General features: G+C 38.1%; 4 protein-coding genes across 8 annotated transcripts; 3 read left to right on the top strand and 1 right to left on the bottom strand.

Moving 5' to 3' along the window:
* Nucleotides 1-856: 856 nt before the first annotated feature.
* LOC140239451 (endoplasmic reticulum-Golgi intermediate compartment protein 3-like) lies at nt 857-24887 on the bottom strand. The gene is made up of 11 exons (XM_072319287.1): nt 24772-24887; nt 22709-22779; nt 21818-21905; nt 21276-21415; nt 20617-20705; nt 19639-19804; nt 14825-14914; nt 13178-13274; nt 3395-3602; nt 2011-2066; nt 857-960 (listed from the first exon to the last, which is right to left on the bottom strand). The coding sequence occupies exons 1-11, from the start codon at nt 24866-24868 to the stop codon at nt 881-883; spliced, it is 1182 nt and encodes a 393-aa protein (XP_072175388.1). The 5' UTR covers nt 24869-24887; the 3' UTR covers nt 857-880.
* On the top strand, nt 5670-10106 carry LOC140239452 (reactive oxygen species modulator 1-like). The gene is made up of 3 exons (XM_072319288.1): nt 5670-5920; nt 6703-6869; nt 7988-10106. Exons 2-3 carry the CDS (start codon nt 6745-6747, stop codon nt 8094-8096), a joined length of 234 nt encoding a protein of 77 aa, XP_072175389.1. The 5' UTR covers nt 5670-5920; nt 6703-6744; the 3' UTR covers nt 8097-10106.
* A 5647-nt stretch (nt 24888-30534) lies between the features above and the next one.
* LOC140239527 (YTH domain-containing family protein 1-like) lies at nt 30535-57634 on the top strand. Of its 5 annotated transcripts, none has more exons than XM_072319362.1 (5): nt 30535-30755; nt 35135-35159; nt 38336-38421; nt 44466-46283; nt 52062-57634. In XM_072319362.1, exons 1-5 carry the CDS (start codon nt 30729-30731, stop codon nt 52104-52106), a joined length of 2001 nt encoding a protein of 666 aa, XP_072175463.1. In that variant the 5' UTR covers nt 30535-30728; the 3' UTR covers nt 52107-57634. The 5 variants fall into 5 exon arrangements, with proteins under 5 accessions (XP_072175463.1, XP_072175462.1, XP_072175461.1 ...); XM_072319361.1 differs by having other exon boundaries at nt 44463-46283; XM_072319360.1 differs by having other exon boundaries at nt 38336-38427; nt 44463-46283.
* A 5497-nt stretch (nt 57635-63131) lies between these two features.
* LOC140239820 (uncharacterized) lies at nt 63132-70817 on the top strand. The gene is made up of 6 exons (XM_072319641.1): nt 63132-63201; nt 63819-63956; nt 66466-66560; nt 67728-68688; nt 69255-69422; nt 70630-70817. The coding sequence occupies exons 1-6, from the start codon at nt 63132-63134 to the stop codon at nt 70815-70817; spliced, it is 1620 nt and encodes a 539-aa protein (XP_072175742.1).
* The last annotated feature ends 1272 nt before the right edge of the window (nt 70818-72089 follow it).

The following is a 72089-nucleotide window of genomic DNA, read 5'->3' as shown; positions in this document are numbered from 1 at the left end:
AAATGACAAAACGTACACCATCATTATCGTAATCATAACCAATTGACATGTAATTGTTTTTTTATGATGGGACTTTACCACTGAAAGAGTATCTCGACCCGATGCAAGGTCACTCCCTGTGGACTCGTCTACTGCTCAGAACCGCATACGTTTAGAAATGCTTTCGATCACACTCGACGAACTCAAGAAGATGAGTGAACGTGACACTTGGCAAGACATCACAAATGAGAACGCCGTTCTAGATTTTCGCACGACGGCAAAGTTCCAGATGGACGCGTGCTGGAGAACGATGTGGCGCATGCGCAGATCTGCAGTAATGACATCATCTGATCGCAGTCCACAAAGCCGACGTGCAAATTGAAACGTTTTCATACTCAAAAAGTACCTTCACCCTTATGTAAAGAAAAGATACAAAACTGACCGGAAAAATGATCAACGCTGTGCAGTAACATTAATAGACATACTGAAATATCCTCTAGATTCTATTGCCTAGAAATTTAAATTTCTAATGCTATGTCAGGCACTATATTGTGAACGACCTGAAGGTTTGATTCGGTCTTTTGTTTTGTTTTTTATCCAAAAATCAAAACAAATCAGTCGTAGAGTTGAATAATGCTCGTAATGGCTTCTTATAGCCACATTTTCGTGATTCTAACGCTAAAACAGTTACAAAGTAGGTAACTACAGCTCTATGTGCGAAACTCTTTGATGTTTTTATGCGATCGCTTGCCTCCTTCAAATCCAAGGAGACCCCGTTCTATCCCTAGTAAAGAATCAGTAGTTATGCACAATCATGAAAAAAAAAAGATGATAATGTAAATCCTTATGTGCATTTACAATGAACATTTCATATTTTAAAAAAATGTGAAGACAACGTGCGTTATAAGGCCTTTCCGAGATCTATCTTCTTTTGTATTGCCCTCGCTGAATGGTAGATCATTGAATCGATGAGTCCCGCCACTGCAAAGAGAGATGAAGCAAAATATATGATATAGGTAGAAGCTCTCAAGTGCTTTTATCTGTCATGATAACAACAAAGAACTGATAATGATAATACAAAGTCAAACAGAATGATTAACAAACGCAAGACGAACAACCGACAGAATTAATGAAAACAGATTCAAAAGAAAGAATAAGTAATTCAAGATTACTGTGTTCATTTAATTTTCTATATCGTTAGTTGGCGTCACGTCATTTCATGACATATATTTTTGATCCATTTTATGAGATGATTTCAATTAATTGCACGGAGGACCAAAGTAAAGAAACAGAGCAGAATAGTTTTATCCAATCAAAATAAAGAATAATATTTATATCAAATGATAAGTTTTACGCGCTCTTGCGAAACAGTGACAACGCCCACATCTACATGATTATTACGCAAATTAAACATGGCGATGATAACGAACATCTCATAAATCTTCGACGGGTTTGCAATACAAATCATACTATTACGCATTATTCTTTTGGTCAATGACATAGCACACAAGATCCTTTCTGTAGAGGTATAACATTGCACTGTCATTCAATACTATCGAAAATATCCACGCAAAGGTGTTATTTTTTTTTTTTTTTTTTGAGTCAGAGTTCATGTCGTATTGGGAAATGAAGTGGAAATTTATGTGCCAGCGAATCGGATTCTTGCGCAACCAATCTCCTTCTCTACTTTGTATTTGTGACTGTGATCTATATCATTTTTTTTTTTAAGACATGAACACAAAACATGTTACATTTCGTAACTTTTCCCCATTTCAGGTTAACTTCAATGCATCACATTTTTGTTTGCCTGATTTTTATTCTCTGTCCGTGTCATTTCGTCTTGAAATGCTAGAAACGTCAGAAACAAGAGCGATGGACAGACTGAAATTTGAATCGGGAGTGCGAGGAAAGACTACTTATTTATTACCACCGCCAACTCATCTATCAGTGGTATTTTGAGCTGGTAGTCCCAAGAGGGTTTAGGGGTATACGTAAACACACTCAAACACAAATGCAACAAATAATTTTTACCTGTAAAAACTCCTCCGATTATTGCGCATACGCCAGTAAGGAAATGCATGAAAGATCTGTAGGGTATGACAAGATAGAATTAGAGGGCGTTCAGATCCATAGTCAATGCATGTATAACCACGTAATTATGAAGCCAACTTTAAGGTGCTGTTTCAACGTATTTATAGAATAATCGCAAGACTGAATAAAGAGATCATAAAGTATCCATTTTGTGGTATTGGAACAGTATGTTGATTCCTTACTCATCTGAATTCCAATGACAAAAATGGCATCATAGTCAAAATTGGTAAGACTTTGTTTTGTGCAGTTTCAAAAAATATTGCCCTCGCGAGAACGACATAAAAGCCAATTATTTCCGCTGTAATAGCTAAAGCAATATAATTCCACGTATTCCCCGACATGTAGGGCCTATATAATAGTTTAACGTAAATACGATGTCAATTTGAGGTAACTTGCTTTTGGCCACTGTTGTAGGCCTACATTACAAATAATCCAAATAATGATCAGCTCTTCATGCACTGTGCAACACATTCATATCCCGGCTACAAACAGCATAATAAGCAATTCGAGGTGGACAATTTCGTAATTAGGAGGTCACGACATCAACAAAAGAAATGTGCCTCTTTATACTACTCTTTGACTTCATAAAGGTCTTTAAAATTTTATATTATTCATTTTTCGTTTTCGTTGATTTTTTTTTTTTTTTTTTTTTTTTTTTGGCGAGATCTCAAAACATAATCTAAAATGTACATGAGGGACTTAGAGACAATTGAATTCACTTAAATGCATATTACAGTGGGTTCCTTTCATGGTTTTCCTACATATTTTCTTGAAGTGGGAAAGATGAATGCATTTAAATATTCCAGAGGTCATGTGATAGCTAATCAATTACAAAGGGGGGATGACCTGCGCAGTTATTCTGGACAAAATGTAACGCTATATACTAACTGTAATGTTACTAATCATGCCTTTGGGGTCTAACTAAAAACTTGTAGGTCGAACTGCTAAATACATTTGCTGGAACATTTACCATAATGCCATAATTGAAATTAATGTGACACTTTGTTTCAAGTATATCTTAAATTTTAGCAAACTCTTTGTCTGAAGACATTGATCTTTTTCTAGTGTCTTTTTTTTTTTTTTGGTAACGTTACTAACCGACCTTAACTCTAATATTTTATCAATTGTATTCAATCTTTTCTATATCATAAACCTTGGAAGGATATACATGCTGCAACATGATTGTGACTTGAAATGAATAGATTGTGATTTAGTAGTAAGACCAAAGTATATTTGCTTTAATAAAATGAAATATAAACATTACATATAACGTTGAACCGCGGAATTACCCATATTATGATTTCATGTCAGGCGCAGCACTCACCTTTGTTTTTCTGTAAATCTGACCATCAAAGGCGACAGCTCGTAGAGCACGAAAATTCCCGGCAGACCGTGTTCGCCGGCCGAGAAGGTTGTTGTTACTTGCTTCTCGTGTCTCGTCACTGAATATTGGTTGGTCCGTGTCACCGTCTTATCGAGCTTGGTATAAGTCGTCGGAACGATTTTGACAAAATATTGAAACATCGACGATCCTGAAGGAATAAAAGAAAATAAGAGAAAAACAGTAGATAAAAAGGACATATGATTATTACAATGCAAGAGAGACTGAAGGCTATTGATTTGAATTTGAAGAATGAGAGGTCTTGTTTTCATGCTTGTATAGGGCCTATTACGCTAACATCACAACCACATTTTTTTTTTAATATCATGTCTTTGTATCACTGTTTGTACAGAGCACTGAAATAATCTGTCTGTTTTAATAATGATGATTGTAAAACATGTGCAATTCAGCCTTTGGCTGCCAGACATGATTTTTTTTTATAAAACCTGTTCAATTCAATTCAATTCAATTAGAAAAAAAAAAAAGATCAGATTATTGTTTGCGAGACGTTACATCACTATTATTATTATGTCTCTCTTTTTCATGGGTCTTTTGATCGTTTTGTTGTTTGATGTGTTTGTTCACTATTTCTTGATGTATAGGAAAATGTATTGAAGGCCGGCATGCGAAGTGGTTTCTCTGCATTATGATGTGATGTCCGATGCATTTAAGTTAGACGTACTCTCTCTCTCTCTCTCTCATTAAAAAAAAAAAAAGTGAAAACAATAACTCACGAAGGGGTGAATTTCAGAAAAGAGTGCATTTTAGTCGAGTGAAATCGTAGTGAATTTGGAGTGAAATATGTTTGGTTTTTTTTTTCACTTATTTAGGAGCGACCGCGGGGATCGCTCAAAAACCTTTGATCTCTTGAGGTCACTCCAAAATTAGTGAAAATAAACATTTTTAGTCAAAATCCATTCCAAACTCACTCTACTCTGTTATCCACTCCTTCAAGTCAAGAGTGAACGTTTTCACTCGTTTTTGTATTGTTTGTTTGTTTGTTTGTTGTTGTTTGTTGTTGGTTTGTTGTTGTTTTTTGTTTTTGTTTTGTTTTTTGTTTGTTTTTTGTTTGTTTTTTGTTTTTTTTCTAGAGAGAGAGAGTAGGCCTGTAATACTAATTTTTTCTTTGACGAAGTGACTGACGTCAATAAGCTGGGATAATAATCTGATAAATACGTGAAGCTCCACTTCGGTTCAATTTGTCGAAGCATCATCGAGGTGTTTTTCTTCCGCAGTACTTGCCGGCAGGGAGGTGGGAAGAGATCTAGTCTCTTTCTGTCTCTCTGTTGTCAGTGAGCCATAGATTGTAAAGTGAAACAAACTGCATTCAATTATACGCACGGAAAAATAGAATGCAGAGTTTCTTTGCTACGGTGAATTTCTGTGCGAGAAATCGTGGTCACATGCAGCGCAGACCAGCGTACTCCTCAATATTGAATATCGCTACATTGCTTATTTTCTATAAGAGTGATTACTGACAGGTCATAATATTGACGGCGGTACTGTAGTAGAACGAATTGGTGCTGATGCCAACAGACTTAAAGGGAAGGTGTAGTATTAGTTGACTTGAAGATTCAGCCGTTACCTTTTTTTTTTTTTTTTTTGCAAAGTACTTAGAAACCACTTTATAAAATGTTCCAGACCATACAATTTTGAGAGGAATTCCAAGTTCATTTAATGAAAATCGGTTTTAAAATGACTGAGACACCTAAAAACAAGGTAAGACAAAGCGATTCTAATAAAAGGTGGGTCCCACCTTTTATTACGATTGCTTTGTTTTGGGTATCTGTCATTTCAAAACCAACTTTCATCAAATAAACTTAGAATTCCTCTTAAAATTATATCCTCCTTCATATTTCATAAGAGATTTTTCATTATCTCAAAAAATTATCATCAAAAAACGTTGGAAACCTGCAGCCCCATCTCAACCGAAACTGTACCCATCCCTAAATCCACTGACACTCCTTGAAAGTTTCTACTAATTACTGAAAGAACTCATTAACGGTAACGCCCCCCCCCCCCCCAAAAAAAAAAAAAAAAAACCACAAACACAAACAAACATACAAACAAAACAAAACAAAACAAGAACTGAAGAGGAAGAAGGGAAGGATGAAACAAAGAAGATGACGATGACCCTATGGCTGAAGAAAGGGAAGGGAAGAAGCAAGAGTTGATCGATAGACTGTCTTTAGCGTATAATCGATTTAAGTATAAATCGATCGCATGTGCTTTATCACATGCGGATTCGTCGGACGAAAGAGCCGCTATCCGTACACAGGAGTAACTCATAAAGACCTCTCAAGCGGTAAAATATCACCAGAGCTGCTGCTGAAGACATGAAGGTGTAAGTTACTGGATAACGTCTACCTAAAGCAATTCCGCAGATTCGCTTTCTCAGAGGGATCAGAGACAAACACACCAGCCATTCACTCCCACCAGCGAATACCAAGGTGTGGGACTACAATAAAGGTAAACCAGCCAGCGCACGTCACGCACGTAGCTGCTGGGCAGCAGCGATATAGCGCGTGCTCCTGCCTGTCGTCGCGTTGTCGCTGTGTAGCGATTTGGCAAGTTTGCCTTGACAGAGTGCCTGGTACTCAGTAATCTTGGGCAAGTTTTGCGGCGTAATACCACAGTATTCTGCAATAGACGTTAAAAATAACTACTCCAAGTCCAAAAACAGCTTACGTATTCTTTTTAATTCTATTTAATTTTAGATCTGTTATTATTATTATTTTTTTTTTATAATAGCAAAATCCGGATTGATGAACACGACGAACAGGCGTGAATTTGAGTCCTGACTTTTATCATCGTTCTGGAAAAGTGAAGTAACATTAGAAATGGAAGCATTCAACATGTTCGAGCAGTTGATTAAATCGACTGCCAGAGATAAGACGTCTAAAGGTCTAGAACTTTAGTGTATGTACAGTGTATACATGTAGTGTCCCAACCAGCAGACGCGGTGCAAAACGCAGTACAGCACAGCGACAGGGCTAGATCGGCTGTGTACACAGTGTACATACATTATGTATGTACAAAACAAATGGCCAGCTACAATGTAATACAATGTATGTCAAGAGCTGTATTTACAAGCTCAATAGTTGATGGATGATTAAAATTCTAAGTGCCAGAAATGCTGTTTAAAGCCATATTGTGAGGTCAGTTAATCTTTGTCAAAGACATCAATGGTAAGTGACAATTGGCGGGAAAAAAAAAAAAAAAAACAACAATTTTTATCCCCTCCCCTAAAGGTTTCTGATTTGTTGGTGTCCGACGCGTGACCATCCACAAAGATGCCTGTTTCCATGCAGCCCACCGGAGGCCCCAGCTGCTTCGACCGCGTCAAGATGGGATTCATGATCGGCTTCGCCGTGGGCATGGGATCTGGTGCCCTGTTTGGTGGCTTTTCGGCTCTCCAGTGAGCATTATCCACAAAGCAATTAAGAGAACTAGAATCTTTGACTATTACACAGTTTGTTGTTTGCACATTGGCAATATATCATACATACAAGTACTAAGTAGGTACAGTATGTCAGTCTACTTGTCTGCACCGAGCTCTGCACTTCATTAATCAATACTGTGTAAATGGGACCATTCTCATTGCAAAAGTATTGTCAAACGGAGATAAGCAATGTTTGAGCTTTCCATTTTCATTGCAATGAAAAATCACATGGCTTGATATGTAATACATTGTACAGTACAAACTACACATTACACACGTTTGTGCAGTTGGGATGGAAGTCTGCAGCAAACAATCTCAGCCACAACAAGTATGACATGGCAATAGCCAGGATGCTAGCTGCACATTTGTGTGTGGCCATGTGAAGGAATTGAGACATCTGAGTGAAAATCATTCATTAATGAGACTTGATACCCACATGTATTTTGGGAAAATAGATTTGATGTTTGTCTGGATTTGTGCAAGGTTTTACCAATCTCAAATCTTCATATCGGTGGTAGAATTTCCCTTTTCCATACATTTCAAAAATTCAGAATTATATCGATGTCAAGAGTAACAATTGGCATGTGTACATCAAAGAATGCCAAGTGCAGCAGCCTTTCTTCTTTACAAGCCTTCCAATCTTTGCAAAAATGAGTCATAGGGAAACCCCGTTATAATGAGGGCCTAAAAGCAATTACAATTTCCTGTTTACACAGGTGACTCCATTATAACAAAGTTCCTTGGGACTACTTAGTAGCTGTTTTCTTTCATTACATCAAAACTTAACTAGCCAAACAATAATGTATGACTTTTGGACCTGAATTTTTACTTTCTTCTGACGAGAGTTGATATTTAACCATGTTTGTTAGGATGGTAGTGCACTCGATCAGGTTTCTTACTATATCAGGTAGAAAAACAAATATAAAGATGTCACATTGTATGGGACCTTCAAAATCACCTTGTAAGAGCGTTTTATTATCTATAGAAATGTATCCAACCTCTTGAGAATGAGGTTTCACTGTACTTTAAATGCTGGCCAAGAAAACAGTTATTGTGCATTGCTTTCTCTCATTTTTTCATCCAAATATATCCAGATATGGACTGAGGGGAAGAGAGCTGATGAACACAGTTGGCAAGAGTATGGTGCAAGGAGGGGGAACCTTTGGTCTCTTCATGTCAATAGGAACTGGTATTCGGTGCTAAGAGGTTGTTGTCTCCACCTCATGCAACATCTGTGTAATGTCGTGCATGCCTCACCAACCCATCTTGTGGATATCAAAGATATGCCATTTCTCAGTGATCTTGCCTTGATGAAATCCTGAATGATGGTTCTGAACATGACGTGTCAACGACATTATCCATGCTTGTGTGTAAAATTTGGGGCTGTTTTCTCATATGATAAAACAAAGAAGATCTGGCTTCCACCCGGCGTAGCCAAGTGGTGTCCACATGGAATGATGTACACCCACAAAATCTACAACCAGTGACTTGGTACACTCTGTCACACTTTTCAGTGAACAATTACATGTATGTTGCAGGTTCCGAAAGAATCAATGTTTCCTGAGTTGGTTCTGTGATGAAATTTTTTTTTTTCCATCATTGAATAGTTGGACATTATTTGTTGACAGGACATAAATTTGACAGAAATACAGTGTAGAGGATGTACAATGTCCTGTAATTGGGGAACTTTCCAGAAAAAGAGATGATGAATTGTCTTTTTTTTTTTTTTGAAGGAATCAACATAAAATTCTACTGCATTTGTGTGGCATGAGTGTCCTCCCAGGATAAGAAGTCCAATTGACCAGATGTCTATTATACATTGAAGTTGTGATGTCTAACTGCAATCAGATGTGTGTTTGTTTGTTGTTTGGTTGTTGTTGTTTTTTTTTTTTTTTTTGGTCAATGATTACATTCATTTGTGTCTTCAAGAAGAACATTTTTTACATACAGATTGTATTATTCATGTAAAGAATACTTTGACATACTAATTCTTACTTCTAAAATGGTTAAACACATTGTTCTACAACAATGTACATGTAAGTCATTAAATTTGTTGTGGCTATAGAAATCATATACTGTACTGTAATTTCCAATATTGGTCTTTATAGCACTTCTGAGAGAATTTTGTATACAGCATGTATGAGCTGAATTTCTTTCCTGAAGAAAAAGTTGTTGAAAGGAGTAATGTCTGCAAATTATCATTTACAGAGCTACATGTATTTAGCCATCACTGGTTAAACATTTTGGAACAGGAGATACATGTACATTATATAACAAATAATAAGAAATAGCATGGAATGAGAAAGAAAATTCATGTAAGGCTATTTGCCTTGTAAGAAAGAAAATACATGTATTATACAATGTAATGATATAAAGAAGTGTGATGTAAGCATGTACAATGTTTATTGGAAACATTTTCTGCAAGGATGATTGTTTAAAGGACAAATTAAGAAAAGAAAACCCACCTGTTGATGTTGATTAATATGCAGCAATCAAAATATGGTCTAAAGTGACTAATTTTCACAAACATTTAATTTGAGCACAAATGCTGGAGACAAGAAAACAAAAATAGAACAGATTGCTTCCAAAACATCTATAAACCAGTTAGCTGTTTGTGTGTGCATGTGTGTGGATGTGTGTGTTCGAGCCTATCAAAACATCTGCATTAATAACTTTAACCCTTCTATCTCAACTAGCAAAGATTTAAATATTAATGAGCTTTGAAGGCCCATGTTACATGTACATGTATTAGTACAAGCCTTTGCACATTTGTATGGATGGTGAAAGTACACCATATGACATCAAGAGTTGGAAATTATTTTAGTCTCTGTACTTAAAAGTGCTTAAAGGACATTAACTAAATTTGACCTGCTTTTGTGAATTCTGGGTAGTGCTGATGACTAATCCCTGACTTTGATTATTTTTGTGTTTGCAGAAAGTTTTCAGCGCATCTGTCTCTTCAGCCTTTGAAATTTGTATCTACTCCTCCTCTTTTTAACATTTTTCCTTAATTTTTGTCATAACCAGTCTAGCAAGCATGTATATTGAGTACTCTGTATACTGAATGACTGGAGATATACAGTAAAACAGGAAGACTATTATTCATTCAGGTCCTTTCATTATCTTTGGATGAGATTTGTATTTTGTAAGGAATGCTAACTTCTCTTAGCATGAAGAATAAAGGGAACAAATTAAAGTACAAACAAATTGCCACCTTTTTCTCAGTATTTATTGCTCTTGTTTTCTCTGTATGCATGGTACTGTATGCAGTCTCACTATTCTTCATGTATAGATGATAATATGTTTGGAAACGAATCACTGGAAAAAAACTGTCCCACTTCTAGAGGTAAATACATGTACAGTACATGTATAAATAGTCTTGCATTCAACTGGCCCAGCTTTATCTTTTCAAACTTTTCAAAATTCTAATGCTCTATGCCATCAAGCATTGTGGGGTGTTCTTGTAAAGCCACCTTGTATTGTGTATAAGCTGCACTTCAGGAATAGAATCATCCTTTAACCCTTAAATCGGGTCTAGGGCAATTACCCCCTGGGCAATTACCGCGGACCCTTCCCCTGGCCCTAATCCTAATCCTGAACCTAATCCTAACCCTAAACCTAAACCTAACCCTAATCTTTACTCTAACCTTACCACAAACCAGTATTTAGCCGGGGGTAACTGCCCTCTGGGGGTAATTGCCAGATACGCTTAAATCATCTCTTATCTGGTGTTGCTTTCTTTGCAGGGTATCGCCGAACTCGTCATAGTGCCAAGTTCTAAAGTTCAAATTGTGCACTCCAGTAGGTGCCAAAATAACAAACCATAAGCTTCCTTGAATATCACAACGAAAATCAAAACAGTCAATCTCCCATACCTCGACATCAGATTGGCAGAATTATCTAAAAGTCCCCAAATTTCATAGTGTATTTCTTCTCAAAGACAATGTGAGAGTCCTCGTAATTTACTTGGAAGTTCGGTTAACTTGACATGGAATCCCTGGTCCCAATATACTGAACATACAGTGGACTCGCACTATAATGAAGTCCTCGGGACCGGCAGTTTTCTTCGTTATATCGAAATTTTGTTATAACCGAACATGTAAACAATAAAAATACAGAGTAGATAATATGGCGGTCATGATTTTTACTTTGTTGTAACCGGAATTTCGTTATAACCGTGTTTGCTATAACGGAAGTGCACTGTACTGTTTCCTTCCCAGGCATTTCCCGTTACTCAAAGCAAAATTCCAACATAGCTCAGCTATTCCCAGGCAATCAAATACAATGTTTAAGATGAGTCTCCAGGGTTCGAAATTGGCGATGGTCCGCTGGCCATTGGCCACCCAAAATCACGTCGGACTAGCTAAAAATCGAAAAATTCTGAAGTTACTAGTCCGTCTGGCTAGCCAAAATATTGCTTCAGTGTCAAAATTGATTCTAAGTAGTCCGCCTGGCTAGTTCAAAAAAAAAAGTTAAGTGCGACCCCTGGTCTCGAGTATACTCGGGCAGGTGTTTATGGGAAATGCATGTTGTAGCAAAATCAGCCCGTCCTCAACGGCTTAAGCAGGTGTGGGTGGCAAATCCTGTCACTGCATGACAAATCTTTTCACACTTGATCACAAGTACAGCAAGGTCAGAACGAACTTACACCTAACGTTACACGGTGCATGTAAGAAAAATACCCCTACCACTACACACATTTACAGTACGCCAACACACGGCACTCTTTGCCCATGAAGAACTTGGCAGCACATTGATCTGTGAAACATTAGAAGAACATGAATGTGTGAGCAAATGTATATCTGACCAAGGCGCTCCTTGATCTGACAGCCACGCACACATGCAGACACAGTTCAGCACGCATATCCTGCAACTCTTGCATTTTAATTTTTTCTTGTTTGTTAAGGAATTTAAGTCTTTCACCAGAAAATTTCCATTCCCTTTCATTTACAGTGTGTTCACATTCTGATTAATTTACAACTAACACAAACATGCAAACAATTGCCATTACACACACCATTTTCAACATCAATCAAAGAGTATAACCAGAGACTCCAACCCCAAGCACCTTCTGATCTGGAGATTCTCCCGCCCGAAACCCCTAGCAAACGGGAGACTCCAAGTTGATGTGTGCGAAACCCAGCGCAAAGTTCCTAGGGTTATAGATGTTCTCTGGTGCTATCTAAGGCTTATTTTTTCAACATACGATAGCAATAAGTAAGAAATCCTTTCCACCGGGAGACACAGAGCCAGGGCGGGAGAAATCAAATCTCCAGCGGGAGAACGGGATATTTTGCAAAAATGGGTTTTCGGCGGGAGATCTCCCGTCAAAAACGGGAGAGTTGGAGTCTCTGTATAACATCGAACACTCCCAGACCCTAAAGTTTGTCTGAGTCAAACCATTTTCTGATTTGAGGCAAGTGAGGTTGACTGCATAAAGTGAATTTGTTGAATGCTGTACTGTATTTGCTAATGGCATGGTCACTAAATGTAGGACACAGCAAAAGTAATTGTCAATGACATGGGATTACACCATACTTTTAGGGGCATCTCTGACACTCATTTTTAAGTGGTTTGTCAAGTAATTAAGAGGTCAAATTCTGAAGCAAATGGAAATGTTAGTAAACTAGCTTGGCAGGTTGCAGCAATATGCATTGGCACAGCACACACAACTTCACCATCACGTCAACTTGCGTCAGTTGGCACCATGTGGAAAATGGATTGCGCAATGATGCTACCTTCAATACTGCGATTACAGCACATTCTAGCCATGACACTGACTCACAGACTCACACTACCAAAAAACTTTGTTTTGGCAATGCCACACACACACATACACACACACACACTCACACACACACACGCACACAAAAGTACACTTCAAAAGTCAGTTGTTGGCATTTTGTGGCTCACTGTAATATTAGAGCTCTCACCTTCTGCTTTTGTGAACAAGGTCTGTGATTACAAGCATTGCATATAGGCGACACATGCTAATAATGAAGTCCAGGATGGCCTTTCTTTTATTTTTATATCAAAATGTTGGTACATGTGCAATGTATAGCTAAACAGTAAACTATATTAAGATATGTAGATGATAATTGGGGACCTGAATTTTTACTTCATTGCACAAGAAGTTTTGTTACACCTGTAGTTGTTGTAACAGGAGTGCACATACCATTAATCTTCTCGAAAGAAGAACCCATCATGTTTTTGAGGAGGAGGGGGGGTGGGAGGGTAGGGGGACGAACATGCATCCATTGGGGAGGAAAAGGACGGATACTTACCCTTGGTGTCTATAACTTTTGTGCTGTCCAGTGGGTTCTCCATCCCTGGATACTCCATGCCAAATGACAGAGTTTTGATATGATGGGTCATGTTGAACTAATGGCAAAGAGATGATAATAAATACAAATACATGTAACATTAAAGGGATAGTAAAGTATTGGTAGAGGTGAGGATTGGGCTTTCAACTTTTTGTGAGATATCAAGAAACCACTTGTAAAATAGTACAGTGCATGTACAATTCTAAGTGGAATATTCAAAGTTTATTTGGTGAAAATCGGTTTTGGAATGGCTAAGACATCAAAAAACAAAGTAAAACAAAGCGATTGTAATAAAAGGTAGGTCCCACCTTTTATTAGGATTGCTCTGTTTGGGTATCTCAGCCATTTCAAAACCAATTTTCATCAAATAAACGTTATATTCCTCTTGGAATTACATGCTCTTTCATATTTCATGAGAGGTTTCTCATTATCTCGCACAAAAATGTTAGAAACCTGAGGTTAGGTGTCAACCAAAACTATACGTTCCCTTTAAAATATATGCATAGTCAAGTTTAATTTACAGACCACCAGTGAACTAAGGAACACTTGTACAGAGCTACAATCTGCCAGACTACTTCCTGTATCACAGCACCTGACGTGGCACAGACATGTGTACTGGTTATACATTTAAAGGAATTATCCAAAACAGAGAATAGCAAATGACACTTTACCAATCCTCTGTATTGTCTTACACATGGATCTAACAGTTCAGCACATATATCATATTTTCCCTTCTCTGAATTGCAGATTCTGCATCTCATATACTGATTTATATACCTCATATATAGAATCCTCTCATCTGATTGGTTAAAAGCGGAGTCATGAAAATAGCTGTGCCCCATTTTTGATCTACTGTGCCCGGCACCGGGGCACAGTAAATAGTAAATAGGTTTGGAGACAGTCGCGACCCCGTACACATAGATCGCTCATATGTACGCACCAATGATATGACCGCCGCGCATTCGATCAGCGTGCTGTAAAAGAGACTAGCGGTCACTGTGCCCTGTAAATACGTTTGGAGACAGTCGCAACCCCGTACACTGTATGTACATATTGTCATATAGATGATCACTCATGTACGCACCAATGATACGACCGCCGCGCTGTCGATCAGCATTGATTATGAGTCCTGTAAAAGAGACTAGAATCTATATTTTCGGTATCTATATTTCGGAATCTATATTTTTGGTATATAAAACAAATAATGACTGCTTGATATTCGGGGCACAGTTAAAATTATGTAGGCCCTCGGTGATGTGAAAACCATAACCATGCCCTCAGCTTCGCTTCGGGCATAGTTACGGTTTCCACATCACCTTGGGCCCATAATTTTAACTGTGCCCCTCATAGCAGTCATTATTTGTATACTATCTGCCATTTTCACTGATGGAGATACGTGCATATGTGAAACACAAGGGAAGTCAATCTATTTTACCCATGAAGCAACAATCTGATATTTATTGCAACACACGTCCCCTACATTACCTTCAGCCTGTGGTTACCAGGAACTAGCTGCAAAATGCATTACAAGCTGTTTCATCGCTTTAATAGGGCATTACATCAGATATGTTGGAAAGAATTTTCAAAACTTGAACTTCTGAGACTTACCTTTCCACCTGCATAAGGCTGTAAATCGTGAACATGCACATGATGCTGCTGGAAACTTTTACCAGGCGCAAAGTGGAAATTGCCAGCAACCTGTATGAGGAAATACCATAAACACAAATAGAGCATTAGACATAGCACTGAGGAGACCACAGTGCATAAATCATCCCTTGCTGGAAAAATAAGAAAAATGAAAGGATAAAGGACAAGCTGCCATTATTTACCTACCAAAATGGATAACGGCTAGCAGTATACATACGTATGTATGTGTATCCCTTCAATGATGATAAAATCGAGATTAATGCACAAATGTACTGGAGGTCATTAACCTTGACCTTTGACCTTACACAATGACCAAAAAACCTTGGCAAAAGTGAATTATTTCCAAGTTTATCTCCATCTTATATTGTAATTATCATTCCCATCAGATTTCGAAGTTTAAATAAGTAATGGTTTGAAAATGAGATTTTTAACAATAGTTTACCTTTGACCTATGGCATTTTTTGTTTTGGTTTTTTCCCACACAACTTCATGGAAATAAGTGTTCATTTAATAGTACTGCTTCTTACTGCAAGAGATTGCCATGGATTATTCCCACTTTAGATAGATAATAGAACTTTTAGCCAAAAGTTCATTGACCTTTGAACTTTTGACCAATATCTCATCAACACAATTTCATCATCGCCTCACATAGTTCACCTTGGCTGCGTATTCCATTAGAATATTAGAATAACAACAAGAACAAAGTACCAATTACAAAATTCCCCATAAAATCATGTTAACAAGACCTGGAGTATATAAATGGTGGATACATAGATGGATGAAAGAACACGAGTGGACAACCCAATTATGCACGGTTGTCCTCTAGCACCCGTCATGGACGGAAGGACGAAAATATATAAATATGCATTCACAACAAAGGAGTGTATTTATTATAACAACATCATATGAAAGAAAAATACATGTATACTTTCTTGAAGCATAATAAGTTCACCATGGTTCCACCAGTCCTACATGTATTATAAATCATACAGAGAGTAAACCAATCATGCCGTGCAGAAAATGGTTACAATGGCAACAGAACAGTTACAAATTGACAGTATTATAAATTTCAATATCAAGATGTTTGCCATCAGATCTAAAAATAGATCAACAAATTTTGATGGATCAGAAATCACTCCCTCATCAGTAGGAATAAGCAAAACAGTCATAACTGTGAGGTGAGAAGTCTGTACAGTGCATATTTCTCATACATTTTTCTTGCATTTAAGTTGGCAATATTATTTGGCAATATTATCTGTAAAAACTGCTTTATTCATAACAAACAATGCTAAAATCATTACAACATCATAGTTCTTGATCAAGATCCAGCCCAATGCCATGTGCATTGAACAAAAACATGCCAGATTGCCCAGCTTCTTTCTGTGGATGAGCTCTGTGGAATTGCCATGTATGTATTGATATGCTAATTAGCTCATGAATATGCACACAGCATATGCATGAGGAGACCTGCATTGTATAGAGTCATGTAATTCCACTATTTTCTTGATTGCATTGTGTAGATTTGTGAAGATTAATGTCACTTATAATCTCAAAATAATTGTTGAGTCATTCTAACATTAGGTTAGACCCTTCCAATCAATAAAGAATACCAGAGATGATCAAAACAAAGCGATTACTGCATGTTTTTGTAACCGTGGATAGAATTTTAGTGATAAATATAGAATGTCGCATTTTTTCTATACAAGGTAATAGAGAGTATATCTTTAGATTTCTTTTGAGTTTCTCAAGCAGGGTGTGTTTCTGAAGTCAGAGACAACGCCCACAATATTATGGCAAAGACAGTATTAGACAAGAGAGCAAAGCAAGTGATTTTGACCACATGAATATTTTGCTGTTGGCACTCAATACATGTAGTGCAGACAAGACCTGTCGTGTGCATTTTACTGCTAGACTGGTGGCCTTTGACCTAAGGTGTTTCCTGTTGTTTTGTTTTATTTTTTTGTTTGTTTTTTGTTTTTTTTTTAACCCACAGAATTTCAGAGAAATAAGTGTTCATTTATTAGTAATGCTTCTTGCTGCATGAGATTGCCATAGATTATTCCCACTTTACAGTATAACAGATACATTGAACTTTAAGTCAAAAGTTCATTGACCTTTGAACTTTTGACCAACATCTCATCAACACAATCTCATTATCATCTCACATAAGTACACCTTGGCTGAGTATTAAATTAAATCTTTCTCCAGCACCTGTCATGGATGGAAGGATGAAAATAAACAAATATACATTCCCAATAAAGAAGTGTATTTATTACAACAGCACCATATGAAAGAAAAATAACGCTTTATTGAAGCATAATAGGTTCAGCCTGTTTCCACCCGTCCTAAATGTATTATAAATCACAGAAAGTATACTAATCATACTCTGCAGAAAATGGTTACCATGGCAACAGTTACACATTGACAGTAAATAAATTTCAATATCAAGATGTTTGCCATCAGATCTAAAAATAGATCGACAAATTTTGATGGACCAGAAATCACTTCCCCTTCAGTAGGAACATGGTAGGAATAAGCAATACAGTCATAACTGTGAGGCGAGAAGTCTGTACAGTGCATATTTCTCATACATTTTTCTTGCATTTAAGTTGGCAATATTATCTGTAAAAACTGCTATATTCATAACAATTAATGCTAAAATCATTACAACATCATAGTTCTTGATCAAGATCCAGCCCAACGCCATGTGCATTGAACAAAAACATGCAAGATTGCCCAGCTCCTTTCTGTGGATGAGCTCTGTGGACTTGCCATGTATATATTGATATGCTAATTAGCTCATGAATATGCACACATGCATATGCATGAGGAGACCTGCATTGTATAGAGTCATGTAATTCCACTATTTTCTTGATTGCATTGTGTAGATTTGTGAAGATTAATGTCACTTATAATCTCAAAATAATTGTTGAGTCATTCTAACATTAGTTTAGACCCTTCCAATCAATAAAGAATAGCAGAGATGATCAAAACAAAGCGATTACTGTATGTTTTTGTAACCACGGATAGAATTTTAGTGATAAATATAGGATGTTGCATTTTTTCTGAATTGGGTAATAGAGAGTATATCTTTAGATTTCTTTTGAGTTTCTCAAGAAGGGTGTGTTTCTGAAGTCAGAGACAACACCCACATTAAAGTGGCAAAGACAGAATTTGGCAAGGCAAAGCAAGAACTTCTTGCAACATGAAGTTTTCACTAACACAAAATTTTAGTGAGTTGCCATTGGGGTTCAATGCCAGTTGCACAGACAAGACCTTTAGTGTGCATTTTAGCCCATTGAGGACGGACTGATTTTGTTGCAACATGCATTTCCCATAGACACCTACCCGAGTATACTCGGGACTCGCGGGTTAATGCTACACCAGTGTTAGACCAGTGACAAGCAGTGGTGGTTCTAATCTTTATATCATGCGGTGGGTTTTACATAATTATCCGCTTGATGAAATTCTTCTGGTGAGTTCTTTTTTTTTTTTCTTTTTCTTTTTTTTTGCAACTCATTGACGAATTGCCCTTAACATGAAAAAAGCAATGAATTGATCAGCATTTTAGTTGTAGCCATGACAAACTAAAACATTGATCAATTCAGTGTGTTTTTGTTGTTGTTTTGTTGTTTTTTGTTTGTTTTGTTTTTGTTTTTGTTTTTTGGTTGATGTAGGGCAATTTGTCAACCAGTTGCAATAGAAACAATGCAACAGTAAAATTTCATCAATTTGAATAATTATGCAGTACCTGCTGCTTGCTATAAGGATTAGAACTAGCATTGACTGTGCAGCAAAAGCTCTGTGGTCTAATGGATAACACACCAGTCCAGTGACTAGGAAGTCCTAGGTTTGAATCCTGCTTGAGTATGTATGCCCATGATTTCTTTTTGTACTGACTACTACTAAGACACTGATCAATTAAGAGCTTATTAACATCAACTGAGATATAGGGCAATGTGTCAATCAGATGCAAAAAGGTTTGCTTATTGTGACATCGGAGTTGTGCAATGGAACAAAATCCATGAGTCGATCACGAGCTTAGCACAGGAGTCAATGGAAATTGGCAACGTCAGCCCTGCAATATCCATTTTGCTCTAACAAAATTTTATGGCTCACAGTGACAGCGTGCAGTGGTATATTTTACTGCATGTCACATAATAAGCAATCAACCAATCGAACACCTAAATTCTTTTTAGGTGTTGTATAAACAACTACATGAAGCCACACGTACAAATTATCTCTAGTAAGAGTTAGAGGAGAGAGAGAAAATAGACTTGATAAATAAGAATAGTGTTATACCCTGTTTAGAGTCCCCCAGAACAAGGCAGGTTGTTCTGTGTTCACGCAACACGATGGGGGGACTCTAAACAGTCATGGCACAAAGCACTTATGCATGAATCCGGAGTAAATCTGGTTAGAGTCTGGCGGGAATGTCGCACCAGACAGTCTAGCACGAGTCTAGCACAACCTTGAGAGGATGCGCCGTGTTCACGCCAAACGAGGGGACTCTACATAGTCTCAGTGTGAACAAGGCGTGGACACGACACATATTTCCAGTGACCAGCGCTGCGTGTGGTGGAGTATCTATATGTGCGCACGAGAAACTGCCACCTCTTTCAAGGAGAAATGCCTGCCTACTACTTTCCATAGAAACGCATGCCAACCTCACTTTAGATGACCAGGGGACTCCAAATGGGTATCTTTCTCAACCTCCCTGCCCCCACACTTGTGAACACATTCATCCATCCATCATAATAATATGAAAGTAATACCTTGTTGACCTCCAGGTATCCGTACACCTCACAGCCTTCCTCCTTCTGTAGCTGGATCTTCTGGGCAAAGCCCTCCCTCTTGCACTGCTCAATGCTCTCCGGGTTGCTGAAAGCCCACCCCTTCCTCCGGTATGCCTCCTGTACCTCATCACAAGTGTTGCAGCATCTGGAATGTGAGAGGTGTATTGTAGTCATGGGCTGATACCGCTAATGGTATTTGTAATATATAGCACATGAATACCTCTCTCATATGTCATATGTCTCTCATTACGGGAGTGATAAATTATATATTCAGTGGACTCCCGTTATAATGAAGTCCTGAAGACCAGCAGTTTTCTTTCATTGTATCAAAATTTCATTAAAACCAAACAAATAGCGTAGACAATAAAAAACATTGAGCAAATAATGCTGTAGCCTGAATTTTTACCTCATTGTAACCAGAATTTTGTTACAACCGTGATTGTTATAATGGGAGTATACTGTAATAGATATTTCACTAGCTCAAAGGTGAATTCACCCAAGAGGTATATTGGCCAAGAATGAAACTTGGTGGAGGGGAGGGAGGGGGACATTCCACTAATAACAGGTGTCAGAAGGATGTACTCTTAGGCAAAAGTGTGCAGTGCTATTCTGTTTTTATCTTGATGTGGGGGATTTATCAGGATTACTGACAAGTAACTCAACAACTCTCAACTGAACACCTCTTCACTTCGAGGCAAAGTATACTATTACTGATTTCTATACTTTTACTACCAGTATTTACCCCGGTATAATTCAGGACCAGTCGAGGCCGAGACATATAACAAAGTACCAACCTCTACCTTTGTCATCCTCTCTCTACCATCCTCCCCTTCCCCCTTCCCCTCCAATGCAATCCATCCCCCCCCCCCCCCCCCCCGAATCCCTCCTCTCGACATGCCACAATTGATTTTGTTCCTTCAAGCTCATTTTCAATAAGTATTAATTCGCGGCTCTCACTTCAATCCCGGGGTCTCAGCGCCGTAACAACTCTCGCATCGGTCAGGATCCAGATCTGGCATGGTCACCACTTCTTCCTTCTGTTTCTCCTAAAGACAAGATATTACAAATATATAAATGACAGTGCATTATGCAGCACAGTTCAATTCACAAATAAGGGAGACAAGAATACTTTAAAAATTTGCAATTTCTTTGGCATGCTTTCCTTTTCCACCTCCCTTTTCTACCTCCCGCCTTCTCATTTGAATCATCCCATCCGATGTTCATATTATTGTTTGTATGAAGTTAGAAATAAGAACTTTATTTCATTCGTATGTAGGTTCATGGACACTTTGAGGTGTTTGCCCATTATATGCAAAAGTTAGTTCAAGCCAAGAGCTCTGAGTATGAGTTTTATAGGTTTGCCCCAAATTTGCCCTAGATTTACACCAATAATTTCAGGTCAAACTCGATTCAGACTTATTCAAGGCAAGGATTTGCCTAAACTCTCCCTTCTCTGGTCTAGATTTATGCACCAATATGAATTGTCTTGGGTCAAACACAAAACAGAAAGGTTGAGCAGACCTGACCAATTAAATTCTAAGGTTTGTTTGTTTGTTTGTTTGTTTGTTTTTGTTGTGTTTTTTTAAAGCAGTCTTATCATCTTCATCAGCTGTTACCTCCTCTGTATTCTTCCCAATTTCTTCCTTCTCTCCTTCGCTTATCGCCTTCCCCATCTTGTCCAGTCTCTTCTTGAACATGTTGTGATCCACATCCAGCTGCTGCTCTCCTGATATGTCCATCGCGTCGATACTCAGGTCTGAAACATTTCCAGTGGATCAAAAGACAGTAGCAAATTGAAAACGGGGGGAGGGGGTAAGGTAGGGGGCAAGATCTCTTGAAGAGAAGTTCAAATGATGAATCATTGTGTCACAATAATCAACATACTCATCATTCATGAAATTGTTGAGTGTTGGGGTAAATTTGTTGTTAATAAAGTGCAAGCATATCATGGCAAACTTTAAAAGTCTGACTATGAACTATTGATCCCAAAGTTGTAGCCCTTCATATGTAAGCTTTCATTTTCTATGTAATTTTGATGAAACTTTTGTTTTGATGCTCTGTTAAACTGATCATACTCTACCTTTTGGGTTAAAGTTAGCATGGTGTTGAAATAAGGTCATTCATTATTAGTAACATTGCCATCCCAACTTTAACTTACAGGCACATGGCATTTTGGGGAAAACAATCTCCATGTTGATTCTCAACTTCTCTCCTCTTGTTGCATCCACATACAGCTCTGGAATAACCTAGAAAAAAAAAGTAGAAATCACATTAGACTGTCACTCGATTGTTTGTTTTCTTTACGTCCACATATTCTGCTATGAAAATGTAGCATGCAAAGTTCAGGGTTCGGTTGTTCAAAAAATCTCACCACTGAATAAAGTTTGACAACATATAAGGAGAACTGATAACGTCCTTCCACAAAACTTTCCACTATAATGCAAGGTTCAACTAATGACCTGCATAGCCATACAGAACACATTTTTGTTGTTGCACTGCGGTTGCTATTCTTAGTTTGTGGATGAGTGTATTGCTTTTGGTCTTTTTATTTTACACTGACAGAATCAATGCATTGTATACACACTACACCAACCATTTCCACTGCAACAACTGTCAGCATCAGTCCAGGTCCAAGGCTTGTCTAAGTGTGTACATGAGAGCCTGCTTGTGAAAAACCTCAAATCAAACACAAGACAGTCATCTTCAGTAATGAAGGACAGCTATATACACATGATCATGTGGATGGATTTCACATTATGGTGTTGCAGCATCATTTTAAGTATCTTTGAGTTTAAAATGCCTTGCCAAAGGGCACAACCACTGCTGCACGGGGATTTGAACCAGGGACCTAAAGATTGATGGTCTGTGGTCTCTGTGGTCTTAATAGCCACTAAGTCATAACACTTCCTTGAGCCATTAGTCACAGTAAGACACAAATTTATCATTTCAGATGTATACACCTCAGGCAACTTCACAACATTTCACCGATCATTTTAGCATTCGGTATGAATTTCAAAGAGTGAAAAACTTGTCAGACGTAATTCTTCACCTCTTTCGTCAAGTAGAAATTCAGTTCTGACACAAACAGTGTTACCATGAGAATGCTGCTGACAATAGTCACTGTGGAAGAGAAAATTGTGGAAATAATAAATGAGCAATTGCAAAAAGAGAAGAAAGATGATTCACACACTCACTCAGAGTTGTCACAGATCTTGAATACACTCAAGGTTAACAAGCTATAAGCCAGTTCGGAGTTAGCTCATGGGCACATTGGTACGAATGACCTTTCTTTTTTCTCAGTTGGTTAGGGGCACTTCACTCGTTTTCAGAGCGACATAATGCATAATCTTTACGTAACAATTTATGGGATTCACCAATCCTGTTCAAACAAAGAATAAACTTGCGTAGACCAGATGAGCAGAACGATCTGTCAATTCACACTTGAGAAAGCATCCATATCATTATTTTGCATTGAATGTATTGACAATCTCTTTCTATTGATATTGCCAAATACCACTTTTGCTGTTAGGTGGATGTGCTGGCAAGCAGCATTTATAAGGATTACATGAATAATCATTACATCGCAGACGCTTATCCCAGTAAATTTAAAAACAAACATGCCTGTTGGTCCGAATGACCTTGTTTCTGCTCATGCGCAAAGTGGAACTCCGAACTGGCTTATTGCACACACATGGCGTTATTATGGTACAAAATGAATGACTTGCCTTGCAAGACACAGAATGATGGATAAAGGAATTGCACCTTATCATGCTTATATGACAAGAAAAAACAATGATTGAAGCACCCCATTATAGCTATTTTTGTTGCTGTTGTTTTTTTTTTTGTTTTTTTTTTTGTTTTGTTTTTTATACCCACAAGGATGTGTAAGCTTATCATAATACTGTGTAACTTATTTCTCCTCTTTCATCTGTATGGGTGCATTCAAGCGCTCTCCTATTAAAAGCAAACTGTACCGTACGGTACCCGTGTCAGAGGAGCGCTCGAATGCTCCTATTGTGTACTGTACTGTACTGCATTAAGCGGACCACTTCCTGACGTACATGTGCTCCAAAAGGGTACCGGTACCAAAAGCATACCAAAAGTTTGCATGTGAGAATGTGCGTATGTACATACGTCATAATGCAAAGAGCTCATTCTCTTTGTTTGGGACGTCTGTAAACTAGTTTAAGTGCCCAAGGTGAATAACCCTCTTGCGCAAAAATGCGCGACCTCTGCTAAAAATAAATCCGGACTGAGATACGCTTTCTCAACACAACACAGACAGAGTGCTCAAACGATCCAAACCTGGCCTGGCACAATTCAGTACCGTACCTTTTAGTTCAGTTTGCTTTGGTTCACTTTTGTAAAGCAGTATAGAGTCTTAGAGACAGTGATCGAACACACCCTATGGCTTGATAAATTTGACACTCGCGACACCTGGCCAACTAGACAGAAAAATCTGTCTGTTTAAAATAGTTTTAGGCCCTAAATCCTTTTGTGTCCTGTGTGTGTGTGTGTGTGTTTTGTTTTTGTTTTTCGTTTGTTTTGTTTTGATTTGTTTTTTGTGGGGTTTTTTTTTTTGTGTGTGTTTTTCTATTTACATTTACACGTAGGAGGGGATTCCATTATGCCAGGCCTGCACATAATCTCTCAAAATATCCACGACGAAAAGATACAGCATTACCTTTAGCTTTCGTTCGGTCAACAGACAGGCCAACATCAGCAACGAAAAACATGAATCGTCATGATCATGACTGAATTGAACTTACGGATAGGTCTAGTGAACATTGATCACTGTAGTGTTAGAACAAAGAAAACGGGTGAAAACAATATCAAAATAGAATCCCGTTTGTCACTAGCTGTTAAGCACATACTTTGTATAGTCTCCTTTCAATATTTCACACAAGTGCTTGATTTTTTTTTACTGAATTAGGCCTACCCATGTCAAAGTTCCAAAAGAATCGAGAGGGATAAACGGCACATTACCAGCGGTCCCACATATTCACATTCCTGTCAGGGAGGGAATAGCTGCCTTATTGTAACTCATTTGATCCTCCAATAATGGCCTAATACAGTATTCAGGTTCAAGATAAAATAAATTGGAGGACATACCTGCTGCTCCTCCGAATGTCTTCACTCTGAAATCTTCTAGAGTTTTAGGATAGGCATCAAACTGCCTCAAACGGGTCCAAATATCTTGAGCAGCCATCTCCACTAGCTCTGTTGCGTTTTACCACTCAAGTAAGTTCCGCGTGAATATTTAGTAATCGATTGCATGATGATCCACACAGAACAACCACGCACAACTCCCTAGCCCTACAAAACTGACACGATATCACTACACTGTCTTGACAGAAAACGTTGAGGGAGACATCCTAAAGTGTACAGCCAGCTTGAGCCAGAGCTAGCTCCGGTAACCCGAGAGTAGACTCAGATTTTTCATGAAGAATTTTGATAGCAAAAGTAGTTAAAACTTATCATTATCTCTTTCTTTATAAGAACGGAACAGTTGGAAATTCATGGGTGTTTTATTTTATTCGGGTTTTTCTTTTTCATCAGTCAAAAAATGTGTGTGTTTGTGCGTGTGTGTGTGTGTGGGGGGGGGGGGGTTGGCTGCAGCCCCACCCCACCTGTTTCGTGGCCTTTGTATGAGGATCAGGCGGGCATTTCATGAAGAGTTTTGTCAGGTATGTAATATGTGGGGGGGGGGGGTTTTCTGACAAACTGTTACAAGCTACTGAAATCCTTGCATCTGATTTGCTTAGAGCAAATTTGTCTGACAAGAATGTCTCGGACGAAACGCTTCATGAAATTCCCTCAGATATTTTACATACAAAATGTTGCATCTGTTGCAAAAAAAAAAACAAAAACAAAACAAGAAAAACACCTATAATAAACCACGTCCTCATTGTCACTCCTGTATAAGAGTAATTCCAAATGAAACATCACATTCAGAAAAAAAAAAGAGAGAAAGATCAATGCAAAGGGGAAGAAGAGTATAAGTTAATCTGCTGTTAAAGGTGATAGTCTTTATGAGCAAGAGCAAATTAGTAGCATAATAGACCTGTTCAGTTTTAAACTATTGTAACTAACATGGCACTCGACATGTCGGACTATTTTGTAGGGGGCTTCAAAAAAAAAAAGAGAAAGCAATAAAAAAAGGTTGATTCAATAATCATCATTATTGTTGTCATAGGTTTAGCGCTAATAATCCCCCCCCCCAAAAAAAAAAATAAGTAAAAATAAAGGTTGCTATTATTTTGTTTGTTTGTTTGTTTGTTTGTCTTTTGGTTCGATTTTTTATCTCTTCTTCATCCTTCGTCAGATCCCATGTACAATGTGCGGGCTAAATTGTTTATGATTGTCATATAAAGCACCGCAGGAGCAACCTTTTCAAAAGAAGTGGGGGCACTTCCGGGTTTCATGAGCTAAAAAAAAAAAAGGCCTTCAGCGCAACTTCTGGTGCTACTTCCGGGTTTCTTAAACCAGATCGTCAGCGCAAAAACAAAGATGAAAAGGTTTTATTTTATTTATTTATTATTATTTTTTTTTTTTTTTTACTGCCACTTCCAGGGTAAAAAAAAAAAAATGGGGGGGGGGGGGGGGGCAAATATTCCTATGTACGGGTGCAAAAAAGTTGGGTGAGGGAACGACGATTCCCCCCTCCCCCCCCCCCCCCCCCCCCCCCCCCCCCGTTTCCGCCGACCCTCCTGTAAAGGTACACATTTTGTGACTCCCGGTCTCGTGTAAATATATGTCTGTTTAGGTTGATGAAAGAGATCATTCAGAATGATTATGTTACTGATGGTTTGAAACTACGTATAGCTATAGAGAATTCCTAAAATAAGACGGGGTGACATGCAGACAAGGGCAAAACATTCATCAGATTTACACTCTGACATGCCGAACTCTATTCTAAGAGACATCATGAGCCCATAAATGTTTGCCATCATGCTAATGTTGACTCGACATGACATTGTTAACCAATGGTTAAAGGATGATGAATCGCAAATAATCATTATGTGATTCTGAAAGGAATGCAGCAATATCAGTCGACGTTATAAGTGCAGCGCATATCAGCGAAATTTGAGGAGAATATGGGATTGCTGGATGAGAAGACTTCAATGCTTTGTGGCATCGTGTATATGGAAAACGACTTAAAGAAAATAAAGAAAATTCGATATATTTTTACAATTCTTAGCATTGTAAAAAAAATCTAACAAACCTCTTCCATAAAAAAGGGATACCTTTAATTAACATTATATCAGTAACAAGTCTATAAAGGGGTGTGAATCTTTCATCTTGTTAAAAATGAAATTTTGCTGACTTTAAAAATATATATATATATTCTTTACCGTTATAATTTGGTGTGACAGGCAGTATTCTCATCCAGAGATGGCTGTGCGGAAATTTTACAATGCATAACTTTTCACTGGATTTTCCGATTTTTCGCAAACTTTGCTGATGTGTTCTCATAGATGCTACGTGCACTCACTATTGACATTGGCTTTCATTTCCCTTTAAATCTTGGCTCCGTATCATGATCAAAATCACCACAAAACTAACTGTAGTCCAGTTCCCTCCCTTTTACCACAATAGACTTACACTGAAAATTTCATTAAAATTGATCATTCATATTTCCTGCATTCCTGCGATATTGCTATATAAAATAACGGGAAACCAACAAAGAAACAAACATCCGCAATAACTTAACCTCCTTGGTGAAAGGTATTTCAGACAACCTTCGGAAAAACGAGTTACTTTTATTTCATTTTCTGATTACCGAACCTTATCTAGGAATAACGGACTTTGGAATAACGCCATAAATCACGGTTCGAATTAAGGAACCCTATATACTCCATTCTCGGAATAAACAAACCATATATACTCCATTCTCGGAATAAACAAAAGTAGATAGAAATGGTCGAAATCATCAACTACATGCACAAAATATCTCAAAAGGAGAAATGCCAATTTTAAGACAGGAAGCTTGAACTTTAATTTTCAAAAGAATATTTCTATATCTGTCGGGTATAATAGATTGCAATGTAATTAAAAGACTTTTGAAACTTCTGCAACCAAACGAAATTAATGAACGATGAAGGACTTATATTAGAGAATTACCTATTATTCATTGATCTATTTTATCCTACGAATTATCAGTCAATGATAGTAAACGCTATAATAAAAAGTCAAAAGATATGATATAGAACATCAAACCACATTTTTTTTTAGTTGTTTGTGAATCATCCGCCACCAGAATGGAGCATGCATAAACGGAAACATGCAGATATTATACAACGCTATAAACTGCACTGAGAATATAATAATAGAGGAATGTAACAGAGTAGAATAGAATACTTGTAGAATAGAAAAGAATAGAATAGAATAGAATGGAATGGAATGGAATGGAATGGAATGGAATAGAATAGAATAGAAACGAATAGAATAGAATAGAATAGAATGAATGGAATGGAATAGAATAGAATAGAATAGAATAGAATAGAATAGAATAGAATAGAATAGAATAGAATAGAATAGAATAGAATATAGAATAGAATAGGGCAGAATAGAATAGAATAGTATAGAATAGAATAGAATAGAATAGAATAGAATAGAATAGAATAGAATAGAATAGAATAGAATAGAATAGAATAGAATAGAATAGAATAGAATAGAATATAGGATAGAATAGGGCAGAATAGCATAGAATAGAATACTAATAGAATAGAATAGAATAGAATAAAATAAAATAAAATAGAATAGAATAGAATAGAATAGAATAGAATAGAATAGAATAGAATAGAATAGAATAGAATAAAAGAAAATAAAATAAAATAAAATAAAATAAAATAAAATAAAATGAAATAAAATAAAATAAAATAAAATAAAATAAAATAAAATAAAATAAAATAAAATAAAATAAAATAAAATAGAATAGAATATCAAGGTTTGGTTTGGTTTGGTTTATTTCTGCATTTCCTTTCTCAAAATATGAATACAGAGTGATACAGAGTATAAAAAAAAAGAGAGTTAACATACAAATCAATACCAAAAATATCATTTGCGTAACAACATCACAGTCTGTAGTGACATATGAATCAAAATAACATATACAAGGTTGTATCGCGTATCCGTGTATCTATGAGCAAAGGAGAAATCAATACAGGGGACCGTCATCATAAGCAGAGCTTGACGTGATGAGGCCCTATATATATATATATATATATATATATATATATATATATATATATATATATATATATATATATATATATAGGGTAGAATAGAATAGAATAGAATAGAATAGAATAGAATATACAGAAGAAATTCGAAAATGATCGTAAACATAAAAGAATAACCAGGTGAACTATGTGCCTACCAGTCACCAATAGGATAAAAAGCAAATGACAGCAACTACATTTTTTGTTACATTGTGGTATTTTTCGTTCCATTTTATACTCTCTCATCATCAGTTTATTAAACAATTGGGAAGTTTGAGAAGGAACTCAGTTCACATATATGCGTTCAACATTCGCTCATTCGCATGATTTTGCACACAATGATACAATGTTGTATATACACGTGGCCTATTATAATGGTTTGATACAGTGATTCATTTCTCTGCAGTTTTGAAAACGTATCTAGGCAAATGGTGTATGATATACTCCATAGAATTTTGCACGTATTTTCATCCAGATCATATTCATTTTCGAGTGTTTAGCGTGTGTATTATTTTGTCTTTTGTCTCAATATTGTATAGGTATATAGGACTCTATAGGTTAAGGACACTTGGGTCAAGATATAACAAAACAAAGACCATGACTGCACTCGCGCCATCGCATACTAGTACGTTTAATGCTACTTCCTTGTGCAATATACTGTCGGAACCCCCTCGTAAGTTCAATTATTACATAGTAAACTATTGCAAAAGAAGGACGCGGTGAGCACGAAGTTGCACAATGAATCCGCCACAATGCAGTAGGAGACAGAACTCCGATAAGCATATGATAGGTAAACAAACTTTATATAGCCGAATGACGATGTAACATGGCTATGATTTGTGCCATTTCTCGACATTCGACATTTCAATGTAAAAAAAACAAAAAAACAAAAAAAACAAAAAACCCTGTAGTTCACTGGAATCACAATCTTTCTATGGGCAGCACGGCACTAATCATTCTAACAGGCGTATAAGAATGTAATAGATGAATAGATGGCAGTTATTCATAAAGATAGATAGATAGAGAGATAGATAGATACTAGTAGATAGACAAATAGATAGAGAGATGGTGTATACATATCATAGAGAGAGGGAGAGAGGAAAAGAGCGATCAAATCTATTATAGGGTGATAGAGGGATAGAGAGAGAGAGAAAAAAAAAAAGGATGGGGGCGGGACCCAAGGTAACAAAGAAAGAGGGAGGGATTTTTCGAACAAGTGCAGGTTCTTGACGTCATTGAAGAACATTTCTAAGAATTTCTCCAAGGTGTCTCCATCATGTATGCAAAGTTCAAGAAGTTTGGCAGTTGTCAGTGAGTTGTTTGTTCTTTCAATTTGCTTCATAAAAGTGGCGATTTTCGTTCTTTACTGTTTCATATTTCAACTTCACAGACTTTCTTTGAAGACATTTTGAGTGATATTTTGTCCTTTTGATTAAGACGGGAGACTTTTTAATGTCTAATGGCAGGCTTGGACACTGTGAATTACTTTTCTCTGTTTTTATAATAAAATACTTGCAAATAAGTCCCCCGTTCTTGTACGATACGCTATTATTCCTTTCGCTATTATAATCGCATCGCAGTTATGCCGAGCCTGCTGACGTTGCAAGTCACGTGACAGGGAAGCCGCGATAGGCTTTTTCGTAAAGGCACATGTACTTGTTGGGAAATCCTCCATTGTTATTGGGATCGGCCGATATAATTTGCCTTGTTTTTTAGGGACGATTTTGTTGCCGAAAGGAACTAAATACTGTCTTGTGACAAAAGACAATAACCAGTGAACATTTGGACTTTCATTAGAGGATATATTTTGGCAGAATCGGGAGTCAATAGTGGATTTACAAGGCAATGTCTGCAGCGGCAGGAGTTGAACAGGTTCGTTTCACCGTCTGTTTCTGTATCGCGAAATTATGCATTGATGTGTACGTTCATGACATGCACACTCGCCGGCCATGTACACCGTACCCCTATGTGCCATAGGGTTTACGTGGTGGAGCGAGCTTGTGCAGTGCTGTGTGTGTGTGTGTGTGTAGATGAATTCCCCGTAATGCAGGCTTCGTCGTGTTGACATGCCCGTATGTAACAAAATGCGTAAATGATAGCCGTGCAATGTACAATGTTCAAGAGTTATTTTAGGCTGATATGAACGTCTTGATTCCATACTTCTGGTCAGTTTCGATGCCATAAGCATATCCAACATATGCAAAGAATATTTTTGTTACATTTACCAATGTTTGTGGCACATAAGCAAGCGGATCGTGTCCATGGACCTCTCCTTGTGCATGGTTTCTCATTCACAAATGAAGTGTGTGAAGGCTTCAGTGTGTGTGGAAGGATAAAGGACGTGGCTGAACTAAATCTAGAAATCTACATGAACGGTTGGAGACTACTGTCAAATTGTCGAATATTTCCCTCCCCGTTTGTGTCTTTGGTTAATGGACTGTATAAAGGATTTATAATATATTGAAAGTATTGACAGTGTACAGTAGTTCCATTATTAGCATTGTAACAACAGTAATCACTTGATCCCAGTCTAAAAAGTACACTCTTGTAAGTTGGCTGTCACGATCACTCCATTCAATGACAGTGCCATTGCCCATGCCCCATATGTGGTTGGACCTACTACTCATCGACCGCCTAATTTTTATTTGCTTGATAAGAATATCTAACACTGAAATTCACATAAAAACTTGACCTACAAATTTGTACGTGATTGAGAAAATCCAGCAATATCAAATTATGTTGTTCCCTGTCGCCGTCGAACTTGCATGGCCTCTTTTCAGCTCCCCGCAGTGCCACTCCTTTTTTAGATCGACCGCTGTTTTTGCATTGACAATGCACACAAACCGGGTTGTATTGAACACCGTGTTGTACAAAGCTGTTTAGAAAATTATGCATTGACATTATACATTACGATTCAGTTAAAATATTCATTCGAAATTTTGTCCTTGATTAAAACCATAAATGAACAGTGAATTTTCGCACTTTCCCACACATCCCCATCAACGGTCAAAGCCAATACATTTTTATGTGCTCTGCGCGCAATGCAGTGCGTACTAAGCGTTCTGTGCGCCAAAACTATGCGGTCGGTTTCAAAAAGGGTGGTCGATGTGTACAAGTAGTAGAGCTACCATACATGTATGATGTAAGTTTTACTGTATTCTGTAATTTTTAGTGTCACTCTCTCAGACTTGCTACTGTAATAGCAAAAAAAAAAAGTCTGGCTCCACAATGGACATGGATGCACATTTTTGCGAGAATGCTACTCCAATTTTTGCCAGTAGCTTGGAAACAATACTGTCAATATTGTTACAATGCAGGCCTACTTCATAGTTCATAATCATAATATTACTTAGTTGTGATTTTGTCTAATGTAGCTCCATCATTCACAATGTCATTGATTTTGTAACAATTACAATTGTACCACATTTCAAGTGACATGTTGTACATGATGTACTGTACATGTACACAAACAAGGCACCAGACCCCGATGTTATATCATGGTAGAAACTTCTCGAAAAATCAAATGCAAGTTCCCCAAATCGCCCACAACTCTGCGTTTAATCACAAGGCGAGTTTCTAGCAACATGGCCCTGGTATAGTAGAAACTTTCTACCATTAAAGTCTCTTTTGACATACATACATACACTTGTACTAAGTTGTAGACTGTCTATCTCAAAATGTTGGGAATCAACATTTTCAATGATAGACTTTATTCCTACGGACACCAGAGGCACAAAGGCCCTACAGTGTACTACAATGTATGCCATTTAATACTACATTACTAGGATCTGATAGTAATGCATGGTATGTATCTGTCTTCCTTCATTTAAACATCAGTGGCCATATTTCTACCTAAACTAAAAAAAAAAACCAAAAAAAAAAACTACTGTATTATGCAATTAAAACATGAACAAATGAGAGAACCCCCCCCCCCCCCCAAAAAAAAAAGGAGGGGTAAAGGCAAATGAAGAAACACTACCTTACTGTATAGACTCTCTACAAGTGTGTGATGTTTATATACATGTAGGACAATGCTTAAAAACATTTGAGGCCATATTTGCAAATGTACAGTTGTAGTCTTCAAGCAAGCTATTTTTTTTTTGTTGGTTGTTGTTGGTTTTTTTTTTTTTTACATAGAGTGCAGTGTACAAACTGTATTGACTAAAATGGGCAGTTGCTGAATAGGCGTGGATTAGAAGTAGAAAATACTGTAGGCCCACCTTGCTCATTCATACGCAGTTTCCAGGTGTGTTAGTATTTGATGTCTTTTCAAACACAATGTGTGATGTGCATTTTATGTATTTATTGTGCAATCAAAATTTAGAATCCATTGATTACAATTGGAGCACTTTCTTTGCAAATCAAGGGTTGTTACTAATTGTGTTCATTTCAGATTTTTGTCTGTTCAAATGTTACATTTTCTTTATTCCACCGTAGTTTTTGTGCACATGTTATTAAAATCAAAGATTCCTTCATTCTTTTCATAGTAGGGATACTTCATTAAACTTATCCAGTTGCTGAACAGGCCTTGATGAGAAACCAACATACAAACTTTACACTGTAGAAGTACAGTAGCCATTCACCTGTACAAAGTGCATACAAACCCATGGGTGAAGGTTACAATATAGATAGTGTAATTGCCCGCCAACCCATATGAGAAGCAAAAGGGCAAAATGAGTATTCAGGACCCTCATTTTATTTTTATTTTTTAATGCTGTATACAATGTAAATGTGTCATTTTGAAATCTGTGGTCCATTACAATCCGTGCATATGAGTCCTGTCGTGAGTACTGTATTTGTATGTGTGTTTGTGTATGTGTTCATAATAAGCTACAATAAGAATATGTGACCATGTAGAGAGAGGTAAAAAACACTAATGAAGTCTTCTACATATCACAACTGTGGTGCATGGTGCACTACTTAATTCTAACTTGGTATCAGATTTCAAGCAACCAGAGAACAAAATAAATTTGTACAATGTAAGTGTAAATTGCACTAACAGTAGGCCTGTCTTCATCAGCTCAAAGTTTCAAAATAAGCTGTTGATACGATTTGCAGACAAATGTGTCAACAGAATGGTAGAAAATAGACCTGAAAGCTCATTACATGCATACACGATTGAGATCGATACAATGCACGTGAGTCGATCAAGCTCATACTTGCGATACCCACGTTACCTACACACGTACAGCTGTACGTACCGGTCTGCTGTAGTATCATACATACGGTGTCGCCTATGGGAGATTTTGTGTGGGGAAATCCACTTTCGAACCGTGCGCAAAGCAGAGTAATGATGCAGAGTATGCATGCGTCAAATTTCGTGCTTATTTCACCAAGTGGGCTATTTTGAGCTGATGAAGATGCACATTTGCAATATTGGGCTATTTTCCCAAACCGCAAAATATCCAGCTAGTTTGAACTTTGGACTGATGAATTATGCCTAATGTCCGGGTGAAATACACATACTGTAGATAGCAACATAGGAATTATAACTTTTGTGCTTTACAGCAAGAATAGCTACATGTAACTTATTGGTCACACTGGTTAAAAAAAAAACTTTGAGATCTTAAAGATAGCGATTTTAAACTTAATCTTTTGCCAGTCTGACTGCACCTATTCTCAGCATTAGGGTTTCTCTTTGGGTATTTTCCTTTTAAGTTTAGATTTTTCTCGATTGCAAATCGCTGAATCCACAAAGCTTTTATACTCATGATGAGCTCATGTTTTTGATAAGCTTGAAAAAAGTCACATGTTGCATGCTAAATGAATTTCCTTGCAAGCAGGACACACTGAATCTCATTTGTTTTCTTTCGTAAGAGTCACAGCTCTCGGTCGAAGAATCAGTGAATTTTATATGTGAACTCTGCCAGTGCACTGTTGTGTAAAACTCTATTGAGATGTTGTCTGTGAAATGATTTACAGACAGTGTGTGTGTGTATGTTTGTTTTTGTGTTTGTGTCTGTTTGTTTGTCTAGTCTTACCAGCATCCATAATTGTTTTGCCATGACAGAATACATACAGTTGTACTGTACACACTGTATGTCACATCTGTCAGAAATATAAAAATTTGCTAAAGTGGATACTTGTTGCATGCCATACATGTACAGCTTTTGTATGGAAGTTGCCTATTAGTATTATAAACAGTTCAGAAACCTGATGAAATTTGCTATTGAAAAACAACAAACTTTACAGTGAAAAATTAGACACCAGTATTAAACATTTCTTTTTGACTATTTTTATTCCTTTTACAGAAGCCACGAAGTCAGAGGAGCCAAGGTAAGCTGTTGATATTGATGATAATATGTGCTTGTGCCAGTGAGCATTTAAATGATGGCCAAAGAAATTGATTTCCAATGAGATTGTGCAGTAATACATATTTCTGTGAATTCTTCAGTCTTTAATTTTTGTGTCTGAAAGCAGACATGAATCACATCGCTCTGTTTAAAGAAAAAAAAATCACACTTCTCATTTGTATCAGCATTGGCCAATTGGGTCTTTAATAACTCAAGACATACAAGTATGATTCACTAATTTGTAAGAGAGCACTGTGTTTTATAGAATGTGGAAAGTCATGAAATTTCAGTGAAATAGGTTTCAAAAGCAATCTTACAATAAAATTTTTGGCTGTAAAAAAATAAAAAGACTGTCTTTCTGTCAGAGTCATTCTAAATCTTGTACTGTCTACAAATCTACACATGTACGTACATGTAAGGTGCACTATACATATGTTTCATTGTTTCAGCAGAACATTACCACAGTGTGAGTGTACTATTCCTTTCCCAAAATGTTTCACATTAAAGTTACTGTTGAAAAAAAATGTTAGTAAAAAATGTTAGTCATTTTTCTGTTATACGAAAAAAAGTGTTAGTCACAGGGGCTGTTCATAATGACTACATTTGTACACTTGTGTGATGGTGTAGACAAGTCACTGGATTTTCATTTTTCGGCAAAAGTTTAACAGATGGCTTGACAAATTATGTACAATTGTACGTCGAATGTATGCAGGCTAACGGTTTCATGATTTAGCGTATGATGGAGAGAAGGTATTCATAGCTGATAAGAAAAGGAGAAAAAAGGTTGTGGAGAAGTTAGTGTTACCAGTGTATGAGGTCAAGATATCTTGTTTTCGTTATCTAGACTTTCTTTGTTGCTGTTTACTCTCTGTGAATAAGATTACTGTAAATTATTTTTCATGAAATTATTATGTTTTCATTAATTTTCATGAAATGAAATTATCATGAACACCAAGTAAAGAAGAAAGAACAAGACTGGGATTTTGTTCGGTCTTTTTCACGTGGTGTGCAGATTGAGCATACAGTCTTATTCACGGAGCACAACAGCAAAAAGAGAATGTCTGTGTATTACAAATTGTAACTACATGTACAATCTCTCCAAACCACAAACCCCCTTCATCGCCTCGGCCAATGAGGTCATGTTTTGTTTGTTCGTCTTTTTCAAAATAACTAAAAAAGTTGTGAATGGATTTGGATGAAACTTACAGGAAGAATTGATATATGACACAAGGAACAAATTATTAAATTTTGGTAGTAATCCAGGAATTTTAATGAAGTTTTGAAGAATTATTTCATCTTTTGGCAAATAGGGTCAATGAACTTGGGAAGCTGCACAGTATTTGAGGTTTGCATACAAGCTGTACACATTGTGTGCGCTTTAGGAAGCGCGTGCTCTGCTCCCAGCGCTGCGCAGCATCCAGGAAGCTGATGAGGTAAACACAAGGTTTCTTTAATATCATTGGGAAATACAGTAGGGCGATTATCAGCATGCGTGTATGGGTGGAAAAGAGCTGCTTGGCGGAGGTCTGTGCTCTCCGAGTGCATTTCGATATTTACATGTACTTTCTAATAGCGTGTAAATCTTCTCTCTCAGTGAGTAGTATGTAGTGTGTTCAATACTTAAGTACCCTGTAACATAAAACATCCCTTTTATCCAATCCAGTGCAGAAACAACGTTGTATGCAGTACAGGTACTCTTCTTTTGTAATACTTCATGTTAGAATAGTATCATATGAAAGAGTTAATTTCTTTTTGTTGGCCAGTAAATTGAACAAATGGCCACTTAACCGCGTGTCCACGTGTTGATTATAGGCTTTCACGATATTGGCAAAATAATAGTTTGTGCATCAAATTGTACTTGACTGTTCAGGATAAAAAATGACAACAAAAGTAGCATATATTGTGATGTTATGGTTTGTATAATTTTATGATTCCGAGATCAGAACTATTGTACATACTGTATATACATACATATTATTCTGTCAAATTACAATATATGTCCCTGTGCTATGAAACCTGAAGAAACCAAATTACATATATGAATATTACCCAAATTAAGTATCTGCACTGAAAAGACATCACCTACATGTACAGCTGTACATGTACACTTTGTACAGTACACCACCAGAATATGCCCCATGCAGTTCTGTCTTTTTTGGCCCAAAACGTGCCTGGCCTCCGCGGCAAGTGATAGATGATGAATGATTTCCTGCAAGCGTGCAACCTCTGTCTGAATGCGTATCGTAACAAAATGTATTGTTAGTAGACTGTCTAGAGCAGTTATGAATATATTATATTGCAGTGACTCTGCCAAATAAAGATACATTCAAACCTTCAAGCAACATGCAGACACATTAATTACCATGTTTTCATATCTTCAATTCCTATCATACAATGTACAATGATATGTGATGCCAATCTGATACACAATGTACTATTTTGACAAGTAACCAGCACGCTGCACTACACATGTACATTGTATCCTGACTGCCAAATCTGTAGAGTGCAAATGATATTATCAGTCAGTCATCAACATGGAGGTACAGAAGTCACACGTTACACATGTGAATCTCCTATGGCCTCTTTGTGGAAGTACAGAGTACACCTATCTCTCTCGGTATTGCCGACCTGTTGGGATTTTTTTAGGACAGGTGAATGGACGCTTGCACATACATGGCTGTACACTACAGTGTACATGTACATGTAATACATTGTATATCATGCACACACTTTATGCATGTGTGCAATGCAAGTACTGAAGCATTGCAAACGCACACACAGACACACACACAAGTTCTGTATGTTGTTAACATGCAGTAGGTACAATGTATGTAGAGTTTGCTTGCAAAATTAAAATTTGTATTTTTTTTTTTTATTATTATTTTTTTTTTTACTTCTGAATGGACACTCTACACATATACCTGATGCACACACACACAACATACACATATAGTTAGAGATACGAAAACACCACACAGTACATTTGTACAGAATTTCTGTATGCACAGTAGTTTGTGTGCAAGAAAAGATATTGACTTTACATGTTGTTATGTGCTAATTCCAGAGTGTGAAAGAAAGTTTATGATCACTCACAACTGTCATGATGATGTTCATTTGTTAATTTTTCCTTCTCCCACACCTTCTTTGTTTTTTTCCCAGTTCAAAATGGACCCATGAACCCCAAAGAAAATGTCGGTGATGGAGACTTTGAGCGTTACATGCAATCCAGCCAGCCGGCCCACCAGGTACATGTAAGCCAAACTCCCGTAAGAACCAACTTTTCTTGTTTCTCCACAAAACCTTCATGCCATTTTGTACTACATTATGCTTGTAAACCTGCTTGCTATTATTAAAGGGATGGCATAGTTTGGGGTGAGATAGGGTTTCAGGTTTCAACTTTTTTGTGAGATAATTAGAAATCAATTATGAAATATTAAGAGAGCTTGCAATTCTATGAGGAATTGATGTTTATTTGATGAAAATCAGTTTTGAAATGCCAGAGATATAAAAAATAAAATAAAATAAAGTGGTCCTAATAAAAGGCGGGTGGGTCCCACCTTCTATTAGGACCTCTTTGTTTTTGCATTTCTCATCCATTTCAAAACCAATTTTCATCATATATTATAAACTTTCTGTTCCTCTTAGAATTGTAAGCTCTTTACTATTTTATAACAGGTTTCTCATTATCTCACAAAAAAGTGGGAAACCTGAATCCCCATCTCAACCAAAACTATACCATCCCTTTAAATACAAGGCTTCTGTTATTCATGCCTGAAAGTCGTATTTGCTGTGTGATAGAATTAATCTACACTGTAGTCAAGCATGTTAACATTTTAATTTGGTTTAGTTTCATTCATTCAGTGGTAGTTTCACATGTGTGCATGCATTTCAGCAATAGTTGATGAGCTTTATCAGTTACACTGTACTTTGTGATACTAAACCACAAAAGATTAATGAGTTTTTATTGGTTTTTACACATTTGTGCATTTTAACTGTTTTCCCCACTCAAAGTCATGCCCCCAACCTGACCAATGATATCAACTCTTATCAGTAGGGGATACACGGAACAGTTCAGTCAGTTACAGTTTTGTTTCCACTCATTTGGACAAAGTATGATTTTTTTTTTTCATAAACAGCTACGGTTGCATCGCCAAGTAATAAAAATAACTATCCTCATCACCCTCGCTTGGAGCTGTAACTATTAATTCGGCGTGGAAAAAAAAAAGTTTATTGATACTTGGCATCTACATGATCTGACATGATGATGGTTACAGAGTACGCACTTGTACATCAGGGAATAATTTTCCTGGTATCGGATAGCAATTTGCTATGCATTTTGGTATGACTGCTATACAAAATGTAATTTGCATATCAGTTTCATTACATAGACTTGTATACCATTTTGTTGAAAATGTATGTCCATCGACAAAAATTGCTATTCAATTTCGAGAAGGAAAATTATTCCCTATACATTTATAACCTACATGTACTTTGTTGATAGGTCATAAAGTATTTAACAAAAGCGGTACAAGTATACCAGGCTTCCTACATACAATTGGGGTTGCTTTGTGTCCATGTTACTGTGAATTAGGCACTCCACTTCTCATTTCTTTTGTTTGTTGTTTGTTCGTTTATTTGTTTGATAGACCCTGTCTCAAATTCTGTGCAAATGTATTAAAAACTTTTAAAAAAAAGGAAATAAAAGAATTGCATATCTACAGATGAATATAGTATGAAAACTAAGTTTGTGTGTACTTCTGCATGGGTTTCTTGGTTGTTTAACTCTTGCATTAACATTGGCAGTCCCTTTGTGTGCTGTGTCAGTGGGACTTTGAGGCAATGGAACTCAGAGTCTTAAAAACCTAACCCTCCATGTCCATGCAGAAATACAGTGCCTGCAGGTGTGACTTCGATGTTTTTGAAAGAAAACCTTTCGAATTGACCAAGGGCTTTTGCATTATGGCATGCGTCAGTCATAAACAATGGCTTTCCATGTTATACAGTTGTACAGCTAATCAGTTTTATTAATACAGTGAAGATTTCTCAGAAAAAAAAAAATCTGTAGACTCATTATTTTTAGGTCCATGAATGTATTTAAACCTATGTGTCCTGCCTGCAGCCACTGCCCCTCCCATAAAATCATTAAACCATCCAGAGCTGTGTGCCTACAGTTGTATTACCACTATGTAAAACAGTTTGATTGCTAAATGAACACTCTATTCTTGTTCATTTGAGACATTTGGGAATAAAGCTCCTAAAAACAAAGGAAATAGTATAAAATGTTTATGAGTACACCACCAGTTACAAACTACTGAGAGTGCTATACAGTGTACATTATGTATTCAAAATATATTGCTTGATCTGAAGACAACTAGAAGATACCCTTCAGCATTTGAAGTGCTAATGCTAAGTACTGTGGGGGGGGGGGGGGTGCCATACCAGAGCAGAAGATGTAGCATAATATGCTATTCCTATACCACATTTCCTCTGTGAATCAAAATTTCCCAGAAATTGCAAAACGGGACCTTCCCTTGTCTGCAACATTGAGCATTGTACACATGTATTCCTAAACAGAACACAGCCTTTGGCGATAATTTGATAATGTGAGAAAGTATCCTCTTGTATTTACCCCTCCCCCCCCCCCCCACATTGTACACTACTTCTCATCAGCAGCAGTAGCATGAATCATGTTTACGTGCCCCTGCGTTACGACGCCCACGCATATGTATGATGCTCCTGGAGCTCCTATCCCTGTGCCTTGTGTGCTACTCGTGGTGTCTTCTACACTTGTCTGTTCGCTAATTGCACAAACATCATGGGTAGGGGCCCCACTTGGCTGCACCTGTATGGCACGCTGCTATTAATATCACAATGGACTCGTTGCAACCGGTGGTGGGTGTGCGTAGGGAAGGAACGACTTCTGTGCTAATTCAGCCTAATTTTTGTCAGCCATTTTTCTTCTTTTTTTTTTCAGTGCCCCTGCAAATTCACAGGTTGTTTAAAAGCATAATCCTTCATGCATGCGTACATACATGTACTGTACTCATTATGTACAATGTGTACTCCGTGTGGTGACTTCAGTGACTTACACCTGTACACTGTACATGTACGTACAGTTGTACTACACTATTAGTGTGGTATTAATAACATGGCTTTTGAAATCAAGCATTGTTTTCTGTTGTGCTGTACCCTGCATCTCAAACAAGATGGACCTTTTACTTTGCCTTCGCAACCTCATGTGTATTTAACTATGAAGCATTTTTTTCCCATCGTTCTTGGGATTTTAACATTATTGTACTTTTGTTCAGTGAAAATTCATACGTTTTAAAAAGCAGGATGACTTTAAAAGCCAAAGGAGAAAGTGATTTTGAATGAAAGTGAGCAAGTATGTAAATAACAATAGATCTGCAACTATGAGTGCCATTAATTGATTCGACACCCTATAGAAAGTTTGAACAGTTTGCAAAGATTGATAATGTGGCTTGTGGAAGTTAATACAGGGAATGTACGGTACACTGTACATGCCCACTGTATGTGGGCATTTCCACAGTAAAGGGGTGCATTTCAAAGATGTCGGGTTATTTTTTTATTCCCAGTGTGCATATAATATCATACCCCCAATACAATATGATCTGTGAGACAACTTTGCCCCAAAATTGCTTCAAACAAGCAATCTATTAGAATTTATGCCAGAATGAAAATTGTTGGGCGAATAATGTATGTACGATGTCAGCTGGACTGACATATAGATGCTAACATGTGATGGTCAAATTATTCATTGAAAATTTGTTGTTATTGATTTTTCAATTGAATGACCTGATATTGATTACACTAACATGTGAGATTGCTTTACTTCTTCATCTGCTTGTAGTTTGCACACATTGTAGTTAAAATATCTGCCACACTATTGAAGCTGCTGGGTTTGAGCCAAATTCCTCAGTGATTTCGTAAGCGAAGTATTTCCGCCTGTCGTGATATGTTATGAAAGAAAACCAACCATAACAAATATGGTATTCAAATTGAATGTTGCATAAAAGGTAGGTTCACGATTTACGGGACCGTATAATCACTCAGTAATGCATACTGATACACATTGTCGTCCTTTCTTTCTACACACATACATACATGTACATACACAAACACACACTTACAATTACATGATATAATTTTGGTTGTTAGTTTCTTTTATAAAGACATTTTACACGGCTTCTTTGCAGGAAAAGAGCACACTGTGTTCCCGCCGATTCTCCTCTCTTCTCTCTTTCTTCACTCTGTGTGCACAGTGTGGACCTATTCGGTTTTAAAACATTTAAATACAGTGTACATGTACATGTCTGCCATTCAGAACTAAAAGTGGGAGCATCCAAAATAAAAAGAAACGATGATTCACTGAGTTGCATATATGCAGTGAGTCAGATGCATTACTTCATGCACAATGTACAGTGTACATACATGTCAATGCATTTAAATCAACTATTGGTATAATAGGCATAAATTCAGTAATGATGTCTCCCAGTTATGGCTGGAATAGACAGCACCCAAACTGAACAGGTCTATAATTTCCTGTATACAGCCTGTACCTCATTGTGCAAGATGTTGTGCATGTACAGTGTACTCAGCATGTTTGTATACACTGTACCGTGTAGGTGCTTTGCAAACCACTGTACACACTAGGCTTCATTTTCAGGGCTGCCAACACTGGAAACTAGTTGAGAGTGAGACTCCCATATCTGTAGGCCAATGCTATAATTTAGGAGTCAAAATGAGTGAGATCAATAGAAATGCATGCAAATGAAATAAAGTTTTAGAGTGAGAAAGGACCAAAATGCGTGAGTCTCACGCTCAGTGTGTGAGAGTTGGCAGCCCTGCATTTTATACATAACATACTGTGTACAGAACATTATTGTATGTGCACCATTCCCTGTGTACAAATCAATGCTGCATGTACAGTAGTACAATGTACATGTACAGTGTACCAGTAGCATTTTTTTCCCACTGAAGATGGCTGTTACAACACTTCCAGTACATTTTGCAAACATGTTTTTACTAAAAGGAGTAATGAGAACAAAGTCCACTCAGCACGTAATGTCACCCACTATATGTGGTTTATGGATTCAAGTTAACGTATTGTGTTACAAAATTTTAGTTCTTTGTAGTGTCGGCCCAAAGTATTTTTGCACAGATATTTGCCAGGATCATTTCGGAGGGAATTAATGATTTGTGAAGTGTTGCATTCATTTTTTTGTGCCTGTGCCATGAAGTGTGGGCGGTGGCATTATTTCATTTATTTATTTATTCTCTTACTTTTTAGCCATTGCTCACGTTTTAGCAACATACAACATATCCAGAGGGAGAAGAAAATGATGGAAATGAAAGAAAACAATAAGGACTACATTGTCTGTCTGTCAGATACATTGTATATTTATGTTTAAGCTCCTTACAACAAATTTTTAGAAACCTAGTTGGAAAGCCACCTTGCAGCTAGGGAAACTAAACAAACAAACAAAAAACAAATGGTATTGTTTCACAATTTTCTTCCATAGATATGTGTAACGCAAGATTGTGCAGAGATTTCTATACTAGACATTGCGTAAAGACTAATTATGATTATCGTCAAACGGTGAAAAATGTGTTTCAGATGGTCAGATTTTTACTCTATGATGCAATGTTTGACTTACCATATTTGCTTACAAGTAGCTTTCAGAATTTTCTCTTATCATATCATTTTAGAACAATCACACATAGTTATTCTACATGCCTCTACCTTTTTCTTTTCCTCTGTTTTTGTTTTTTTCTGCCACTGTACCAGAATGGTGGTACTGTATGTAGAAAAGAAAGGATTCTGCATCCTTTTGGGGTAGTCACATGTTGTACAGTACTATTGTTGTAATATTCAATGTAGGAGGAGTCTGAGTAAATGAATAACTAAAAGGTTATCACTGAAGTTCTGAAAAGGCTTAATTGTTGCATGTAAATCACTAACGTTCTCAGGGTGAAAACCCCCAAATTAAGGTTTGACCTAGAGCAGCAATTCAGTTGTGTGTCAGGAACTTATTTCCCAGACTCGAGTCCCAAGCAGCGTTTCCTTTCTCAGATATATTGTCCATTCCTGCCCCCCCCCCTCAACTGATGTGTCCAGAGGAAGTAATTGTACAGAGGGTATCATGAATAAGACTGCTTTATGTCCAGTGTAGCAGAAAATCAATGTGAACTCATGTTAATGTATAATGTTTCATCTTAACAGTGTAACCTCAAGTGTGTATGTTGTTCTTCTTTTTTTTTCCAGCAGGGATATTCATCGGCGCCCAGTATGGGAGCACCAGATTCCTACATGCCAACACCGTACTACCAGTCACCTTACTCCTTCGCCTCTTACTCTATTCCTGGAACCGAGACTACATGGTCAACAGGGGGCGACACCTTCAACGGATTCAACTACAACAGCTACGAATCTAGCTATGCACCCGACTACTACAACCAGCCTGGGACCACCCCTCCCTACCTTAATCAGTCCTTCAACTTTTTCCCCGCCAATGCAGACTTTATGCCGGGGACCTGGGCACCTAACTCTGCCCCAGCCCAACCACAGGGGACTGCACGCACCCAGCCCCAAGCCCAGGCCCAGCAGGCATCTTACTACGACTACCAGCGATACCCGCCCGGGCCCAACTCTGTAGCGGGGCAGCGGAGTTACGGCCAGGGCTTGAACGGACTCGATGGACAGGATGGGAAGGCCCATGGCATGAAGGCCATGGAGCTGGGAATGTCGGGCCTGAACATCGGTGCACCCATGGACAAGACTGCCATGAATGTTGCCGGACGAGAGATGATCAAGCAGGATGTGATGCCTCCAAAACCACAGGGGCCTAGCTTCTCTCAGGCTGTGGCAGGAGCAGGCGGAGCTCCGCAGCCGCCTCCGCAGAATGCAGCAGTGCCAAAGCAAACATCCTGGGCGGCCATTGTGAGTAAGCCGGCGAAACCGCAGCCGAAGAAAACGCCTAAGACTGGATCCCATGCCCCAGTACCCACTCAGCTTCCATCAATGAAGCCAACCATGACTATTGGAACTTGGAACAATGGCGACAAGGCCAGCACGCCTCCCAAACCAGCTGGTACTGCCACCACCATGCCCTCGCCCCCTCACACTCAGACCCCACCCACCCAGCCCGCTGCCATTCCTCCTCAGCAGCATGCCCAGCTGCCGCCCCAGCAGCCCCCCATGCACCCTCCACAGCAACAGCAGGTCCCTGTCCACCCCCAACCGCAAGTGCAACATGTCCAGCCGCAGCCAGTTGCCAAGATCGAGACCACTGTCTCGCAGCCCCCTCCCTCCACGGCGCAGGCAGTGACCCAGCAGAAGCCAGTGCTGCCCACGAATGACGTACCGCGGAGGGGCCCTCAGGCTGTTGTGCAACCGCAACCCCAGCAGCCGAGGGCCTGGGACTCGAACGGGCAGAACCGCGGGTACGCGCAGCGATCAAGTAACCAAAGCAGTACGGCTAGTTTGGCGCCAATCAGCTCTGTGTCGAGCCAGAAGGGTGATGTGGATCATCCAGTTCTTGAGAAGCTGCGCTCAATCAATGACTATAACCCCACTGACTTTACCCTAGACATCAAGAACTCGCGCATCTTCATCATCAAGAGCTACTCGGAGGACGACATCCATCGTTCCATAAAGTATGGCATCTGGTGCAGCACCGAACATGGCAACAAGCGTTTGGACTCTGCTTTCCGAGAGCGCCAAAATAAGGGCCCCGTGTACCTAATCTACAGCGTGAACGGTAGCGGACACTTCTGCGGCGTCGCAGAGATGCTGTCCGAAGTGGACTATGCCACCAACACTGGTGTGTGGGCCCAGGACAAGTGGAAAGGCCGCTTTGATGTGCGGTGGGTGTATGTGAAGGACGTGCCGAACAACCAGCTGCGGCACATAAGGCTGGAGAACAATGATAACAAGCCAGTGACCAACTCTCGCGACACGCAAGAAGTGTTATTGGACAAAGCCAAGCTGGTGATGAAGATAATACACGGCTATAAGCACACCACCTCCATCTTCGACGACTTCAGCCACTACGAAAAGCGTCAGGAGGAGGACTCTCACCGCAGGGTAGGTCTTTGCATGCAACTTTCTCAGAATATTGACACAAATTCTGATTATTGGGGAGAGAATTGCTATGCTTTTGAGGGATTCAGTTTTTGTTTTGTTTTCCCTTTGTTTGTTTGTTGCATTACGTGGTTTCTCTTTGAAAAGTGAATGCAGAGTTTCATTGATAACATTTAACATTTTGGAGGGAATTTATTTTGATTTATGTCAACACCTATCAATCAAAAATGTCACCATTTTAGTTTTATATGTATATCTGTAGCTTTCACACCACAGATTCAAACTCTGATAAATGCAAATTGAAATTCATTGATTTGCTGATAGGCTCACAAATTATAAAAGCGTGCCTTGAAATTTTTCTAATAACAGAAGCTTCAGATCAACTACTGTAAAAGTGGAAATTTTCGCGCATTTTGCGCAACCAGAAGCTAGCGCAAAAATAAAAGCATGCAAATATTTTTGTGTGCCATTTGTTTCAGTAGCTGATGTCTTGATTCTGCGGAATTAAGAACACGCAAAATTCCTCTTACCTGGCCAAGCGCGAAAAAATTAGTCGCGCGAAAATATCCACTTTTACGGTATATCATTCGTGACTTCCTAGAGTGTATAGTTATGCTGCAATTATTTTTCCTCCCAAATGTACAAAATGGTTATGTTTTTTGTGGTGATGAAACTAGAAGTCTTTTTACTTTGTTCTGAAATCTCTACATATCAAAGAGAAATATTCACCATGGCGGTCCTGTGGTCCTGTGCATGAGACTGTCGGACACTTAATCATTGAGACAATATAAAAATGCCTGAAGGCACTTCAATGTCCACTCCTTCAGGAAGGACTTAAATGACAAGTTCACCGTGATATACATGTGGATTGAGTGAATGCAGCAATATCAGTAGAACACATCAGGGAAGGTTTGAGAAAAATTGGACAATCGGGCAAAAGTTATGAATTTTTAAAGTTTCTGTCCAGTCATTGCTGGATGAGAAACTACAAGAGCTTGTGGTGTCGCGTGGGCTGAACAGTAAAAGAAAAATGTGTTGAAATTCCACAAAATTTCCTTTTTTCTTTTAAAAGTAAATATCCCTTCACTTGTTACTGACGTATGTTTAAAGGGAATTTTGTTTCCAAAGTTTCCAAAGTCCAATGCTCTTTTATCATGCGAAGAAATATGGAAATATGTTGAATTTTCTTTATATTTTCTTTATATCATTCTACGCATGTGACATCACAAACTGCAGGAGTCTTCTCATCCAGCACTGGTGACGCTGAAACTTTCAAAATTCATAACATTTGAACAGATTGCCAGATTTACCTCAAACTTCCATTGATGTGTAATAACTGTTCATATTACTGCATTCACTCAGTCCACATGTATATGGAGGTGAACCTACATTTTAAGCTTTCAGTCTTTTAGTTTGCTTTCTGTAGATCTGACCAGCTTGGATGGTGTTTTTTTATGGTAATGTCTATTTTAGCCATAGCGGGGGGGGGGGGGGGGGGGGGTGCTCAATATATCTAAAAATTGTCAATTTATTCACTGATGTACGTGTAGCAATGCACCTCACTCATTGCATAACCCATTTAATCTCTTAGAGATTAAATGTAGTGTATGATGTCACATGCGTACAACAATATAAGGAAAGTATACAGAGAATTTCACAAAATTTCATCTTTTGACAAAAGTACACATTCCCTTGACTCGTTACTGACATATGTTATGGGTAATATTATTCCCATTGCCTTTAGAAAGAGGCAAGTCAAGTGCTCTTTTATAATGCAAAAGAAGTGAAAATATGTTGAATTTTCTTTACATTTTCTTTATGCTGTTGTACTCATATGACATCATGAGCCTTAGTAGTCTCCTCATCCAGCGGTTCCAACACAAAAATGTTAAAAATTCATAACTTTTGCATCGATTGTCCAATTTTCCTCAAACTTTCACTGATGTGTTCTAGCACTAATATTGCTGCATTCTCTCAATCCTTATGTTTATGAAGGTGAACTTGTCCTTTAAAGTGATAAGGCAAGCATACAAATGTATGGTCCCTATCAGTGTACATACAGTGTATTGAGTGTATAAGAATACATTTAGTCTTTAAGAAAAAAAAAAGCTCTATTTGTGCACAGTCTCCCCCTCCCCCTCCCTTCTTTGCCCCCCCCCCCCCCTTTCCACCACAAGGTGAGGGAAAATGGCTTCAGAATTCACACCAAACAAAAGCAAAAGTGAAACAAAGTCTCCTTTGTCTCACTGCCATTACAAAAGGTTGTAGGCTAATTTGGTCTGTAAACCCAAGATGACTTTTCTAAAATATCAACTGCCGCCTGAAAGTAACAGTGTTACTTTGTGAAAAATTGGCATGTATGCCTTGCAGTATAGTACCATGTGACACATACAATGTGATAATTTGTCAATCATAGGATTGCTCCCTTATGATAAGGGAAATCCCCATGTAATAGTTGACACAGATTCTGTGGACATCCTCTGCCCCCAAACTTGTGTTTTAAATCTCAGAGACACTGTTAGCAATGTCCCTATAAAAATCATGATGCTGTCCCTCAGACCCTCTCTCCCTCCCATTATATATACATATATATCATTATATAAAGAATGTAAAATATAAAAGGGGTGGTTTGCCTTAAACCTACAGTAAATGAGTGACTCTGTTAAACTATCGATAGTGTCAAACAGTAATTTGTAGCTCTGACTTCTGATCGGACAGCATTCGATACCTTTTGAAGACCCGTTACTTGGGGATTCATGGGTAGCCCGATTTATTCGCTGGGTACTTTCGAAAAAACCATGAATAGCACCCGTCAGTGAATATGTGCAGGAAAGGATATCCCCGTCAGTATCAGTCGACTCCAGTCAGTCTTCTTTGGCTGTGTGTGTACTTGATACATGGGGGTCAGTGGTAAAGCTGTACACAATTCGTTATGGGGATTCTTGAATATATGTGACCTGCTACAACAGAAGGATCCAAAAGTCAAAGGAGGTTGTTTTTATAAAAATGGCATTACAATATTCCCCTGCTCTTCTGCTTTAATTTTGTATATAACGTGCCTCATAAAAGTATGTTACGGAGGTATTGATGATTTTATGAGACCATGTCGAGTGGTCTAGGAAAGCACCCTCGGCGATGTGCATTCAAGCTTCACGCCAGCGGTCTATGCACATCCAATTGGTAGCCAGAATGCCACGCACTGAACAGCAAGATCACTCCCTCGTTGCTAGGGGCGGAATCTATCTGCAGCGCTAAATCCAAATCTTCGCACACGTTTCTGTTCCGTTGAAAGTCGGAAAATCATGGCCCAGAAAAACACTAATTTCTTGCTTTTCCTTTGATCATTTAGCTTTGAAATTTTGGCAGATGATAGACAAAATATTAGACTACAAAATTACGCCATAAAGAGAAATTCACTGGTTTGACAGATTTTGATGATTTGACTTCAAACTCTGTTTTCTCGGCTCAGCCGTCATTGACTTTTGGATCCTTTTCTTGTGGCGGGTCACATATATCCTTGCTGGGCCAGCCTTCCCACTCCGTGGTATCCCCACCCTTTACCAGGTCTTTAATACGACAGCGAGTTCCAAAAGAGATGCAATTGTATGCCACTGTTTTTGCCACACCGATGTGATAGTGATATTTCTCTGTGGTTCAGCATTATTGGCAGCCAAGTGGCAAGTAGATATTGGAAGTTGTGGGGGTGGGTGTTTAATAGCTAAGGATCCTAGATCAATCAGTTATTTCCTCTTCATGTAGAAGGAAACTCAGAACTTGGCATGGCTGGCATAAACAGGAAAGGTTAAATATGATCGCCAAAGTTTTGACGCAGCTCTACATCAATGGAACTGTTCAAACAGCCATGTCCTATCTGGCTCGATATCATGGAAAAGTGAAATCAAGAAAAACCAAAAACAAATTAGACAAAAACAAAACAAACAAATGAATCAGAAAATAAAACAAAACCATCAAGAAAGTATTGAAAAAAAAAAGCTATCTGACAGAATGATTATCATGTACTGTAAAAGTGGAAATTTCCGTGTGACTATTTTTTCCACGCTTAGCCAGGTAAGATGAGTTTTGTGTGTTTTATTTCTGTGGAATCAAGTCATTAACTACTGGGGCATACAGCATGCAAAAACATTTGTGCCTTTATTTACGAGCTAGTTTTTGGTTGTGCGAAGTATGGAAAATTTTAACACCATGAAAATTTCCACTTTTACAGTGTATGATATACATCTGTGCAACAGTATGTACTACTTTTCAGTGTACATATAGGAACAAAAGACTTAATGCATGACAGTATTTAGCATAAATAATTAAAAAGTCATCAATTTTTTTGTTTCCCCCTACCCCTTGGGGTATTTGAAAGTGTGCATTAAGAACCAAAAGAAAAGTTGGAAACATACTCGAGTCTAGTTTTATCAAGGATTCCAGAGGAATTTTGAATTGACGATTATGCGTGGTCGAACGGTTGATCAACATGAATGCAAATCATGAATCAAAATTAAAAAAGAAAATGTGCACCCCAAGTGAGAAAGGGGTGCATTTTATTATATTTCACAGCCTTGGCACTGATATGTAGTGCCTCGGCTTTTGAGTTGTGGAAATAGGCCGCACTCCTTGTAGTAACACATGTCAGGTGCTTCAAACAGCATCAGCAAATTGGCTGTGCCAGTAAAACTGGCAACGGTTGCTGATCATAGCTGATCATACAATGCACTTCCATTATAACGGATCACGGTTATGAAATAATTCCGGTTAAAACAAAGTAAAAATTCAAGCCACAACATTATTTGTTCAAAATTTGTTATTGTTTATTTATTCGGTTAATACTAAATTTTGATATAACGAAGGAAAACTGCTGGTTCGCAGGATTTTGTTGTAATGGGAGTCGACTGTATATGACATTGCAATTTGCTGAAAGTTTCCTGGCAATAGAGAGGATTTTATATGCTAAGATGATGCTTGCGCTAAAAAGGTGTATTTGTAATACTGGCATAATTATGCTCTAAGTGATACCCATTGAATTCAAGACAAACTGTATGGGAATGTTCTGTGGCCATTTTGTTTACATGCACAGATGGTGTGTTTCTGTAACATGTACATGTAGATGAAAACTCCCTCTGCAATGTACAACACGATGCCCAAGATACTTTCATAGAGCATCTTCATGTAGATCTGTGAAATGAGTAACAAGAGAAAGGGACAACTATTGTAAGAGTGGATTTTTTTTTTATTTTTATGTGCAAGTAATTTTTTTGTGCTGGGCCAGGTATAAATTTTGCATTTTCTTTTTCTTTATTCTGTGGAGTCTATACATTCTATTGTGGTACATATAGCCAGAAAAAAATATTTGTGTGCTTTAATTTTTGCGCTAGTTCTGGTCACACAAAATGCACGAAAATTTCCACTTTCACAGTATTTTAATCAGTATCTATTCTAATACCCGTAATCGTGAAGATTTGTTACTAAGACAGCTTGTAAAAAGTGCATGATATGGCTACACTAAAACAGTATGGTTTTACTGGAATGTAATAGCCATTACCACACCTTGGTCAGCGGACAATTTCTACGTGAGTGCTAACTACACGTATGAATTTATGTGTTTTGAAGTCTGCTTTAAACTAAGTGGAATGGGGATGGGAAAAGACATTTTTGCTGCACAGAGGGACTGTATAGTGCACAGTTTTTTTTGTTTGTTTTTTTTTTTAATTTATATGGAGTTTCTTTTGTTACATCGTTTGTTACATTCTCCTCTTCTTTTGTCTTGTCTTCCAGGGTGGCAGTGGAGGAGGGGGTCGCCGCGGGGGTCACCGAAACTAGGCCATGTGCACCGAGGAGTCCTTGCGATGACTGCGGATAGTTTCATGCAAGAGATTTTGCCATGGAACACTTCAAGCATTTAATAAAAACCAACCGTTCATCTAGAGATTTAGACATCTACTTCTGTTACGGCTTCAAAGGAAAAAAAAAAGAAGAAATTAAGAAGAAAAAAATGTGCATCGGAGGCATGACAAAAGGATACGTGGAATGTTGTGTCAAATGGCCTAAATATTAAAGAAAAAAGTAATGAAAAAATTTAAAGAAGATGTATATTTGCTGTGGGGTAGACAGTTAGCTCATTTAGCTGCATTGATCGTGGAAGTAAAAACCGACAAAGCCTTCTGTTTCAAGGAGCGGTCCGGGATTCGTCAGCCATGTTTCCAGCTCGGTCGTGGATTCGTAAAGCAGCATTAAGTGTTTAAATGGGACCAGGAGAGAGGTATTGTGAGAAATTTGATGGAAATTCCACCCCCAGAGACTTAAATAACAAAGGATACGATGAGCGGGAGAGGAGATTTGTGACTGGAGTAGGGAGCTCAAAAAGCAGGAGATAGTGATGGAAAGATGAAGAAGGAGAAGAAGAAGAAAAAAAGAAGAACTGTCAGAGACAGCTTTTTCCAATTTTAACAAGTCTTGAGAAATCCAGCGTTGCAAAAAAAAAAAACTTAGTTAACTCTGTGCAGTGGCGCTCCGAATGCCCCTTCGGATATCCAGGCATTTGCTAGAAATGTGTATTATTGTAATGGTCATCATGGCTGCTTCACTACGAAAGACACTAATTATTACTTTTTTTCCTGCTCTTTTTTTTTTTCATATTTTTCTTCATGTGAAAGTCGTCCCCAAATCGTGGTTAGTCAGCGTCGCTGTTTGTGATGTCGGCTCCTATATTCCACCTGAAAAAAAGAAAATGAAAAAAAAAAATACTGTGGTGTCACTTGTGCCGTACTGAGGACGAGTACAAAACACAACGACAATTCATGATGGACCATTTGTACGTGAATGGGAGACTCGCAACGACAAAGACCAACCGTACTTGGATTTTTGAACTTCTACGAATTCCAGCGAATACTTTTTTTTTCCTCCTATTCCTGCGAGGTGTCGCCAAGTGGTTGTGTGCAAGATTTAGATGACAGACTGCATATGTGACAGCAAAAAAACTAACTAATAGAGAGAAAAAAAAATATGCCCACAGCAGAAACATACCTCATTCTGACATGAAGAACCCGCAAGTTTTTGTTGTATACGTTTTGTGTTCACAAACTGTGCATCTTGGTTGTCGCCATATCTTCCTATTTGTTTTCCATGTCGTCCAGGTCATTTTTTTTTTCTTTTTCCATCTGCGTCCTGTCATTTTCTGATGGATCGTAGCGGCCAGATGTCCGGGGAGAATCAGAGCTTGTCACGATTTTTGTATTAATATTCAAATTTACTTGATGATCACCAGACACTCTCACATTCTTGCGAGGGTTGAGTTCGGAGAAAGGCGTTGAGCCATTACTATCAAACGACTTTTGGCCTTATAGGTCTACTTTTGACACCGGTCAGTGGTTTCGTTTTCATTGTAGAGCTGCAGCTTTACAAGTAAAGATTATTTTTAAAGTCTTCTGAGAAGTGGGGGCCCTGAAACTAATTTAATGGAGATCCTCAAATGTTCCGTACACCCATTAAATGTTTGTTTGTCTATGTAATTTCTGAAGAGGCAAGAGCACAAGCCAAATTTCATGGGTTCTGCAGAAACCAAAAACATCAACTCTCCAGTGTTGTACTTGTTGACAGTTTCACATTTAGGCTTCAAGTTGCAGGTATCACTTTAAGATATCTCAGATTTCAGAAGATCCTTTATTTCTAATCATGTCATTTTTTCCATTGCATGTTGGGAGTTAAATAGCAAATGTACTACAGCACCTTGACAGACTCTGACACATGTTGTTATTGAGTGCTACATAAAAAAACAAAAACACACAATTATTAAATGAGAAAGCAAACAAGAATATGCATGCCATTGCCTTTTTAGTCTAGTCTCAGCACTGATGATATAGCTACCACTTTTCCCCAATTGTAAATGCATCTTTTTTTTTAATTGTTATTATTTCCATTTTCAAAAATTTTTCATTGGCCTATTAAAATGGGTTGTTGAATCAGCCTTGTGGGTTGCTACTTCATAGAGAGAGTTTTCTTCCCTGCTTTGCAGGGGAAGTACCTCTGTGAAGTGACATCGCCACATCACCCCAAAACTTCCTTCCACAACAGCCTGCTTTGGGGTTTTGTTTTGTTTTGTATTGTTTTGTTTTGCTCTATTTTGTTTTTGTTTTTTTGAGGGGGGGGGTGTCTTTTTTTTTTCTTTGCACAGAAGTTGTCAAATTACTCAATAGTGTAATGTACATCTGGGTGCTGCACATGAAGTTATGTTCCATGGGTTTGTGGTCACTAGACTAGCAGCTGAAAACATCCTGTCTTGTACCTTTAAAAAAAAGAAAAAAGCATGTGCTTAGTCTCAATAACCAGTCTGCAGTTTATTTTTCCCCTTTTATTCTCCCTGATATTTGCACTTGCTTTGGTGTCATTCTAATGAAGAGGCTATGTGAAAACTAGAGACAGGTCAGGCTATGTCAAGTTGTGTTCCTTATTTGTTTCTTGTAATGTGATAATGTTCATTTTGATTAACACAAGATTTTCTCTACATCATGTTTCCTATGGAATTATGTGATCAGAGCTAGGTTTTATTTTGTTTTGTTTTTCCCCTTTTTAAGTCTTTTTTTTTCAGACTTCAAGAGATTCAGTAAAATAACACTGGAAGGGCAGTGTAAATCATGATCTAGCAACTTCAAAGATTTCTCTTGCTTGTCCCTCCATGGTGTGTCTCAATCTACACCAGAATGTTGCCTCAGCAAGATAAAATCTCAGCCCTGTTTTATGAAGAGTTATGATTGATTATACGGTTGATTTCAATCACAAGTCTATAAGCCTGTGTGTTAAGGAAATATAAAATCGATTTTATCTTTTGATAAAATGGTACCTCATATCCCAGATGTTGGCAAAAGTTTATATCAAGCATTTGTCATATCTTGTACTTACGTCCATTACATAGGGGAACTGGGTGACTGTGTGTCACATAATTTTTGCAGAATCTGGTTGAGAACTTACGTGACAACTGCAGACGTAAGATGCAGATGTAAGGTACACACTGTATTTGTGGCCAGCCGTTGTTACTCTATGATGAATTGCAATTTACAATTTTTATTGTGTAATTGAGGATGTCATGCTACAGATGATGATAGTTATGAGCAAGATGACAGGCACTTCAATAAAGATGCGTGTGTGTTGTGTATATGTGTTCTTTCTCTTCGTCGATGAAATTGGATTTCACTTAATGTTAATACTTTGTTACAGTTTCGTGTGAAGGAAATTGGCTGGACTGGTATCTACTAAAAAAGAAAATTTATGAATTACACACACAGGACCTTGATTGCTCAGAGGTGTTAAAAAAAAAAACAACAACTGGAGATATCTTTGAATTTGTAGCCAGTTGTGCATGAAAATTATTTGCAAGGCAACAATTAGTTTTCCATTCCTTCTGCATGATAATAACTTTTTGGGGGTAGGGGTGCTATTATCTGTTTTGGGTTCCCCTCCTGTAAGTTTGAAATGTGGATGTAATCACAGATGATTTCTAATCTAAGCAACAAATTGGCATCTGAGACATTTAAATGCAGAGAAACTTCTCGATTTTGAAGCCATCAATTGAGATTGGCAGCCACTTTTTGCCAAGCATTCAGAGTACCACTAAATTCAAACTTGAGATGGTGCTTGGTGTCCGGATTAGAATCATGAAATGATATTACCATTTGAACAGTAGAAAATTGAACACATCCATGGAAGTTTCCCCACAATGTCCCATGATCTATATAAGTTCATGATTTTTGTTTTGTTAACCCGTACACTACTTAGCACCACACCACTACCATCTCAAGAGTTCCGTAGTGCATGTTACGCACAAATTGTCAATGGGAATCACAAGAGTTAATGTTTTGAGTCAAAACTTGTGCAACCAACACTTGTTATAAATCTCTTATCATCAGATGTCTGTGCTGATGAGGGTTGGGTTCTTCTGATTTTGTTTGTTTTAGTCAGTAAGTCTTGTGTCAGTGGCTGGCTGCCTTGTCATAAGAGCACCATCCAAAGCCTTGCAAACATTTTTTTTCCGCTCCTGGGATCCATTTTGAAAACGAGCATTATATTATTGTTATGATTATTTTTTTTTGGGGGGGGGGATTTTTTTTTTTCAGGAAAGGGGCAAAATAATCCCAGAATACTTAACATGAAGGAATGGAATACTTGTCATGTTGTAGTTTGATCAAATGATCATACGTTGATGTACCTACAATGATACTGGACATGATCCTCAACTATTTTTTTCCCCCGAGTAATTTTGCAGAAAAGCTTTGGAAGGATTATCATGTCTCCCAAAACTGCAGTTAATCTGACAATGGCTTTTCTCGGAAACATACATTAATTTAAGAAAAAAAAAATGATAAATATATCTCTGAGTTGTTTGTGAAATTTCTGTTCATGTGTGTTCTCTTTTTTTTTTAATCTCAGATTCCAGGAAATTGTGGGATTAAGATTGATGATTGTCCCTGACCATATCAAAACTGTACTGGCACCCTCAACAACTGACTTTAAACTATACTGATTAACAGCAACTACAATACATTGGACTGACTCACTTCGTTCAATCTGTGGCCATGATAAATTAAAAAAAAAATGAAAGTGTGATGGTGTTTTTAAATTTGATCTTGGTACTTTTATTTATATCTCTGTCTGATCAATTATGAGTGATTAAATGTATTTCATAACAAAAAAAAAAGTAAGTGGTCGTAGTTTCACTATAATTATTATGTTAACTGTTTTAGAGGAAAAGCGAAATTTCAAAGTTGCAAAGAGAAAAAAATTGTCTTTTACTGTTTCTGCGATTTTCTTATTCATGTACTCTCCATTCTTAGGGCGTCTTTGCACTGAAGGGTCTATGAAACCACACATAGTAGCATTTTAGTATTTTCATTATGTGTAACGGCATTGCTCGATAGATTTATTATATTCACACTGCATGTCTGTCACTCTTGTCGGCCCATTGTTTTTATAATTTGTCACAAGTTAATAATGAGAAGAAGAAAAAAAAATCTGGCCATTTTAACTATAGAACTTGATATTTGTGATATTGACTAAAGTCTTTGTGTTTTACATTGTTGTAGTCTTGTTTCAGACTGTAACCTGTATAAACCATAATTGTGAATCCGATTCTCGAAAGAGGAAGACTTACTTTACGTGAGAAGAGATACAGTCACGTGTACTGTACTAAATCTAGCTTTTAATCTCGAAGTTGGCAACCATTTTGTGATTTTGTATCCAGTGTTGCATAGGCTCTGAAGGTTGGGACAATTAAACTACAAAAAAAAAAAAGAAACTACACTAAATGTGATAAACAGATTGATTAGAAATGAATAAACCACATTGAAATCAGAATGTAATTGTGGAAGTGTGCATGGTTGTCTTTTTGTATGTGATTGTGGTGCCACACTGATTGTGAGAATGGAAGGTGTCATTCAAATCGCATAATGTATGCTGTGTCTGGATCTAGAAACATCTTCAAAGGACAAGTACACCTTGATATACAAATGTATGTGCGGATTGAGTGAATGCGGCAATATCAGTGGAACACATCAGTGAAAGTTTGAGGAATATTGGAGAATTTTGTCAAAAGTATTGAAATTTTTATTCTTGTAGTCACTGCTATATGAGAAGATGACTGCGATTTATGATGTCACATGCCTAGAACAATCATAAAGGAAATATAAAGAGAATTCCACAAATTTCATTTTTTGACAAATTTGCTTTCCCTCAACTTGTTACTGATGTACATTTTAGAACTGATACATACATTCTAATGATATTGCTTCATTCTCTCAACCCACACGTATATAAACATGAACTCAGTCACAGTGTCTTTTCTTTGTTTCAGTGCCCTCTGCCTCAAGGTTGGTAAAGGCAGAGGGATTTTACTTTAATACATCTGTCTATCCCAGATCTTTTCAAGATTATTTTTTAGCAAAAAAAAAAAAAAAAAAAAAAAACAACAACAACAGAAGAAAAACACTTCAGTGGATTTTGTTTGTATACCTGGCCCAGATACAGGGTACTGTAAAACCAGAAATGTTTGCATGCATTTTGATTTCATGAATTTTGAGAGAGCCAAGATTTATGAAATAAAAATGATTGCGGAAGTTCATGTCTACATTAAATGCATTCTTTGAATACCAGTGGCAATTCATGAAAGTGTTATGCTGCACAAAAAAAAAAAAAAAAAAAAAGGCCGTCAGCTCCAATGTGCAAAAATTTAATGCATTGAAAATGTCTTACTTTACAGTATTGCACATGAGTTGTAGATTTGCTATTTAGATTTTGGGCAAAATCCCTGAAGGTCAAAGGTCATTGAACTTTCCCTTAATACAAAGGCATTTGGCAGATATAGATGCTGAGAAAAGGTCAGTGGTAATACAATTGGGTAGGAAGGGCGGAAATACTAAGTACATGTACAGTCAACCTTGCCTACATGTATGTCGATTCTATTTTGACCGATGAAATAGCTTCAACTTATTCAAAGAGAAAATTTGACTTATGAGGGTTTGAAATCAAAGGACTTGAAAAGACTTTCTGCTTGGGTGATGTACTGTACATGTATTTGACTTATGCAAGGTCAACTTAAGCAAGGTTGACTGTAGATAGTTTATTTCAATGGAATGGTAGTGACAGGTCAGTGTCAACGGATACTGAACAAGGTCATAGGTCACTGTACTTAGGGGTCAATATTACTGTATTCTGAGGGATAATACTGCTTTATTTCTGCTTTATTTTTGATAGAAATATACCAGTTCTATATCTTCAGTTTAGCCTGTGGAGTCTAAGTTATTAGGATGGACTCCAAGCTGACTGCCAATTGGCTTATGTCTGGGCTCTGATGCTATAAAGCGCATTACGGACTTTGAAATGAGTTGTAAGAAAGTTTAAAGTGTGTGAGATGTTACTCAGAACCACAATCAAGTTCATTGTATGTGACAATGAGAGGCCCAATGAACCTTTTTTCAGTGGCTGATCCGGGGGGGGGGGGGGGGGGGGGGGGGGTGCCCCCTCTTTATCTTTTATTTTTTTTTTGCTAAAACAAAAGAAATTAAAAGAAAAAATTGGGGGGGGGGGAGAGTGTCCGTCCCCCCCCCTTAATTTTGTAAAGGTGCCGCCCCTTTCCAGAATTCCCGGATCTGCCCCTGTTATTTCATATTCAGATTAATGAATCTTCGGAGTAACAATCACCACCTGTTTACACAAGGGCCCATATACATGTTGTACAATAACAGCTGAGACTAATAAGGTGGAACCTCCTCCCATTACTGGGAATGGCATAACCCTGAATTCCGGTACAAGAATAGGCAGGTGGCATCTGTTTTCCCTTTTAACCTATCCACTTTACTTCCTGCAACCACTCGGTCTTTTAACAATAACTTTCAAATGAAGAGTTTGTTCGCAAAAACCGATAAGTCCATATTTGCCAAATGGAGATATTTGCGATTAAGGTCAAGAAAAATAAAGAGAATAATAAGAAAATTCTTGCTTCTTTTGACCATAACTTCAAAAATGTACCTTTATATGTAGTGACCAATATATCATTTAAAAGGTATAATTTTGTACTTTATGACAGAGACCGTACTTCAAAATCTTCAAAAATGGACTTATTGGTTTTTGCGAACAAACTCTTCAAATATAGATATAAGTGAATTAATGAATATTTTTTATAAGTGTCATTGATTGAAAAAACAAATATCATTAAAGTAATTAATTTTTGTTTGAGCAAATTGCTCACTAAGTAGAGCTCTAATAAGATTAAGCCACAACAAGAGATGGAACCTCATCAGCATGTCCCTATAGCATTACATAGAGGGTTAGCAGCAGAACCATCTTAAAGGACAAGTTCACCTTCATTAATAAAAGGATTGAGAGAATGTAGCAATATTAGTAGAACACATCATTGAAAGTTTGAGGAAAATCGGACAATCCGTTCAAAATGTATGAATTTTTGAAGTTTTTGTGCAGTCACCGCTGGATGAGAAGACTACTGCAGTATATGATGTCACATGCGTACAACAATATAAGGAAAATATAAAGAGAATTTCACAAAATTTCATCTTTTGAAAAAAGTACACATTCCCTTGACTCGTTACTGACATATGTTATGGGTAATATTATTCCCATTGCCTTTAGAAAGAGGCAAGTCAAGTTTTCTTTTATTATGCGAAAAAAAATGAAAATATGTTGAATTTTCTTTACATTTTCTTTATACTGTTGTACTCATATGACATCACGAGCCTTAGTAGTCTCCTCATCCAGCGGTTCCAACACAAAAGTTTTAAAAATTCATAACTTTTGCATCGATTGTCCAAGTTTCCTCAAACTTTCACTGATGTGTTCTACTAATATTGCTGCATTCTCTCAATCCTTATGTTAATGAAGGTGAACTTGTCCTTTAAACTTGCAGATACCAGTGACAAATAGTTTGAATCAATGCAATTCCCCATCTCAGCTGACATCAACGTTGGATGCATAATATGAAGAGTTTTATGGCAAAATGAGCTGAGCACCGTTTATAAACACTTCAAAGTAAGTCCATCATCAGATAGAGCAAAATTAAATCTTTCCAGTAATACCTCACTTGTGACATATTAACTCGGAATATTCTATAAGTTAAATATCCTGTATTTTGTTATAATTATCCTTGTTTTTTAGCAGCTTTAATCACAAATATCTCAACAAGAATGGAGTTCGCTCATTTTGCGATGAAACTCTTCATATGTATGTGTGTATGAGTGGGTGCACGTGCGTGTTGGGTGGGTGTGTGTGTGTATATATATATTATCTCAAATAGTCAAGTTCATAATATATTGTATTGACTCCCTCTCTTGTGTATCCTTTCAAAAAGACATCCAGGGAGCTACTCTTTTGCTTCCTAGTCTTGTAAGAGAACGATATCAGGTAATCGTGGTACCTTAAATAAATAATATCAATTTGAAATTGAATCTTGGGATGTGGCCCTCTGAATTATATTGATGCAGATTCAACCAAGTTGGTTTTGGTTGTAATAAACTATATATTGGCTCTGGCAGAGCTTGTCATTGTGCAGCACTTGTCAAAAAAAAAATGTAAAATGATTTGAAGAAGCACACGGACCTAACATACAGGGCAAAATGCGATTTAAATGTCAGAAAACACTATTTTTGAGAGTCACTAGATTAAAAATACCCCAAAATGTATATGTTGTCTTCAAGAGGATACATTAAAGGTGTGTCCATATTCACTGGATGCAACGTTGTAGAAATGACACACACAAAAAAGACAAAAGAAGGATAACCCATAACACAATAGAATTGCTAAGAGATTTTCTGAAGATGATAGGATAACGCAAGGAAAATAATGAAAGCGGAGTGAGGATAAAAGGGGAGGAAGGGTGGGACATTATTACAATATAGAATAAAAGATAAAGAGAGAAACAAAAATGAAAGGACAATTCTGTGGAGATATTGTTGTTCTCACTTAGCTCTACGAGACGAAAACAAAATTTAGACTTCTCAGTATAGAATGATGAAGAAGTATCTTTTGCTATTTTGAACAATTTTGCAAGAAATCATCTGCATGATTGATGGATTTTACAATTCAATCTCTAAAGTAATTCTTCAATTCCCCAAACTAGCCCCGTCAAATCGAATTCAGAATCAGACGAGTTTGATGAAGAAATGACGGAAGGATAAAGATTAACAAGCAAGGAAAGAAAGAGGAAGAACTATAACAGCAACACACAGATTGGATGCCTATCACTGGACAATTAATGTAAAGATTTTATTTTTTTTTTTTGGGGGGGGGGGGGGGTTGGGGATGGGGGGTTAAGAATGCCGAATTATTCCAACCTGCTCGATGGGAAATTATTGATGCACAGATAGCTTATGGCACAAAGACAAGAGAAATATTACAGTAACTCGTTGTTGGTGATTTACCAATGCATGAATATAGATAAAGTTCAAGATCATTTATTTGTCTCTCTCCAAGATATGTCAACAAAGAATACACACATTCTTGCAAGAGAAATCAATACACAGTTTATACAGAATATTATTACATCGTATGTAGACAAAAACAAACAAGAATGTGGCAGAGTAGAGTTTGAGAGGAAAGAAAGACGAGGTAGCCTGGGTGAAGCAGAACTTGTATGGTATATATAATGTACAAAATAAAAATTGCGTCGAGACCCGATTGTTTAGCATAAGCCGTAAAGCCATGACCCCTTTGGGCTGGATTCGAACCAACGATCTACTGGTTACCGGACAGGCCACTGGACCACCGAGCTTCCGCCCGCCAGTCAAAGAATAATGATGACGAGTGGTTGCGAAATCCTGAGACGAAAATAATGACCTTGAGAGGGCAGCAAACAAACTCGCCAGCGATGGTGTCTCGTACATCGTGCATGCGTCGAAGAATGAATGCACTATACTACTCCACTAGCAAGAAAAAGCGCATAGCTGAAGCTCACCCACGGAACCTTGTTGAGGTCATGCCCGTAACCGTCCGCCGGGGCGGAGCGGCCTCTTCCCTGCTTGAATTGGGTCTCTCGCTCGTGTTACTAGTATATGTCGCTACGCGCGATTGTAGGCTAAGTATTGTATGGTAGCTTGACAAGTCTCTTTTATATTCGCGAGCAGTTGGAACTCGGAAACTAACGTTAGTAGAGCCGGGGTGATTTTCGGCATTTGGGCAGTATCAGAATAACTCACTGTTGACAATCAGCAAAGATTTATGATTCATTTTCCTTCCAAGGACAAGGTAATTCAAGTCAGTCGATGTGCGCTACACTTACACTACAGTGACGGGTGTGCAGTGCAGTGGTAGGTGTTCACATGTTTGCTACATCCTATAAAAAGAAGAGTGAGCATGGACACCGAAACTCGTATTATCAACCTCCAGCTCACAGCAGGACAAGTCTACGTCTGGTTACCGGAAGGTATGTCATTTTCTTAAAGAGATACTGCATACTGTGCATTTGAAAAGAAAGAATGTCTCTGTCTATTTGCGTGACATATCAAGTAAATGTATGTTTTGTGACTGGATTCGAGAAAGTTCGCACCAGTTCAGCGGCATCGGACTAATCCCTTGCTTTGCACCCGCAACCTTCGGCCTCGGAGCCGTCAGGGGCCAGGGTCACAGAAAGAACACGTTTGGCCCATAGTGTTGCACGTTGCACTTGAGCGAGGCATCTTGCGTCATGCGTTGCGCAACCACGCCACGGGATATAGTGTCTACGGTACATTGTCAACTGAGGAATGGCCTAAATGGAGATGAAGATACCTTTAAAATTGACGTTTTGTATTCGTTTCTTATTGTCAACTAGACCCCTAGACTACTTCATGTTCAGTTTAATATTTCTGTCATTATCATCTTAAATTTTATATCAATTCATCAGATTCATGATTATCACATGTGGTGTTGCATATTGATAATTGAATTGTTGCCATTGTTGATTTTATTAATTAATTGATATTATTGTTATTATTGTCCTTTTGTTTAAACCACCACTTGTAAACTCTCTTTTGTTTACCATACCCCAATCCTTCCATCCAGATGTTAAACTGCTTCGTCAGCAGCACCACATTGTTGGTTCAATGGTCGGCTCCATCCCGGGGGCGCCAAGACAAAATGTCCAGCTCGGCTTACCACTGCAGCTCATGCCAGAGGAGGTCGCTGTACTTCTCAAATATGGTGAGCCTCGGTCATAGCGTGCCAAACGGAAAGGAAAAGATTTAAGAGTACAAACGTGTATTATCGTATTGTAGCTATTGAGAGTGATTGCTAGGATTGCACCATAGCATTTTGTGTTGTTGTTGATAGTTTTGCTTAAAAAGTAAAACAAACTGGCAGATGAAAGGATGGAATTGACCAGGCCCCCATTTCATAAAAAGTTGATATGATAGTGTAAAGGCCTCAAGAAAATAGACCCCCCTAAATTTTTTGGAAGTTTCTAGATACATGCATTTGTATGAATAGGGAAAGTCACCCTCACAAGTTTATTTCACCCACCCCTGAAATCAGAGTGGAGTTTACCCAGTCTCTTCAATTTCTAAGAAAAATGCCTTCATCACGATGGATGTGGTTTTGAGCTCCACACTTTCATCTCTGCATCCATTGTGACTAGACGTGGCATTTTTCCCTTCCTTCAGGTAAGAAATCTTACGTCTACTCCCGTTCAATTATTCTAAACCATTCTTTCTGACTGGTAAATTTGGTGAATCCTATGATGTTTAGTGTTTTGCAGTTGAACTACATGGTCCCTCCTTCAGTAAAAGAGGAATTAAGACCAAAGATGATGTTCTCAGTGAAGTTATTGAATTATTGTTTAATGCCAGATATGATTGCTTGTTTGCTTGTTTATGATGTGCTAGTGACCATATGAGTATTAGTGCTTGTGTCATTATTAGATTTTTGTAGTGATTTAACAGTATTCATGATGAAAGATGTAAAATTGCTACTAAAGCTGATTTAGTTTCGGATTAAGTTCCGCTAGTGCGAGTGTGAACAAGCCATAGGCTGTGCCATCCCGTGTAGAAAGCAGAGTAGAATGGTGAGTGTAAACACTCTCCTAGGTGGTGCGTCGCACCAGAGTCCACTGACCTTATCATTGATACGGCTCTCTTGGGATTGAGTGTAAAGTGACTGGATATTCTGACTGAAAGCCTGAATGCCTTAACAAGTGTACTAATTGTAATTACGTGGATACTTGGCATGATGCTTATGGAATAGTAGTGTAACATTGTGCAGAATGGAAACAGTGACGGATGATGATTAGTGTACATTTGTAGATACATGTAGAATAGAGATAGAGATGGAGGGTCGGTGTGAACGCAGTTGGGATGACTCACGCAACCTCCACACCTTATCGGCTAGAGCGCTGACCACTAGCTCTCTGGACGGTGTGTTTATAGTTGTGGTCAGTGTCTCTCTCACTTTCCCAGCTCCTCAGTTCCTCACTTTTTGGTCAGTTCCTCACTTTGGTATAAAGAAACTAAAAAGGAATCATTCAGGGATCGTCCCCAAAATTTGGTGTTCAGAACGACTGTCGAGAAATTCTTGAAATACTTTCGCTTTTGCCTGACAGCAGGGATCATCTCAAATGTTGTTAAAGTTTATGTTGTAAAAGATTTTACAGAAGCGTTTGGTTTTATATCAGAGGAATAAAATACAGAAACGAGCAGGAAAGAGAGAGAAAACCTGGCTTTTAGAGAAATAAAGGAAAACTAAGGAAGTCAGATTTGTTTTGCAGTGTATTAAGACTACAGACTTTTCCTTCTTGCTTTTAAAACAATTCTTGCCAAAGAAGTGAATACATTCCAGGTTTAGGTTTATTTAATCATTGACTGATTTATTCATCGATACAAACAGAGATTAATCAAATGATAGGTAGTTGCGTTATTTGATTAAATCATTAACATTTTAAATGACTGGTTAAGGTAAAGCTATAGATAGCTTTATTAAAGGAGAATCTTACAGTTAATTATGCTTAATATACAGAGGAATAATAAGAGTGATTGTTATGAGTAAGTGTTATAATTAACCTTTGATTTTCGAGACTCTTTGAGGTATAAATCGAGCATCATATTGAGCAAGGTAAATTATCAATTACACTGATGAAGAATTACGTATTCATATCAGCAAACTGGCATGTGTCATTCACATTGTGTTGATGAGAAGAAGTGTTTGATAATTATTTTGATTGTGATTAATATGATCATTGAAACTCGGTATGATTTATACCAGAATAAAGAGAGACACTTTCATCCCTGCATCCATTGTGACTAGACGTGGCATTTTTCCCTTCCTTCAGTACACAGTTTTTAAACACCCCTTGCCACATCGGGACGGGTGTAACAATAGCAACTCTTGCTGGAATGGCAATTGTCATGGCAACAACAAGAATCCAGCTCCCTGATTGGCTGTTGCTACGGGAAGTTGCCATTCCCGCAAAAGTTGACATTCTAACATCTTTTATGAAATGGGGCCCAGGTGCACATTCTCATGACTCCGAGTCTTATTATTGATATCTTTAAATTAATTTTTAAAAAGCACCTCTGTTGCTGCACTGCAGTGGAGTACATTGCATCTTTCCATTTTTGCTTCCTGAAGGTCATTGAGTATGCATCCCATCCCAATGTATACAGTGTAGGAATCTCTTTCTGAAAATGAATCACTTTCACTTGTTTTCTTGATGCTGCAGGCGTTGCCCGTCTTGTCACCATGTCGATGGCCAAGCCCAGCAGGGATCAAGTGAAGGAATTCAAGAGGAGGAGAATGGAATCTGTTCGAGATCAGGTACTCAGATTGGTACTTCACCCCACAGTCGAGATGACCGACAATGAACGGTTGTAAATGAACATTCAGATGATAATGTTTTCTCCTCACATCTCTTGTCATGGTTTTTGTGTAGTTACATTATACTAGTAACAGGCCTTTTTTTTTTAAGGTCTTAAAAAACAGCTATGACCCCTCACTCATAATTGATGTGTAGTTACAACTCTAGAGTAGTTTATTGCAATATGAAAATTAGATGGGAAAATGCTATCACTGCCTCAAAGGCATCTCATTACAAATTTCCATATTGAGGTCATGACTGGTTCAATATTACCACTGTGAGAAAACATTTAAGTTACGTAACATTTGCGTGGAGTTTGACAAAACTTCCATTTGATGAATGAAGTTTTCTTTTCTCGAGTCATCAGTTCAAGAAAAATCTGTCAATTTGTGTTCCAGGGTACCCCTATCAATTATGCCTCACATATGGGATTAACTACTGTAGAAGAAAAGTTGTCACATATTGTTTGTCCTCTCTGGATGGTTTCTCATAATTATCCAATGGCTCTGAATACAAATACCTTGTTTGCTGTCCCTTCTTGGACTGGAATGGGTTACTGTAAAGCAAGAAATATTTGCGGCTTGATTTATTTTTTTGTTTTTTTCAAATTGGAGCTGACGGCCCTTTTTGCGGCATGAACTTTCGCAAATTGCCACTGGTGGATAGTGTAGACAAGAACTTTTGCATGCATTTCAATCTCACAAATATTACAAAAGCCAAAATTTGCAAAATCAGAATGCATGCGAACATTTCTGGTTTTACAGTATATAATTTCCATTATATTTTAATGTCTTTCATCTGTGAGAAATATCTATAGTCATTCTGTTCATGCTAGAATCACTTTCAACCCTTTAACCTGTTGAGGACAGGCTGATTTTGCTACAACACGCATTTCCCATAGACACCTGCCTGAATATACTCGGGACTCGTTCTCAACGGATTAAAGACTAGTCCTTAGTATAATCAGGCAGGTGTCTATGGAAAATGCATGTTATAGCAATAGATCAGCTCATCGTCAATGGGTGAAGATGGTTATCTGCATTTCTGTGGTCGCTTCGTATCTCCTGAACCTCTAATTTGTTTTACCCTGCTTTCCCTGTTGTTTTCCTCACCTCCGAAACTGGTAGAAGCTGATATGGCGGCAGAACCAGGTCGCGCGGAAACACGAACTCCGGGAAGTCATCCGAGAAGGAAGGATGAGGAAGGAGGAGGAGAGGAGAAAGGAGAGATTATGTCGGCGAGAGACGTCGGACGAGAATGCCAGGAGAGATGCCGAGGTCGGGGAAAGGACTGAAGAAGGGCCCTCATCCCAAAGCCAATGCGACAAAGAATGTGACCCGGTAGTCCGCGCCGAGGGAGTAATGGAAGCAAGGACAGAGCTGATTGGTAGGCATCGAGGGGACCAGCAAGTGCCTGACAGCTTCAGGGATGAAGCAGAGGAGGTGACGGAGGGGGGTAATAATGTTCGGACACCAGTGCGCGTAGAGGGTGCGGAAAAGGAGGATGAGTGCACAAATGGGGGGAACATGGGACGGGAGGATGTAAGATCGCAAAAAGGATGCAAAGACGGAGAATATGGCCTTAAGCCAAGCAGACACGCGGACAGACTGCCGATGCGTGAGAGAGAGAACAATGGCATTGGAAGCAAGGAGAGGGTTTCTTTGGAGAGGCAGGAACTTCAGAGACAAGAGCAGGTAACAGGCACAGATGTTAATACCGCAGAGAGGTGTGGAGAAGAAGATGAAAGACTGTGTGGGGAGGTGGTAGACCAAAGAGAACCATCCAGTTCTAGCAGGGCAGATGAGTTTGCCATTCCTAAAATACTCCCTTATCCCTACCGTGCCCGCGACAACCATTCAAGTCAACGGGAGGAGGAGGAAGAGGAGGAGGAGGAGGATGAGGAGGATGGGGCGGAGAATCATGGGGCATCTCCTGCTGTACTGCTAGGGCGTGGAAAGAGTGACAGGGCAGGATTGGAACAGATGGAGGAGAAGGAAGAAGTGGAAGATGAGCAGGAGGACGGGGAAGAAGAAGCTATCAACATAGATGATATCAAAGATGGTGGCTGCTCCATTCAACTCTTCACTGGTTAGTTTGTATGGGACATGTCCTCTGTTTCTCCAACTTAAGCATTACTGTTTTACTGTAATTACCTTGGGAAAAAGTCTGATCTAAGATTATCTTTGTAACATTTACCTCTTGTTGAATAAATTGATGAAAAAAAGGGGCAGGTAAAAGTCAAATTTAGATTAAAACATGACATAGTGTCTCAGTCAGTCAGTTAGGATAACTGTTGTCATTGTGGAGATCACATTTTAACTATGAAGAGTAAATTTAGTGCAGGCACAGAGATGGCAAGATGTAAGTTTGATCATTAATTTAGCTCCAGACATGACTTTCTTTGAATATTTGGATAACGTTGCAAGCATCTAGGCATTACAATCATTATTTTTCCCTCTGGTTTATATAGTAAAGTTGTAAAATTTGTGAATAGCTACCGATTCGTTAAATTCAGGAAGATAAAAATCCTGTGAAATATATGGCAGATACAGTAATTGCTGGTCACGGTTATGCCCTACTCCTCTGTTTTGTTTTTTCTTTTTAATTATATATATTTTTTAAAATGTCTTTTAATTAAATATATTTTGTGTTAGCTGAACCCCCCGGCAGCAATTTCGTCTTTGAGGCGCCATCATGGATGTGGCGATTCCCGTCCAACGAGAGGGAGGAGCTGCGATTCCAGATCTTTCTCCACTTCTGGCAGATGGGGTACTACTTGACGTCCGGCACCAAATTTGGAGGCGACTTCCTGGCGTACCCTGGTGAGGAGTTTTGTCTGTTCATTGATATTGTACAAGTCAAAATTTTCACAAACAGATATCTTTTGCAAATTGCTCCTCGTCATTCATTTTTGTATGTTGTTAATTTTGTAGTTGCAAGGGTCTAGTAATTGTTACTTCACCTTTCACAAAATAGACTAGAGAAAGAGTAACAAGCATCAATATGACATTGTAGTATTGAATTTTTTTCATGGCGACTTCCCATTCATAAACTAGTAGTGTGTTTTGTTTTCGAATTACTGTGTTTTAGGGTGTTGTTATGCCCCAGATGTTGTTACATAATGGTCCACGCAGCATGCTCCATTTCCAGTAGTTACTACCGGTAGTTGTTTGCTATCCAGCGCCGGCATGCTTTGATTTTTTTGATGATATCTTTTTGCATGTTTTTGTATCACATGTTTTTATATTCCTGTGTTGATATTTCTGCAGTTCAGAGGCAATTCACAAAATTTGCAAAGATAAAACCAGTGCGAAAATTTCAGCCAGTTCAGTAGTTTTTTGACTTTTTGTCTTATGTATTGTTTTTTGTTTGTTTGCTTTTTTTTTTGTAAATGAATTCTAAATGAAGCAAGTAGTTAGACTCTAGGATGGAGTCAAAGCAGAATCTTCGTCAGCTCAGAGGCAAAATGACAAACAGGCAGGGACAGCAAACACAAGGACTACACACAACAAGAACAGTCAGGGGAGGGCTGGGGACACAGAACAAAGAGAACAAAAGGGGAGGTTTGGAGGTAACGGGGCAAGGAGCCCACAGGTAAATGGAGGGGGATTAAAGGAGGGTGGACAGACAAAAGGCAGAGGAGGGTCAGTGGTGATCCCGAGGACCATGGGGGCAACCTTTGACGGATAAGGATAAATAGGACGGCAACATCAAACAAGATGAGGAACAGCAGAGGGATAAAGAAAGGAAAGAGTGAAATATCAACAGCAAGAAAAATATATTTTATATACACTTTGATATGTTTGATAACTTGCATGTGTTGGGTGACTCTTACTTTCATGTTGTTGCCTCTTCTTGGTACACCAGGTTAGGGCTTGCTGCTGGCTCAGCCCCCTCCCCCCTCCCCCCACTCTTGCTGTTGCTATTTCACTTTTGTACAGATAACATGAGTTCAGTTAATTAAGCAACGAGTATTCATGCATTCATGCTCATAAAGTGGTCTTTTTCTCCATTTCCAATTCACTGTAGGTGATCCATTGTTGTTCCATTCATACTTCATTGTGGTGTGCTTGCCCCACCACAAGAAGATGTCCCCCTTGGAACTCATCAGCCACGGCCGGCTGGGAACGTTCGTCAAGAAGACCGTCGTGCTCTGCTCTGTGGACAGCGCGAAGCGGGTCGTGTGCACATCACTGCAGTGGTCGGGCATCAGCTAGCCCCAAAGCACACACCAGTGTGTGTATGTGTGTAAACATGGAATACTGTGGTATAGTGGTTGTAACTCGGGACTCTTAAACAAGAACCCCCATGTTCAAATCCTACCTGTCCCGTACATCCGTGGACGAACTTTTTCGACCCACCTTGTCCCTCTTGACCCGAGTGAATGAATGGGTACGTGGCATTGCTGGGCTAATGGTGATGATTGTACGATTGTATGCTGGTAACAAGGCCATCAGAAGGGACGTTAGCATGGCCGAAGAGTGGAATAATCATTGCAGCTCAATGCATGTTATGTGTGAAGCCCCACTATGTGTGAAGGGGCCTGTTCATTGGAGAGCTGTCGCTTCAGTAGCTGTGATACAGATTAGCAAAAGTGCAATATTTCCTGAAAAAAAAAAATGTTTTGCTTTTTCTCATTTACAGTCTGATATTGCCTTGAAACTTTAAATGCAAAACTCTAATGATTGCAGCATGACAAATTGTTCTTTTTGATTTTATCTTTATTCTAATTTTTTTTTTTTTATTGTTTATTTATTTTTCAAGAAAAGTACTGAAGGACACTGGTAACGTGTGCTGCAGACCGCACCCAGTCCCAGTGGCCCACAGCAAATGCATGTATGCAATACTCAAACAGGAGACTGGGCACTGTTCTGGTAGGCTGCATGTAGACATTGATGATAAATTCAGATGGTATGCTTAGGCTGAAAACCGGCAAACTCTAACACATGATTGGTAGATTACAAATCAAAGTAAGCACATTTAGTGCTGGACATCATTAATTTATTAGTTATTTACATTCTCATCACGTAGCGATCAGCAACATGGGATGTTGCAAAAACATAGTAACAGAATATTGTTCCCTTTTTGTGTTATTGTACTTGCACATGTACTAAGTGTATGCTACAAAATTTACTATTATAAGGAGCATTTCAGCTGAAAAGATGAGATCATTTAACTTAATCTTATGTGTATAATACTGGTATATGTCATAATTTAAGATAATTTGTGGCATTGTGTTGCAGCACTATTTGTCAATTACAGCAAGTGCAATTATGTGGTTGAATGGCATTCAAATACTCCCATGTGGCTCTTTTGAATATGATAATGCTTTGTCTCATTCAGTAGAACTGACATCAGCAAAATGGTCTTTGGTTTGTTTGCTGTATTTTTTTTTTTTTCACTGCACAAGTGTTAAAAAGTAACCTGTGAAATATGGGTAGTCTTCTACTTGTTTGTGCATATATTTTTTTTTTTGATGGGGGGGGGGG

Source organism: Diadema setosum, chromosome 16 (assembly GCF_964275005.1).
Source record: "Diadema setosum chromosome 16, eeDiaSeto1, whole genome shotgun sequence".
In the NCBI taxonomy this organism is placed as follows: Eukaryota; Metazoa; Echinodermata; class Echinoidea; order Diadematoida; family Diadematidae; genus Diadema; species Diadema setosum.
The sequence above is the reverse complement of the archived record's forward strand: the minus strand, read 5'-3'. Positions and strand labels throughout refer to the sequence as shown.

Coding starts and splice junctions, on each gene's coding strand:
- LOC140239820 (XM_072319641.1), top strand. CDS start 63,132: ATGGACACCGAAACTCGTATTATCAACCTCCAGCTCACAGCAGGACAA. Junction 66,561..67,727: donor TGGAATCTGTTCGAGATCAG/GTACTCAGATTG, acceptor CGAAACTGGTAG/AAGCTGATATGGCGGCAGAA. Junction 69,423..70,629: donor CGACTTCCTGGCGTACCCTG/GTGAGGAGTTTT, acceptor AATTCACTGTAG/GTGATCCATTGTTGTTCCAT.
- LOC140239452 (XM_072319288.1), top strand. CDS start 6,745: ATGCCTGTTTCCATGCAGCCCACCGGAGGCCCCAGCTGCTTCGACCGC. Junction 6,870..7,987: donor GGTGGCTTTTCGGCTCTCCA/GTGAGCATTATC, acceptor AAATATATCCAG/ATATGGACTGAGGGGAAGAG.
- LOC140239451 (XM_072319287.1), bottom strand. CDS start 24,868: ATGGCTGCTCAAGATATTTGGACCCGTTTGAGGCAGTTTGATGCCTAT. Junction 21,416..21,817: donor CCCCAAAATGCCATGTGCCT/GTAAGTTAAAGT, acceptor GAAATGTTTCAG/ACCTGAGTATCGACGCGATG. Junction 13,275..14,824: donor AGCCTTATGCAGGTGGAAAG/GTAAGTCTCAGA, acceptor CTTTGCCATTAG/TTCAACATGACCCATCATAT.
- LOC140239527 (XM_072319358.1), top strand. CDS start 30,729: ATGTCTGCAGCGGCAGGAGTTGAACAG. Junction 35,160..38,335: donor ACGAAGTCAGAGGAGCCAAG/GTAAGCTGTTGA, acceptor TTTTTTTCCCAG/TTCAAAATGGACCCATGAAC. Junction 38,443..44,462: donor TACATGTAAGCCAAACTCCC/GTAAGAACCAAC, acceptor TTTTTTTTCCAG/CAGGGATATTCATCGGCGCC.